The sequence below is a fragment of the Mya arenaria genome, chromosome 11 (genome assembly GCF_026914265.1).
Source record: "Mya arenaria isolate MELC-2E11 chromosome 11, ASM2691426v1".
NCBI classification, from domain to species: Eukaryota; Metazoa; Mollusca; class Bivalvia; order Myida; family Myidae; genus Mya; species Mya arenaria.
Window position 1 is genome coordinate 58798332 of NC_069132.1, and position 63702 is coordinate 58862033.

General features: G+C 37.0%; 3 protein-coding genes across 4 annotated transcripts in view; 1 reads left to right on the forward strand and 2 right to left on the reverse strand.

Annotated features, from left to right (window-relative positions):
- LOC128208650 (ferroxidase HEPHL1-like) overlaps positions 1-3178 on the reverse strand; it is a 10422-nt gene extending 7244 nt beyond the window's left edge. The window contains exons 1-4 of the mRNA XM_052912198.1: positions 3126-3178; positions 1110-1357; positions 555-767; positions 5-147 (exon numbers count right to left, since the gene is read on the reverse strand). Of these exons, the coding sequence (XP_052768158.1) occupies positions 5-147; positions 555-767; positions 1110-1357; positions 3126-3178 (657 nt within the window). The remainder of the gene's footprint in view (positions 1-4; positions 148-554; positions 768-1109; positions 1358-3125) is intronic.
- An 8859-nt stretch (positions 3179-12037) lies between these two features.
- On the reverse strand, positions 12038-20596 carry LOC128208126 (complex I intermediate-associated protein 30, mitochondrial-like). Of its 2 annotated transcripts, none has more exons than XM_052911492.1 (5): positions 20512-20596; positions 18945-19538; positions 17648-17746; positions 13852-13938; positions 12038-12282 (listed from the first exon to the last, which is right to left on the reverse strand). In XM_052911492.1, the coding sequence occupies exons 2-5, from the start codon at positions 19524-19526 to the stop codon at positions 12061-12063; spliced, it is 990 nt and encodes a 329-aa protein (XP_052767452.1). In that variant the 5' UTR covers positions 19527-19538; positions 20512-20596; the 3' UTR covers positions 12038-12060. The 2 variants fall into 2 exon arrangements, with proteins under 2 accessions (XP_052767452.1, XP_052767453.1); XM_052911493.1 differs by having other exon boundaries at positions 20532-20594.
- Positions 20597-20783: 187 nt separating this feature from the next.
- On the forward strand, positions 20784-50584 carry LOC128208127 (calcineurin B homologous protein 1-like). Its single transcript, XM_052911494.1, has 7 exons — positions 20784-20939; positions 28305-28377; positions 29384-29464; positions 39467-39579; positions 41850-41953; positions 43090-43170; positions 44407-50584. The coding sequence occupies exons 1-7, from the start codon at positions 20873-20875 to the stop codon at positions 44458-44460; spliced, it is 573 nt and encodes a 190-aa protein (XP_052767454.1). The 5' UTR covers positions 20784-20872; the 3' UTR covers positions 44461-50584.
- Positions 50585-63702: the final 13118 nt, after the last annotated feature.

Sequence of the window (63702 nt, forward strand, 5' to 3'; positions counted from 1 at the left end):
TTACCGCCCTGGCCTGACAAACATCAGGTTGTCCGCATTTTTGAATGCTATCGTTAAAGCAAAAGCTTATGCTTTCGTCAGCGATATCGGCGTATACAACGAACTCTTTGTCGACATCTTTACGTTTTCCATTGGCATCCAGAGTCCCTGTAGTATTCAAAACGTTACACTTATCTTTAATAATACTTCATATCCGTACGAACAGCAAGCGCAGCTCTGTGCCTTAAAGTAATCATCGAAATATAATTAAGGATTGATCGCATTTTTTGGTTATTTGCTCGAACTTGAACTACTGTGCTCATAAAGCATAAACGCAGGAGAGGCGATCAATACTTATATTTACATTTTAAATCATCGTTCATTACGATTAAACATCAGCAGAAATGTTACCGATAACATACGTTTGTATAAAACAATAGCTTATATTTGTAACGACGTATATCATTGCTTAAATGACGTCGCACTTATCCAATCGAAGCGAATGTAACTATTGCTATGTATATATATTGCAAGTATATTTTGACCCTTGTACTTTAATAAACTAAACCACAGACCTTTCTTGCAGATAAGCCCGAACCCGGCCAGACCAGTGGCAATGTCCCGGGCTGGGTCTCTGTGTCCATGGTACCCCCAAGCTACACAGGCATCGTCGTCGGCCGTAGGGGCGTGTCTCGCAGTGATGTTCCAGATATAGAGATGTGTTTCACCAGGGCCGACGTTATCGTCCAGTTTATCTGCGCCGGACGTTCCATCTTCGTAAAGGGCACCTGAATTTGAAAAGAAAGTCGGAAATAAATTACCTATATTAACGAAAGAAGCATATGACAAATTGAGTTTTCTTGCGGAACAGATTTGACGGAAATGTCCTACTGCCGGCTAAATTTCTCAAAGAAAATGTTTTTGCTCGCGAAACAGTTTTTAATGTCAGCTGAAATACAAAATGCGCTATAGTCGGCTTAAATGCTCGGACATATTGTGGTTGTTTAGCAAACAGATTATACAGGAATTTATATCAGTTATTTTAAATTATTTGCGTGTCACAGTAATATTTTTTGTACCTGATATGGTAGATCAGAATAATAAGGACAACGAAATGAACAATGAATTACCCTCTCCTTGTTTGTTATAGAAGAATCCGTGTGGATGCATTGCGAAGCTTTGCTTATTAGCCATGTTCTTGAACAAGATTCTGATCGAATCACCTTCCTCCCCCTTCACAATAGGCCCAACAATTCCCATCCAGGCCGGAACAGGTATTTGCTGAGTGAAGGTGTCATCCGTGTATTCGCGAAAGATCACCTTGCGGTAGACACTGCCTATTTGATCATCACGGTTCTCAATAAGTCGTCGGGATGTGCTAACAGAAAATGACGTGCAGTTTAAACATGAGACGGAAACATTCACAATGCGACGAATATAAGTTATTATAACTGCTCACCATTCGGAGCTCCGAAAACAATATCGGATGTATGCCAGTACATCCGTTGAATTAGTTCATATTTTTTAATAATATCATCAATTAAATGTAGTGTTTTAGAGTTGTATTTATTGATCAAAGTTTAAATTGATTGCCAATGAAGTGTATTATTGCAAACATAATTAAGATTCCCAAGAGAAAAGTCATAAAGTTTAACTGCTAAATTACTGCGCGATCTACTTGCAGCGGACTTAAACGTGCCGCTTTTTGAGTATGTAAACCGTCAAAATACACCCGAAATTGTTTTCGATAAAAATGGCCGAGGAGGTCCGAATAAACTGCTCACTAGACAGCCAAGTGAGAAGAAAACTACTCAGCATTAAGATACAACCTACATGTTCAGCGAATGAAATTGCAGATAGGCCATCATTAAGTACTAGGCTTAATCATTAGGAATTTCGCGTGTTTTAAGTTCCGTCTATTGCCACTCATCCGATATACAGTCCCTGCGTCAGATTTTGCGTTGATAATGTATCTACGCTCACTCCGCCCGTTTTAATAATTTAAATATTACTTTATGACATCTATTACATAAAAAAACCTTAAAAATATAATAGATAAAAAAGTAAAAAAATAGAGATACAAGAAAAATCTCTTAAATTACAGTTTAGACCATCTTTAGACACTCTTGGTAGGTGTTTAGGGATACGACGGAATGTTTCGGGTTTTCGCACGGACGTATAGCGTACTTAAACTTTTCGCTGACAAATATATAGATTGCTCCTCAATTCATATATAACTTTTTATATTATAGCAATTCAATTACACGAATAATTATAATTTCTTTTCGCTGATTAATATATAGATTGCTCCTTAATTAATATACGTTTTTTTATATTATAACAATTCAATTACACGAAGATAATTACTATTCGCTGATAAATATAAAGATTGCTCCTTAATTAATATAGAACTTTTTTATATTATAGCTATTCAATGACATCAATTTTAGATAATTGTTTGTTTCATTCAGAGTAAGATCGAAAAATGTTTCCAAAAGTGAGGACCAAAAGTTACATTTGAAGAGACGCATTGCTATTTCTGAAATGACGACTTAGAAATTGTGTCCCAACCGCGCGCTGATATTTAGTTTGGAAGTGAGAACGGACTATTACTTCAAAACAGTGAAAATTATCTTCTTTTTTTACTTTTTGAGACTGTTACATATCATTTTAATTCACAGATAAACCTCTATGAACCACCGGAACGGATATACTAAAAGATCAAAATACATTCAACATTATGCACCATTCAATTGTAACCACGCCCCCCCCCCCCAGGTCCGGAGAATAGCGGGGACTTTGACATTCGGTCCAGCCAACCCCGGCTAAAATCCCCGCCCTACGCAGACAGACGAACAGATGGTAAAATCCCCGCCAAATGCCCCCGAACCCCAGGGACCCTAGGTAAGGCCCATTCCCTGCTATATTTAAAGCGAAGACAAAACCACCGCATTCACCCGGCACTTCGGGGCCACCTGAAAGGTAAATACACGACCCATTTCCCCGGCTATCCCCGGTATACCCCCGGACCTGCGGGGGGGGGGCGTGGTTACAATTGACTGGTGCATTACATCTTTAATCGATCAAATTACCTTCAATTAAAAAAAATATATAAATCAAAATATCGGCACTTGCCGTTAACATACAAAGTGTCAGGTCCAACAAGGTTCCGTCTCATGGGAGCATAATCCCAGTCCATTTCCACTGCAGCGATATAATATTGTCTAATCATTGCCGAGGACCGCGCGACCAGCAGCGAAAACAAGCAAAACTTCAAAAGAAGAAGCATAGTTCCAATAATAATTATATGCTTAAACTATCACAGTCAGCTCATATCTACTCAAAACTCTTACTGATACTGGTATACATATTTATCTACAACATAAAATATATTGAAATTTTAAAAAAAGAGTTTCCGGCAAGGCATAGCCAAATAAAGGCGAACACTTTCCGGTAAGGCCAAGTCATAAAAGTCAAATCTGATTTTTAAAATACGAGTACAAATTAGACATACATTTTGATAAACTTATATAACATTTGTTGTAAAATCTAATCGATTACTTGAAAAATACCACAGAAGAACGCTGTTCCATCGCCTTTCACATTCCAAGTATACTTTTAACACATGATTCGCGTTCAAAGTTTTACATGTAACAAACAAAATTTCGTCGTTTGCCTAAACATATCGCTCTAATAATAAATCATGCGGCCGATAATATTTGAACGATTGATCACAATTTTCCTGGAAATTGCTCGCGTGCCCTTCGGCGTCCATACCACAGGAATATACCAGGTCAGTCAGAACACACAATTTTTTCGACTTATACACACCGACGTAATACATATAGTTATATAATGAAACATGCCACGTGTCTAAACTTAAATACATAATATTATTTAATAGAATTTAATGAAGGAAAAAGTTTGTGTAAATTGAATACAAGATAATTCATTGTAATGTTAACATAGGCTGTGAGGGAAATTTTCAAAAGTTTCACAGACGGCAGTTACGTTCACAGGACCCACCCTATTGTTCACGCCTGCTCCCCCCCCCCCCCAAAAAAAAAAATAGAATAAAATATCAATAAATAAATAAATAAATAAAATAAAAATCAAAAAATCTTAATGATTAAAAATGGGCGGAGTGAGCGTAGCGAACGGCTCATTCTTAACCATCAAGATTTAATTCAGATCATCTAACTGACTTAGAATACAACCTCATTGGCTGACACATTGTCAACGCAAAATCTGACGCAGGGAATATGAATCGGATGAGTGACAATGGGCGGATCTTTAAACACCGGCGAAAGTTGAAATTCTTAATGATTACTAGTACATAATGATGCCTATCAACAATTTCGTTGGATGTAAATGTAGGTTGTATTCTAAGAACTTTTAAAATGGAGCAATAAACTTCTATATGTACATCTTGTGTCTGTTGATAGGCTCTGATAATTGGGCTTTTAAACATTACCATGGTAATCCTAGCTTGAACTATTTATCAATAGAAGTTAATTCCACATGTGTATGTATGGTGGGTGGAAAAGGGCTTTCCGAGAAGTGTGCCCGAAGGTTGTTTTTTTTCAACCGCCTCGCATACATGTAAACGATATCCCGAAACAACCTATTTTCGACATCAACCTGTTTTCGGCCGGCCCCGGAAAATATGTAAAGTCATTGGTCTGCGATTTAAGGCAGGCTGTGGGAGTTTGGTTCATTTAAGTGGATACTAGGTACGTTCTAACATAATTTCAACAATGCATAGCAGTGTTACCTTAAAAATGAGAAAGGGGACCACTGTCACCTATACTATAGCGTAGCCTAGGCATTGCCCAAGGTAATGACATAGGTCATTCCTCTGCGAATTTAGGCAGGTTATTGGGTTTTGGTATATTGAGGCTAATACCCTAGGCATGTTCTATCATAATTTCAGCAATTTCAGCATGTAATACATGTACCTAAAGTTAACAATAAGAAAGGGGACCACTGCCACCTATACCACAGCGTAGCCTTGGCATTGCTCAAAGTCATGACATAGGTCAATTGTCTGCGATATTAGACTGGGTGTGGGGTTTGGGTACATTTAGGGGAATACTATAGGCCTGTTCTATCATGATTATCTATAGCGGCGACCCCTTAAAAATGAGAAAGGGGACCAATGCCACAGAATCACATCATAGTCTTGGCATTGCCCAAGGTCATGTCGTAGGTCATTGGTCTGCAATTTTAGGCAGGCTGTGGGATTTTAGTTCCTTCAAGTGGATACTTAGCACGTTCTAACATAATTTCAACATTATATATATATATATATATATATATATATATATATATATATATATATATATATATGTAATAGCCCAGATATTGCCCAACGTCATGACATAGGTCATTTGTCTGAGGATTTTAGGCTGGTTGTGGATTTTTGGTGCATTTAGGCAAATACCCTAGGCCTTTTCTATCATATTTTCAACTATTGAAAAAGTAATCCCTTAAAAATGAGGAAGGGGACCACTGCCACATATAAGACATCGTTGCATATTCCTTCTTCTAGGTCGTCATAGGTCATCAGACTGTGGTTTTAGGCAGGTTGTGCGATTTTGCTCCATTTAGGCAGATACACTAGGCCTGTTTTTACATAATTTCAACAATGTGTTGCGTTGAATGATGCCTTAAAAAGAAGAAAGAAGACCAGAGCTGCCTATTTCATAGCGTAGCCTAGGTTTTGCCGTTGGCCATGGCAAAATCAATGGGTCTGCGTGGGATTGTAGGCAGGCTGAGGTGTTTTGGTAGATTTAAGTCAGTACCCTGGACATTTTCTTTCCCATTTTTGAAAATGTTTGGCTATGCTACCTTATAAATGAGAAAGGAGACCAGAATCACCTATATCACATCAAAGCCATGGCCTAGCCCTTAGTTATGGCATAGGTCATCGGACTGCGATTTTATGTAGGTTGTGAGATTTCGTTCCACTAAAGCAGATTCCCTAGGCCCATTCTAACATAATTTCATCTATGTATAGTGATGCCTTTAAAGCAACTATGACGATCAGAGTCACATATTCCAAAGCAGAGCCAATGCCTTGCCCTAAGTCATGGCATAGTTCATTGGTCTGCGATTTTAGGCAGGTTTTAGGGTTTTGGTACTTTTAGGGTTAGGCAAATATCCTAGGCCTGTTCATAATTTCAACCATCTATGGCCGTGATCCCTTGAAAATGAGAAAGGGGACCAATGCCACCTATACCACTTAGAATAACCGAAGGAAAATCCCTGCTCTAGGTCATGTCATAGGTCATTGGTCTGCGGCAGGTTTTGGTTCTTTAAGGCAAATATCATAGGGCTGTTCTATCATAATTGAACTAAATGAGATTTGTGTGAGTACCTAGTATCAACTTAAATGAGATTTGCGTGCCTAGTATCAACTGAAATGAGATTTGAGTGTCTAGTATCAACTTAAATGAGATTTGAGTGCCTAGTATCAACTTAAATGAGCTTTGAGTGTCTAGTATCAACTTAAATGAGATTTGCGTGCCTAGTATCAACTTAAATGAGATTTGCGTGCCTAGTATCAACTTAAATGAGATTTGAGTGCCTAGTGTCAACTTAAATGAGATTTGCGTGCCTAGTATCAACTTAAATGAGATTTGCGTGCCTAGTATCAACTTAAATGAGATTTGCGTGCCTACTATCAACTTAAATGAGATTTGCGTGCCTAGTATCAACTTAAATTAGATTTGAGTGTCTAGTATCAACTTAAATGAGATTTGCGTGCCTAGTATCAACTTAAATGAGATTTGAGTGTCTAGTATCAACTTAAATGAGATTTGCGTGCCTAGTATCAACTGAAATGAGATTTGAGTGTCTAGTATCAACTTAAATGAGATTTGCGTGCCTAGTATCAACTTAAATGAACTAAAATCTCAGTCTGATTAGGGCATCTCTCAATTATTGCCAAAGAGGGATTGGTCTTACTATACATATGCTTATTGTTTTTGAAAATATGTATAAAAAGTTTCCATTTAATATCTTGTACGGCTTTTGAGTTGTGGCCAAGGTTAATGGCTTTTCATTATGACAACACCAAGGCTCTGACACTTATTCAATAAGTTATCTTCGAAAAACAGATGAGCTAAAAGTGCTTCCCTCAATAGTAAATGGCTGCCCCAAAACAAGGCAGTTAAAAGTTATTCTACCATTACTCAATGTAGCTCTTTTTTTACAAAATTATAAATTGTTGATGCTCGAACTATAAATTGTTGATGCCGGTTGACCAAATATCATTTTGGTGTCTTCTAACGGTAGGTTTATTTTATTGATTTAATATTGTAAAAATGTTCAGTGCTTAAGAAATTATAGAACAAGATTTAAACAGTTTTCATAAGTTGATCATGACATTTAACCTACTGATCTTAAAAACAATAGGGGTCATCTTCTTCTCAATGGCAGCCACCACTGAAGTTTCATGGTCCTATGTCAAACCATTCTCAAGTGATTGTGCAAAGCTTTCAAAAAAATGGTTGACTGTGATCTTGACCTTTGACCTTCTCACCTTAAAAACCATAGGGGTCATCTACTAGTCAAGGGCAACCTTCTTATGAAGTTTCATGGTCCCAGGTCAAATGGGTGTCAAATTAAGTACAAAGTATTTCCAAAATGTTTTAACGAATACCTTGACCTCAAAAACATCAGGGGTCATCTACCGGTCAAGGGCAACCTACTACTGAAATTTGATGGCCCTAGGTCAAACCAATGCTGAATTATTGTGCAAACAAGACCTTGTATATCAACTGACCAACTTCCAAACATTTGCAAAACTGCATGCCCCTTTTTTCAGGAGAGCATAGAACAACCACATGGGTTAATCATGTATATAAACAAGAGCTGTCACAGTATGTGACGAATGCCCCCGAATGTGACATTGACCTATGAACAAGGTCAGTACATGAAAAGTTGATCTTGCCTTTACGTGTCAAATACATATGGCAAGTTATTTTAAATTGCCTTTTAATATAAAAAATACCACCCATACTTGACAACCTACACTGTTATGTCCTTATAAGCAGCATTCCATTGTGAATAAACACTTAGTGTGACCTTGAACTTAGAGGTAGGGACATGGGTCTTGCACGCGACACGTCGTCTTGGTATGTCTGACACTAGTGGCAAGTCATTTTTAAATCTGTCCATACAAGAGAAAGTTATAGCCCGGACACGACAACCTATACTCTATGTCCTAATATATGCAGCATTCCATTGTGAATAAACACCTAAGTGTGACCTTGACCCTAGAGGTAGGGACACGGGTCTTGCATGCAACACGTCGTCTTGGTATGTGGAACACATGTGGCAAGTTATTTTAAAATCTGTCCATACAAGGAAAAGTTACAGCCCGGACACGACAACTTATACTCTATGTCCTTATATGCAGCACTCCATTGTGAATAAACACTAAGTGTGACCTTGACCTTAGAGGTAGGGACACAGGTCTTGCACGCGACACGTCGTCTTGGTATGTGGAACACATGTGGCAAGTTATTTTAAAATCTGTCCATACAAGGGAAAGTTACAGCCCGGACACGACAACCTATCCTCTATGTCTTTATATGCAGCACTCCATTGTGAATAAACACCTTAGTGTGACTTTGACCTTAGAGGTAGGGACACGGGTCTTGCACGCGACACATCGTCTTGGTATGTGAGTTACAGCCCGGACACGACAACCTATACTCTATGTCCTTATATGCAGCACTCCATTGTGAATAAACACTAAGTGTGACCTTGACCTTAGAGGTAAGGACACGGGTCTTGCAGGCGAAAAGTCGTCTTGGTATGTGGAACACATGTGGAAGTTATTTTTAAATTATGTCCTTACAAGAGAAAGTTACAGCCCGGACACGACAACCTATACTCTATGTCCTAATATGCAACACTCCATTGTGAATAAACATTAAGTGTGACCTTGACCTTAAAGTAAAGGACATGGGTCTTGCACGCAACACGTCGTCTTGGTATGTTGAACACATGTGGCAAGTTTTTTTAAAATCTGTCCATACAAGGGAAAGTTACAGCCCGGACACAACAACCTATACTCTAAGTCCTATATGCAGCACTCCATTGTGAATAAACACGAAGTGTGACCTTGACCTTAGAGGTAGGGACACGGGTCTTGCACGCGACACGTCGTCTTGGTATCTGGAACACATGTGGCAAGTTTTTTTTAAAATCTGTCCATACAAGGGAAAGTTACAGCCCGGACACGACAACCTATACTCTATGTCCTTATATGCAGCACTCCATTGTGAATAAACACTAAGTGTGACCTTGACCTTTGAGGTAGGGACACGGGTCTTGCACACAACACGTCGTCTTGGTATGTGGAACACATGTGGCAAGTTATTTTAAAATCTGTCCATACAAGGAAAAGTTACAGCCCGGACACGACAACTTATACTCTTATGTCCTTATATGCAGCACTCCATTGTGAATAAACACCTAAGTGTGACCTTGACCTTAGAGGTAGGGACACGGGTCTTGCACGCGACACGTCGTCTTGGTATGTGGAACACATGTGGCAAGTTATTTTAAAATCTGTCCATACAAGGGAAAGTTACAGCCAGGACACGACAACCTATATTCTATGTCTTTATATACAGCACTCCATTGTGAATAAACACCTTAGTGTGACTTTGACCTTAGAGGTAGGGACACGGGTCTTGCACGCGACACGTCGTCTTGGTATGTGGAACACATGTGGCAAGTTATTTTAAAATCTGTCCATACAAGGGAAAGTTACAGCCAGGACACGACAACCTATCCTCTATGTCTTTATATACAGCACTCCATTGTGAATAAACACCTTAGTGTGACTTTGACCTTAGAGGTAGGGACACGGGTCTTGCACACGACACATCGTCTTGGTATGTGGAACACATGTGGCAAGTTATTTTAAAATCTGTCTATACAATGGAAAGTTACAGCCCGGACACTACAACCTATACTCTTTGTCCTTATATGCAGCACTCCATTGTGAATAAACACTAAGTGTGACCTTGACCTTAGAGGTAAGGACACGGGTCTTGCAGGCGACAAGTCGTCTTGGTATGTGGAACACATGTGGAGGTTATTTTTAAATTATGTCCTTACAAGGGAAAGTTACAGCCCGGACACGACAACCTATACTTTATGTCCTAATATGCAACACTCCATTGTGAATAAACATTAAGTGTGACCTTGACCTTTGAGGTAAGGACATGGGTCTTGCACGCAACACGTCGTCTTGGTATGTTGAACACATGTGGCAAGTTTTTTTAAAATCTGTCCATACAAGGGAAAGTAACAGCCCGGACACGACAACCTATACTCTATGTCCTTATATGCAGCACTCCATTGTGAATAAACACTAAGTGTGACCTTGACCTTTGAGGTAGGGACACGGGTCTTGCACACAACACGTCGTCTTGGTATGTGGAACACATGTGGCAAGTTATTTTAAAATCTGTCCATACAAGGAAAAGTTACAGCCCGGACACGACAACCTATACTCTTATGTCCTTATATGCAGCACTCCATTGTGAATAAACACCTAAGTGTGACCTTGACCTTAGAGGTAGGGACACGGGTCATGCACGCGACACGTCGTCTTGGTATGTGGAACACATGTGGCAAGTTATTTTAAAATCTGTCCATACAAGGGAAAGTTACAGCCAGGACACGACAACCTATCCTCTATGTCTTTATATACAGCACTCCATTGTGAATAAACACCTTAGTGTGACTTTGACCTTAGAGGTAGGGACACGGGTCTTGCACGCGACACATCGTCTTGGTATGTGGAACACATGTGGCAAGTTATTTTAAAATCTGTCTATACAATGGAAAGTTACAGCCCGGACACTACAACCTATACTCTATGTCCTTATATGCAGCACTCCATTGTGAATAAACACTAAGTGTGACCTTGACCTTAGAGGTAAGGACACGGGTCTTGCAGGCGACAAGTCGTCTTGGTATGTGGAACACATGTGGAGGTTATTTTTAAATTATGTCCTTACAAGGGAAAGTTACAGCCCGGACACGACAACCTATACTTTATGTCCTAATATGCAACACTCCATTGTGAATAAACATTAAGTGTGACCTTGACCTTAGAGGTAAGGACATGGGTCTTGCACGCAACACGTCGTCTTGGTATGTTGAACACATGTGGCAGGTTTTTTTTTAAAATCTGTCCATACAAGGGAAAGTTACAGCCCGGACACGACAACCTATACTCTATGTCCTATATGCAGCACTCCATTGTGAATAAACACGAAGTGTGACCTTGACCTTAGAGGTAGGGACACGGGTCTTGCACGCGACACGTTGTCTTGGTATGTGGAACACATGTGGCAAGTTTTTTTTTAAAATCTGTCCATACAAGGGAAAGTTACAGCCCGGACACGACAACCTATACTCTATGTCCTTATATGCAGCACTCCATTGTGAATAAATACTAAGTGTTACCTTGACCTTTGAGGTAGGGACACGGGTCTTGCACGCAACACGTCATCTTGGTATGTGGAACACATGTGGCAAGTTATTTTAAAATCTGTCCATACAAGGGAAAGTTACAGAGCCAGACGGACGGACTCCCACATATCCCCTTTGTTAGGTACTTTTCCATTACTCCCATTATAAAAATATACCCACTAAAGCCCTACTATCCCTTACTAACCCTACCCAACAAGGGCTACCCAACAAATTTGATCTTCTATAAGTAATGAAGGAATTAGTACCCAATATATACCCATTCGTGTGTGCGGACGGACGGACGGAAGGTGCGATTTTAATATGCCCACCTTCGGGGGCATAAAAAGAGAAAATTCTAGCAGTTTTCCAAACTATCGAGATCTGTTCTATTGTGAGTTATCTTATATGACTGAATTGAAAGCATTGATGACGAAATCATCTGATTCTGAGACAGAAAATGAAAAAGTTGTCAGTTGGCAATCTGTGAGAGTGCAGCTTTAACTAGGCTTAACACTATCATGGAACAAATAATTTATTAGCAACTATATATTCATAATAAAGATTTATTTTCCTTCACTAGTAGTCTAAAGGACCTCTTTCATACATCTCTATATCAAAATCATATCTAGTAGCGTTTTTATTATTAACAAGAGCAATATAGTCTATCTCTAGTTGGAAGGGTCCAGGATTTCCGTCAGCGAGAGTGATTCCGAGGTCACTTATGGAATGAAGCTGAATCATCTCTTGAGAGTCCTGTATACGACCCGCAGCTGTGAGGAAAAACTTGGACAGCGGTATCTGGAACAAAAAATCATTATTTGTTTTAGAACATTTATATTTGTTTTAGTGTAAGAGATTTTTATCATTTGGGTTCACATGGCGAAATATATTGCAATATTACACTAAATCAAACAGTTTTTCTTTTTATTTCATGATTTTAATTCATTAAAATTAACAAATATTTGATTTATAGTTGATCGGGAAATCAAGCCAAATTTTAACCAAGTGATATTAAACTGGCAATGGGGTCATTGACTTCCCAGCACTTAGTGAAATTATGTTTGTTTTTCACAGTTAATATATATGATATGTCATCACTCACAGAAAATACATGTGTATTTAATGCCATTAACTGCAGGGCTTTTTTCAAATATTGAGTAAAGGCATAGCCTTCCAATACTGGGATTTCAGTGATTTATATCGTACCGTGTAATTGGTGGGATATTTCAGTGATTTATATCGTACCGTGTAATTGGTGGGATATTTCAGTGATTTATATCGTACCGTGTAATTGGTGGGATATTTCAGTGATTTATATCGTACCGTGTAATTGGTGGGATATCTCAGTGATTTATATCGTACCGTGTAATTGGGATTTTGCAAAGGTCAAATCAAACAACAAGACCACTTTGACAACTTTCTTGGAATGAACCAATCACTGCATAAATATCTGAAAACCAGTGATATTAGACTTACAAGTGACAAAATAGCAGATCGCAGTTTTTAATATTTATGTTCAAAATTTGAAGTTTTGTGTCTAAAAGTGTGACTAACGACTTAAGAAAAATGAGTTTTTTGGCATAAAACAATAATTTTGGAACATAAATATGAAACACTGGGATCTGCTATTTTGTCAGCAGTCTTATAAATCTCCATGCTTCTCAGACATTAACGCAAAAATTAGCTCAATCTAATACAAAAAACAAGAGCTGTCACAGAGACTATAACACCGCTTTTCGGTGTATGGATTGAAAAATTTTGACGAAACATGCATGGATCACTGTTAAGATTAGATTTCAATGCAATACATGATGTGCTGAGATATTTACATAAATTGAATTGGAAAATATTTGAGGTGGTACGCAAATTTTAACGTAAATTCTAAGTCGAAAAAGGGGCATAATTCTGTAAAAATGCTTGATACAGTGACCTCCTCCTATGTACAGGTTGGGGGCATGATGATGAACAAGTGTGCGAAGTTTCAAAGCCATATGTCAATGGACTTTGAAAATATTTGAGGTGGTAGGCAAACTTTAACATAAGTGGTTACGCCGACGCTCAGGTGACTAGGATAGCTCTTCTTATTCTTCAAATAGTCAAGCTAAAAACAATGATCATTGAGGGAATAAGGTCTTTCTTGATCTTTCCACTGGAAAATTTATCTTTAGAACTTTTCTCATTTGGCCACCTTACATAAAATATAATCCTATTTTTCTTGGAACAAAATTTGCTCAATTTCGGATAATTTATGTGAAAATTTGGAAATGCTGTAATGTTGGCCAATAAGGAAGTTTCCCTAGTCTAATTTCCTTGTCTTATTTCAGCACCTATTAAAGAAGATAAAAAAGCCCTGTTCAGAACACTTACATTGACTTCCTGCCAGTAGGGCCCGCCCCTTGTGTACAGTGGGTAGTTATACATGTCTGACTGATGAACATTCCATTTACGATCCATCTGAAATTTTACACAAATGGGATAAAAATTATATGCACACAGTCGAAGACAGACAATTCAAGATGTACTAAGTAATTTTGGCTTAAAAAACCCAAAACCATCAAATAACAAGAGCACCATGGAGCAAGAACCAACGATTTTGTTTTGTTTATTTAGTCGAAAACGGGCATAGCTCAAATTTTATTGAAGGCAGAATTATTGGCATGTACATGTCAGCATCGTCGGATACCCCCTATACACACTACACTGCTTCATTGTGTACCAAGGGCAATTTGGCTAAGAAAAAGTTGTAATCATGAATAATTTATGAGGCATTTTAATTGGTTCCGCAAAGTACTAGATGCTTTACAGTTGAAAAATATAGTGGCGAATGCCAGAAATGAGCTGGATTCGCCTTCTCAGTACAAATATATTTGGCAGTAGTCAAGACCACAAGGCCACAGAGGCTACTGACATTGTAGAGTCATTGAACAATATTTGAGTGTAACATGCAAATTCATTGGAAAAAGAGTTGTCTCTCCTGCCTCATGCATATTCATTAAAGCGTGATTTTGTCAGTCAATTGTCCCAAGGTATGTATGAAGTGTAACAGAAGAAAGTACCGTGGCTGCCGACGATGCATGTCAGAGGCGCCGGATAGTATTTTGTATTAGGGAGGCAGGGTTAGGTCCGGGAAGGGATGACCCCCTTCCGTTTGTGCAGATTTTTTTAAATCACCTTGCTCAAAACGCGTGTTCAGGACTCAAATGAATCGTTTGAAACAAGTATTTTTATGCGTAAATATATTTACACCTCATCATAGTGCAGCCAAGAATATAGTTTGAACCATTAAGCATTGAATGACCTTAACTCAGGGTTCTTTTTTCCAAAAGATAGCTTTGAAAAACTAAAAATTCGAGGTTGATTTGGTTCTGACTTGTTTATTAAGAGGAATATGAAAAAGACATGATAAATAACAATTACTGCTTCTGTGTCAACTTATTTTTGAGAAACAAACTGTTCTTTTGATCTTTTTTGACAAATGTGATAAAATCTTTATTAGTCGTCTGCAGTTTGCATGTACTGTCATTGTTATACTTTACTCCACTAATCTTCGATGACCGCTGATGGCTTCGATACCGATGAAGCCGTAGTTAATTGCCCAATACCGAGTCACAGTCGTTCCCATTAGCACAGAAGATAGCACCCTTCAGACATTGGCAATAAATGACCAGGCTGTAGCTAAATTATATTTTCTCAAAAAAATATTTTTTCTCAACTGATCAGCCGAAATATTGGGGAGGCGACCGCCTCTCATATATTGCGGCTGATCATGTGAGTAAAATGTGCACCATGTTTCATGTCAATATTTGAAGACATTTGGGTTATGGATAAGGTTGAAGTTTGTTTATGATGATGATGACAACTAAACCCAAGAATAAAATTAATATGGCTCAACATTTTTTTCTTCAATAAATAGACTAGCTGATAAAAAATACCACACCGGTATTCAATAATTGTAAGTTCTGGGCGTTACTTAGTATAGCTCAGAACATATGTCTAAACATGAATATCACAAAAGTAAAGCTTGTGCATGTTATCGAAGCGTTTTATGTCACGTGATGTAGGTCAGTCGAGGGGAAAGCCGGAAATATGCATGGGTTTTTTATTGTATTGGTCCGTTTTATGCTAGATCGAGCGGTTAACTTGATTTAATTCAAATTTGAGTCGTTTAATGTTGGTTATTGTAGCAGTCGGAAATTGACATGTTCATTGAGAATGTTTATAAATATAAACATGTAAATTGTTGGTTAGAAAATCAAAGGTCACGAAATTGAAATTGAAATATTTAAAAAAGTATTGACGAATAATGAATGAAATACTGAAACATTTTGATCTCATAGAAAATATGAATGAAAATTGAAGCATTATGGTATTCAGGTACAGTTTTCCCGAGTTATTTTACAAACAGTTGAAGTTTCGATCTCTGGTTTTTACCCTGGCTTGGAATAGGCCTAAAAAAAAAATACATTTGGTTCGGGTTACCCGACCCTACCTACGGAATAGGCGCCGACCCTAACGTTTTTATAGTCAGTTTGAAAAAAAAAATGAAAAACTAAAAAAAAAAAAAAAAAAATTTTTTTTTTGCTTTTCAATATGTAGTTTAAAACCTTAATTGCTTATATAGAAGATAACTTTAACACCATTCTCCAATGATGAAAATGACATTCTTATATAAAGCCTAATAAAAAAAAAAAAAAATAAAAAAAAAAAAAGCCTACCTACCCTACCTATGTTTGAAAAGGATGTAACCCTAACCAAACAATTTTTTTTTTTAGGCCATATCATAATTTGTACAACGCTTTAATATTCGAACATTGTATATAGATGTTGTATAGATGTTGTATGGTAACAGTTTTTGATACATATATATATATTTGTAATTTGTTTCAAGTCTTCCCCAGAAAAATAAATTGATCACAAGTATTGCTCAAAGCAACAAAAGTGTTTGTGTTTTGTGTGTATTTGTGTTAAGATCTAAGTTTTGTAATTCATCCAATGACCTTTAATCATAATACATGTACATACATTTACTATCAAATAAATTCTTCACATCAGTTCATAAATGTAGGCCACAAAGATTTATCTATACTGGTATTCATAAAACATCTTAAATCCTTTTCTCACTTATCAAATAATATAAAAACACTTACTGTTAAGTAAAAAACACTAATACTTAATAATTTGACGGAATTGATGTAAATTATTTTAGACTAAAAAAACTATTGCCCAAGATCATCTTTTGTGCAATTTTCAATTTGGTCAATAGTGATTTCATACTTGAAATCTTAATCAAGTAATGCTGTGCGGTTGCTCATAACTTGCCTTCAAATCATTAGAAGCAATTCTGGTCCTCACTTCAGCTCAAGCCTCCAAGCTCTGTTTTCCCCTAATTTCATCTTAGCTGGGCTTGTTACATTTTGCTATGCCAAATACTTATATAAGAGCTAAGCCTTGTACATGTACATCCAAAAGTCTGGTTTCGTTAACTAACAAATATTTGGGTTTTACAAAAATAACATATTTTACTATAAGAGTTATTCATTTTTTTCTTGTGGGGACATCATATTACAGCTGCAATCTCACAGATGGACTTTTATGACAACTTTTTTTAAAATGAGCCAATTTTTGCATTAAAAAAAAGTTAAAAAGTTTAATCTGATATTTTGACACCAGTATTATATTACTGGTTTCCAGATATTTAAATGCAAAAAAGGGTCCATTAAGACAAAAAAAAAGTTGTCAAAATGGTCAATCTGTGAGAGTACAGCTTTAATATGCTATTCCCACAAGAAAAAAAATTAATAGCTCTTATAGTAAAATATGTTATATTTGTAAAACCTAAATATTTTGAATAACTCTTATAATAAAATATGTTATTTCTGTAAAACCTAAATATTTGTCAGTTGATAGTTTTAACATTAAACATTATAAGTATGCATTCATCAAAACAAATGGGCTTGTATACCATTTATGATTTTATAAGCTTAGTGTTTGAGATTATATTTTGTCTACAGGCCCAGCCTCTGTTCAATTCTACTGAATCGACAAATTAAAATAAAAAATAGCTGATTGCTGATAAACCCAAAAAAATGTTCAGTCCATTTAAAAAAAATTGCCATCCCATTAAACGCAATATAATTTTAAACACTAAATGCACATAACATACCTGTATGACAATCATGTAGTTCCTGCCATCACCTCTCACTCGCAGGGTCATGTCTGTATAACCAGTCCAATCATATGGAATCACCTGCTCAAATGATTTCTGAAAAATTTAGATGATTTTTTTTAATTAAAAACATCCAAACAAAAGCTAACATTCATTCTTGGGGAAACATTGTAGGGCCATTTTTCACAGACATAAACTGTTTTTATAATATTTGAAACGTTTAATTGCTGGTTGGTCTCAGCATACGGTAAATATACAGACCTTTAGATCAATGATGGTCATAAAAAAAGTGACACAAAGGGTGTATGCTGTTTAAAGAGCCCCGCTTCCATTTTATTGGTGGAGTGTGATTAGGTAATTATTTACTTCCAACATTTCAATAAACCTGTTTACAAAAAAATGTTTTATTGGTAATGCTCCTTCAGACAGCGGTTTTGTGAAAAGGTTTGTCAAAGTGTTTTAAGAAACTAAACTCACAATCAAACTCTGGTAAAAGAAATAAGGCGGGTCTCTGTAAGTAGTGTAGACTGAGCTGTGTTTCATTTAAAATGATGAAGAAATAGTAAAGTTATCTTTGTTTAAAGTCTTAATTCAAAGCAAAATATTGCCAGACGTAGCATTAATGGCACAATTCATCAATTGGTATACACACACTGAAGGTTAAACAAAGTGGAAAGAGTGTCAGCATGGTATTACATCATCATAATTAAATTAATATGGTTGCCGGAATCCACCTCCCGAAAATTTTTGTAATTTCCGAATACATATCAAAGAGTATAAAGGTACAAGATGATATCGGCACCTTACGTGTATTTTCGGTTTTTACAGCAACATATGCAAAACAGGGTTTACAAATTTTAGTAGTGATACACGTATTAATAATCTAAATTATCATGACATAATAGTTAAAAATAACACTGAACATCTATTATTAGAAACTGTAAGTTAATTTTCCAAAAACTAAACAGTGCTGACTTATTTTTCACCGGACATTGTGATGAACCAAAACAGAAATCATGAAACAGTTATGTACGAAAAAACAAAACATTCAACGTTTTTTTAACTTTTTATTGAAGAATTTCAGTGCTCACTATACCAGTATGATGGCAAAGTAAGGTTCATGTATGGATATGTACACAGGTGGTAGCTACGTTGACAGGACTCAGCCTGGTTGATGTTTAGGTTTTGTGATAATAATTTATGATTCAATCATTTTTTTTTGGGGGGGGGGGGGGGCAAATAGGGTGGGTCCTGTCAACATATCTGCCATCTGTGGTTATGTCAGGTAACTTACTTTATTCGAGGGTGAGCTCAGGTTGCAAAATCCTGACCTTTTTGTTACTCCATCTTGTGGAACTTCCGTAATTAAATTACCACAAAATAAAGCCTTTATATTTGGGCTGACAATCAATTCTGCTCTACTCTTTCCATCCCCGGAGTCACTATCAGCCGACACAAACCATGAATTGATTATTTTCTCATCAAACTTCACGAAATATTCAAAGTCACCATGATCACGCCTACCATCAAAGTCAAAATTGATCTTATCCCTCATTTCCTTTTTAAACTTGGGTATCCCAACTCGGATAATGTCAAGTCCATCAGTTAAAACTTTAAACAATGATCTGTCGTCTTTTCCTCTGAGCTGTGATCTTTTGGGTCCCTGCATGGACATAATCAAGTTTGACTTTGGCATTTTAGCACTATAGTGCCGTGCTTGGCAGTATGTTATTCCGCTATTTTTTGAACAGGCCGCTGATTTCACACTGATGGGAAAACAGATCTGGCAAGAAATTACCAGTCTATGAAGACCTGGGATAGTTTTTAAATGGTTGTAGCACAAATGCTTGTACACTTGGCTTGCCATTGTTGACATGTTGTGATGTTACTGAAAACAGAAAATGCAGACAAATGAAACAATCTAAAAACAACAACAACGTATATTAGTTTAATGTTTAAACAGGTATGCAGTTGCTTTATTTAAAAATATTCAACTCTGAGCTTGTATCCATACCAACTTCTCAATCCAAAATCTGCAATTCTCCATAATTATATTATTAACTTGTAAATGATGAAAATTGTATGAATATTAAAAAATCTGAAATGTTAAATCGGATAGCTTGACTGGCTAAAAAAGAGGTTCCAAATACCAAAGTGCCAGGTAACTGGGTCGGATTATACACCAGTCAATTGTAACCACGCCCCCCCCCCCCCCCCCCAGGTCCGGGGGTAAACCGGGGATAGCCGGGGAAATGGGCTGTGTTTTTACCTTTCAGGTGGCCCCGCAGAGCCAGGTGGTTTTGTCTTCGCGCAAAATATAGCGGGGAATTTGCCTTTAGTTACCTTTTGGGCATTTGGTGGGGATTTGACCATCAGTTAGTCCCCGCGGGGCAGAGATTTTACCCGGGGTTGGCTGGACCGAAAGTCAAAGTCGCCGCTATTCCCCAGACCTGGGAGGCCGTAGTTGCAATTGACTGGTGCATTACCAAAATGGTTGGGGAAATAAACACTGGACGGATTGGTCTCAGGTTTGTTGCAGGCACCTGACAATCAATTTTTTTACAATAAAAAAAGGTTTGTTGCAGGCACTTGACAATCAATTTTTTACAATCAAAAAATATGTATGCAATTTGTCAAACAATAAATTTAGCATTGTTAACTTTTTATATAATAGTCCGATTATTAAAAATAACAGCTCTCAGTGAAAACCAAGGAACTCATATTTCCATATAAATAGTTGTATGTAACCTTGCGATTGTCAACTATTCTACTTGACTCGAAATATCACAAACTATCGTAAAACTGGAATAAGTAAGAAATGCTCTTTAATAAAAAAAATACGAAAGGAAACAGTACTGTACCTAGGATCAAATGACAGAACCTGTTAGAAGTCTTATGGTATAAATAGTCTGCATGATCTTGAAGAGTTACACCTCCATGATTTTTAATGCACAGAATACTCCTCGGCGAAAAAAATTATAAATGCAATAAAAATGATACTGGATGTAAAATAGGTTTTTAATATAATAATATTTTACAAATTATAAGGTAGATTTACAGATTGTGTTTATATTTTTTATTCAATTAAAATATTGTGCATCGGTTGAAGATATTATTCGACCTTCACTTTAAAGCCTACTTCCGGGTTCTGTCACAAGATTTTGTTTTGTGTCTGTTTTTACTAATAAAATTCTTAGAACTGTGATAAAACATTTAGCCAGTATGGGGAATAAATCTTCTATGCAGCTTCAACAAGAAGAAATTGATGAAATTCAAAAGGAAACAGGATGTAAGTTTGTCAAATAATACGAAAATTTGTAAAATATGGTTGATTGTTTCAATTTCTTAAGCCTGATTCACACAGGGACTCACTCATGGTTTGTTAAACTTAAATACCAAAAGCTGGAATCCTTAAGAAAATGTTGATATTTACTCAAATAGCGTTTTTGAAGACCACTATTGACAATACTGTTGCTAACGGTTTCAGCGATTTCACAGTGGTTGATTGACATTATCATATGATGTCACGGCTTTCAACAGCGGCTTTCAACAGCGTCTAAAACCCAAGAGTCAATGACTCTTGAGATCTGATTTTCAAGAGTCAAAATCATATCTTCAAGAGTTATTATCGTTTTTTTTTTAAATTCTTGGTCTTTCTTCATAAAAAAAAGTTCCCATCAGTCATAAGATGGCATTCCAAGGTACATAATACTTTTTTTAATAGTTTCCAAACTTGAATAAAAAAAAAAAAAATCCAGTGTTTTATAAAGATCAGATGTATTTATCCACTTCTCATTCTAGAAAAATCTCAAGTAAGAAGAAAATTGATTTATATAACTTCATAAAAAAACTTGTTGTCTTATTTCCTGTCAGGCCAAATTAAGTGCATTTCCGGTAACCCGACCGACTGTATTTTTTCCTCACCGACCCTAATCTTTTTTTAGGCATAAAGTTAAAAATCAAATATTAAATTAAAAATCAAATATTAAATAATTTTTTTAGTTGCTTCTTTGTCTCTGTTCCGGGAGAATAAATGTTCATTCCTGATATGTATTACCGAGATGCTTTGTCAACAGGAAAACAAAATGACCGAGATCGGCGAACCCTCTCCGATATCTTCTAATTGGCAAACGCTTCTTAAAGGGACTGTCTCACAGATGAAAAAATAGCGAAAAAAAAATTTGTCGAAAAATGACAAACTTGGCATCGATGTGTTCAATGCATTGAAACTTAATTATTGAAGTACCACATAGTTTACAATTAATTTAAGTTTAGCAGATATTTCGTATTTTTCCATTAAAAAAAGTTACTGGGTATGTCTACCGGGTAGAATTCACAAGTCATTTCTTATACGTGATTGGCTAGTCGGCGTTATCACCGAGGTAGGTTTATAGCTTAATTATGTCACCCTTATTGTGTAAGCCTTGATACAGTACACTCAACGAGTTAGACCCACTTTCCGTTTCCCTCCGCGGATTTTTGCTATCGCAGCCAACACAATGATTTTATCGACTGTCCGCGTACCTCTGAGTTTGAATTTAAGGCCCTCGGAGGGTGATAAGTCGACCGAAGAATAACGAACTCGGCGTTCCTCGGAGGGGTTAACTCCGTGAGACTCTGTGGACACTTGATAAGGATCTAGGCTGATGTTATATTTATTTTATTAAAATTTTCAACAGATTACGACGGCTCCAGTAATTTGCTATTATTCTTTTTCCTCTGCCCGTTTTGCATGAAGTTAGCTTACCACAAGAATGCAGTCGTATTTCACTAGTTGCACATGCATCTTATAAACGTGTTTTTGCTAATGACTGATAAAACACTTTTCTTCCGAGAAATTCTAGGTTACACATTTTCGGAAAATCAGGAGGTCAAACACGCGTTCAAAATTCACAGCGTGTTTTGAAGGCCTTCTTGCCTCATTTTCTGTGGAAAATTCCATGAAACGTGATAGCTATTTTTAACCACCAATAATAAATAGTATATTTTACATTGTATTGATCACGCGCTTGACGTCAGAGGTCATGGTTCAGAATCGTGTAAATAGTCGGCTGCTTTATGATGCAATAACTTAGTGGATATACTTTAATGATTCAATGTTTATAATTCAAGACAATATTCAATTGGCGTTTACGGACATAAATACTAATTAAACGTTGGTACATGTAAGAATTTTTACACTTAACAATGTGCATTTATAAGCATAAAAATAAATAACTTCTAAACAAGAATGATTCCTTGCTTATCTGATTAGACTCGGAGTTCTGCCGCGGGATCATAAAATCGGACGATTCTCAACGCTATCGTTCATATTAAACTCGGCGTTAAGCCAGCCACTCGGAGGAACTCGGGGGGATTTTAGCGAGGGCAACAGTTTTACCCTCGGAGGAAACCCGCGATCATCGACTTTATCCCTCGGAGTGAGCGAGGAAAGTGGGTCTAACTCGTTGAGTGTACTGTAGCTCAGTAGGGAAGACACCAGACTTCAATTTTGGTGACGCGGGTTCGAACCCAGGCTCCGACACAATTTTTTCTAACATTTCGGTACTTTTTTTTACAATTTTGACATCAAAGTGTAACACATTCTATTAGATAATTGTTCTGAGATTCGTTACAAATAAAAACTTTTTTTGGTGCCAATCTGTGAGACAGTCCCTTTAATGGTCCAAACACATATATTTGATCACAGGAGACACATTTTGCTGTCTTCATAATGAAAATATTTCGGATATAGTTTGTGGTGTTATTTATCTATATATATGTCCAAAATAAAACTTACTTTTTTCTTACAATTAGGCTTTGCGTACATCATACAGGCTTCTTGGCGTTGCGAATTGTCTAGGCTGGTTAGAAAATGTCATATGATCGACAATAAGGACTAGTTATAAGGACAATATGGCCATAAATGAATATTGTTACTGCCCAGATCAATTGGCAGACTATACAAGCCAAAATGAAAAACTTTATAGCCCACATTGAAAGACAAAAACCCAGGGCAAATGATCCATCAATCTGCCTATAGATGTAAAATAAACTGATCCGGGATATGTCATATAGGTTTTCGTAGGTATTTTTATCATTAAAATGTTGGTTTGGGCGAAATTTTAACAATTTCTAGTCTGAAATGGTGCATTTTGAGCACATTTTATTACTTTTTAGCTCGACTATTCGAAGAATATGGAGATCTATACTACTCGCCCAAGCGTCTGCGTAGGCGTCGGCGTCACCCCTTGGTTAAGGTTTTGCATGCAAGCACACATAGGTTAATATCTCAGCAACTACTTGAGGTATTGCATTGAGACTTGATACAATGGTACTCAACCATCCAACCTACTCAATTAACCAAGTTAGATAACTATAGTTTGCATTTAATGCAAATAATAGGCCTTTATTATTTGACTTAGAAATTCTGGTTAAGGTTTTGCGTGCAAGCACACATATAGGTTAATATCTCAGCAACTACTTGAGGTATTGCATTGAGACTTGATACAATGGTACTCAACCATCCAACCTACTTGTTTAACCAAGTAAGATAACTCTAGTTTGCATTTAATGCAAATAATAGGCCTTTATTATTTGACTTAGAAATTCTGGTTAAGGTTTTGCGTGCAAGATTAATATCTCAGCAACTGCTTGAGGTATTGCATTGAGACTTGATACAATGGTACTCAACCATCCAACCTACTTAATTTTCCAAGTTAGATAACTATAGTTTGCATTTAATGCAAATAATTGCCTTTATTATTTCACTCAGAAATTCTGGTTAAGGTTTTGCATGTAAGCACACATAGGTTAATATCTCAGCAACTACTGGATGAATTGCATTGAGACTTTATACAACCACCCGACCTATTTGAATAATCAAGTTAGACTGTGTTTTGCAAATAATGGCCCTTTATTATTACACTTGAAAATTATGGTTAAAATTTTGCATGTAACCACATTTATGTTAATATCTCCGCACATCATGCATATATTGCATTGAAATCTAATCTAACAGTGATCCATGCATGTTTCACCAAAAATTTTCAATCCTTACACTGAAAAGCGGCGGAATAGTCAAGCGCGCTGTCTCTCTGTGACAGCTCTTGTTATCTCTGATTTTAATCTAAAAAGAAAAATGGGAAGATTTTAGGGAGGGCACGACTCCGTTGCAGCCCACCTGGATCTGATAGTGTTATGGTATTTATTTAAGTACTAATGTATAATTAATGTTTTATTCCTTTTTCATCTACCAGGTACATTTTAATTACAAATAGACAAATACCGGTATGACCAGTAAATGCTTTTTAGAAACCTCTTGACTGTCTTTATTTAATAGCAAAGTAAAATGGCTGTACATCAAAAGTCATCATTTACTGTTTCATGATACACAAGTTCAATAATGTACTGGGATAGGAAATGCTTTTATCAGTGATACCAAATCAATACAGTAAGGCCAATCTGATTGGACCAGAAATATCAATACTTGCTTATCTTATTGATATTATATAAACTACCGGTACATTAGTTTATCCATAGGGCACAATTAGTTCACTCGGAGTGCACACAGGTGGCAAGTTTGGTTTTAACTAGGGATGCAAACGAATATTCGAATATTCGAATATTCGATCGAACGTTTAATATTCGAATGTCAAAATCGGTATTCGAATATTCGATGCTTTTTGTTTGGTTTAATAATAATAAACCTTTTTCCTACATCTGTGCTGTTGTATATATTAGCATGTCTTGTTTTTACAACGATTGACCCCTAAATGCCAGAGGCGTGACGTGATGACACTATACCGGTACACGCGTCATATGTTAATTAGGGACACATAGTCGGAGACTATAAACAGTACCCATAATTTTACAAAAACTGGCTATAAGACAAGTGACATCAAACAACTTTCAATTATTTTCGGTAAATTCTAATGACCATTATTGGATAAAAAACGGAATCGGCAACCAAAGTGGTGTCATGGCTGTCAATTAAGCTGTGCAGTATTGCTCAAATCGCCGTAATGATATGGATGATATGTGCTAGTTATATGCTGTTTTCCATGTTTCGATATAACATTCGTGCTTTGAAATGTAATTGTATAGAATAGCAATTTAGGTCATTGTTATACAATAGATGGGTCAAAATTCAGGGTTATTTTCGTTTTATTATGTATCTAATTTCCGAGTAGGTTTGGTGTTTTCATAGTTATATTTAGTAGATGTCAATCCGAGAACGAGGCCGCTCGTCATACAGAACGACCCGTTGGTGCATCATGACATTCAACCAGGCATTAACGATCTTCGCCTTTTTCAGTGGCTATTGCTTTTGTTAGATATTTTTGTAAATGGTGAATTTCATTGGCAATGTTTGGAAAAATCAGGGTCCTTCGCGTATACCGGCTACAACGAAGAAGGGTTAAAATGCCCCAGCTATTACTAAAGCAAACAATAAAAGTTGTTTACTACATTTCTTATACATTCATATTGGTAATCGAATATTCGAATATTCGATCGAAAGAATTAACGAATATTCGAATATCAATTTTGCCATTCGTTTGCATCCCTAGTTTTAACAGTTCTGTAGTATTTTTCAAACAAAACAAAGCCATCTTTAAAGCTGCACTCTCATTCTCACAAATTGACAATTTTGACAACTTTTTTTTTATTTTTTGTCTAGGAATGAAATTTTCGAATGTAAATATAAAGAACTGTGAACTTATCTTTTGCCAGCTGTCTTATAATATATCACTGGTTGTCAGACATTTACGCAATCATAAGCTCATTATAAAACCAAAAATTAAAAAAAAGTTGCCAAAACAGTCAATCAGTGAGAGTGAGAGTGCGGCTTTAAAATCAAGAGTTTTAAGAATTTTAAGAAAATTTGACTGCATAAATTTAAAAAAAATATGTTCTTCCAGTTAACCTGGTTAGAGTTGGATATAAAAAAAATTTGATTGTGAACTTTGAGTCCATTTCTTGTATATTATGTGTACTTTAAGCGATTGTGGCTGGAGCAGAATTTTGGCCCCGTTTTGATTGTCAATCAAAAGAAACATTGCATTATGCACCAGCCATTTGCAACAACGAACCCCACCCCCCCCCAGGTCCGGGGTATACCGGGGATAGCCGGGGAAATGGGCCGTGTTTTTACCTTCCAGGTGGCCCCACAGTGCCGGAAAAATACAGTGGTTTTGTCTTCCCGAAAAATATAGCGGGGGAATGGGTCTTACCTAGAGTGCAATGCGGGGACTTTGCCCGGGCTTGTCTGGACCAAAAGTCAAAGTCCCCGCTATTCCTCAAACCTGGAGGGTCCGTGGTTACAAATGACTAGTGCATTAGTTTCACCAGCCAGAGCCTAAATGTCCTTAGTATGGGCTGTATGAATTTAAAATCTGGGCATTTGGTTTTTCAGTCTGGGCTATGTCATCTGCCGAACTGGGCTGCTACATCTTGAATATTGGTCATATTATATGCAGCAATCAATGTACATATGAGTTTAGAGTTTATCACTTTTTGTGTGTGTATACCACATAATAGATTACGTAAAAATGAAGACTTAAATCAAAGGTAACTTTTCTTTTACTTCACCATTTTAAATGAATAAAAGGGCAATTTATGCTGCTTAAAGAGCCCCGCCTTCATTTTATTACCGAAGTTTGATTAGGTGATTAGTTTCATCAAGCACCTCGACAAACCTGTTTCCAAAATAATATTTGACAGTGCACTGTCAGACGCCGTATTGTGAAAAGGTTTGTCGAAGTGTTTTAAGAAACTAAACCCTTAATGAAACCCTAGTAAAAGACCGAAGGTGGTGCTGAGATCTATTAGTGGCATAGACTGCCCTTTGTTTCATTTAAAATGGTGAAGAATTAGTGAATTGTTATCTTTGTTTAAAGTCTTCATTCGAAGCAAAATATTGCCTTCCGACGTAGCATTTTACCATTTATGACGCAATGATATACATTTAAGTGATTTAACACTATTATGATACAAGGCTTCCATTAAGAATTTGAAACTGGAAGTATGAACTTCCTGTTCATCAATTTTGGAAGTTTTTCACTGAAATGTGGAAGTTTAGGTATCCCAAAAACGACATCTTTTTCCACTATTTTTCAACTAGCATGTTAAAAAACTTTTAATTGCAACTTTAACCAAATTCAAAGACTTATATTTTAATAATTCATTTTACTTAAACACTGATTGAAAGTGTGACTATAAAAGTAATATTGACACATTGTTTTGATATTTTGAATTTCCAATCTTTCTATTTTGGAAGTTTTCTTCAAAATTATGGAAGTTTTTGTACTTTCAAGGAATCGGTTTTGGAAGTTTTAACCCATTTCTAGGGAGTTATATACTTCCAAACTTCCTTTAATGGAACCCCTGATGATAGTGTAAAATTATATAAGGAAATGACATTAAATCTACAAATTAAACAAAATTTTACATAAACCAAAGGTATTCCGGTGCAATTTGTTCAACAATATCAAATATAAAAATACTTTGTTGATGCATGCACAAACAAATCTTCTTTACAAGTTGTTAAACAGCTTGAGCATGTCAACAAGATCAAAGCATTTGATTAAATTAGTGTGGTAATGCTGTGATATTTGTGTTTTACTTTATGAGCCGAGTAGACTAAGGTTTGAAACAATCTCCTGATACTTTACAGTTTCCCACAACCAGATTGTTCGCCTCTTCAGCAGATTCACAAGTCTAGACAAGAATAACAACGGCTTCCTCAGGTATGTCCTCTTAACTTCTTGCTGTGTTGAATTATTCATTCTTGAATGTTGTCTTTTTTTTCAACAGTCATATTTTTTGGTGATAGGTAAAAATTTACCAATTTGAATATACCGGCGATGTCAAGTTTGTTGTCCAATCAATAATTTGAGAAGCATTTTCCCAATCATCACCAAATTTGATGAGAATGGGTATGGGCTTGCTATCTCAGACAAGTTTGATGACCAGCCATATTGATCAAGAGTTATTGCCCTTTCATCATAGAAATTACCTAAAATTGATCTTGTCTAATATTAAACTTGAAGAGCCTTTGTCCAATCTTCAATATATTTTTTCAAAATGTATTTAGGCATCATGAATATCTTGTATAAGTTCATTAACAAGCCATTTTTCTCAAGTCATTCATCAATTATTGCCCTTTAATTATTGAAATTACCTAAGATTGTTTTTGTCAAATCAATACCTTTAAAAGCTCTTTGTCCGATCATCACCAAATTTTGACAATACGTTTGAAGACAAAATATATTGGTCAAGTTTGATATCAGTCCCCTTGTTTTAGTTATTCCAGAGTTTTGACCCTCGAATTGGTATAAAGCAGTGTCCGCTCACTAAATTTGGCTTATGTAAAACCAATTATCACCAAACTTGGTGTCCTAAAACAGGACGGCTTATTTTGTGACAGCTAGTGCCAATGATTTTAGATGACTTGACAATCCTTAATTTGCAAAAGAGCTCTTCTACAAATATGTTAGTTTAATATCACAATGATGAAATTTTAAACAACATGATTATTAGGACCTACCAGAATAATTGCAGGTGCCCTATACTAATCAACATGTTTGTCCAAAAATTTGTTTAAAACATTTTATTTATGATCAAAGAAGGAATAAACAACTTAGGTTAGAACAATATTATACTGAAAAAAGCAACAGCTAGAGTTATAATGGTCTCAAATTCAAATCACTCATTGTTTAACACAAAATGTATTGTTTCGAATTTCCATTTCAGTCGAGAAGACTTCCTGAGAATTCCTGAGCTCGCTATTAATCCTCTGGGTGACAGAATCGTGCACTCTTTCTTCTTAGAGAGGTAATAAGTTAAATTTGTTCTCTGTTCCATACTTAAAGCTGCACTCTCACAGATTTACTGTTTTGGCAACTTTTTTTTTTTTGTCTTGGAATGAGCCAATTTTTGCGCAAATATCTGCAAACCAGTGATGTAAGACTACTGATAAAAGATCAGAACGCATAATTTCATATTTCTATTAGAAAATAAATGTTTAATGGCTAAAAGCGTTACTAACAGTTTAAGAAAAATGCATATAACATGAATTTTTGAACTTAAATATGAAAATCTGCGATCTGATCTTTTGTCAGCAGCCTTATATCACTGGTTTCCATGCATGGTTGCATAAATTGGCTCGTTCCAAGACAAAAAAAATAAAAAACGTTCAATCTGTGAGAATGTAGCTTTAAAACAATATTTCAATAATTCAATAGATGTATAAAAAAGTCAAAGCAAAGTATTCTTCAAATGATTTGTGTTTAAATTACATCATATAAATAAAAAAAGTACAGCTGAGACAGACTCTATAATCTTGATAGAAATATTTTACCGCAGATCGCAAGTATATTCATAAAACTTCCAGTGCATTATAGATTTGACAGATTTCAACGTCGACATTAAAAACGTTGTTGACTTTAACAAAGTTCTGAACATTTTGGCCGAATGTACATGTATCTAAAGAAGTTCTAGCATTGAAGAATCAAAAGCGATTTTTGTACATGTATGATAAAATCTTAGTTAGTTCAGTCAAGCGTGTTTAATTTAACTTCATGTACACTACCAACCACGCGTTTTTTGCATATTTTGCTCATCGCCACGATTTATCCTTACTGCGGCTGTTATCTTTTGAATCTTATTTTCACTATACGCCGTGATAAAAGCAAAATGCCCACAGTGTTCATTTCTATAACTTTCCCCACGTTCCACTGCGTGGTGTCAACGCGAACGAGGCATTACGAAGTGTTAAATAACAGTAATTAAGGTAGCTGTCAATTTTTTTAAGGCTTATTCTTTGTTCCCGTCTTATAAATATAATTCTAGTCAGTTTTAGTAAACAAACTTGAACCGTTATCTACAAACCTTGGTTCATTATCAAAAAGTAGTTTGATCCCTGAAAATAATGCTTTGCAACAGTAACTGTAAATGTATTCAGATGCCATTTTCACCTTATTCGCAAAAATCTAAATTTCAAATTCCCTCGTTAAACTTGTGAGATTGTGAAAAAATAACAATGATTACTTTTTAAATGAAAAATGAATTCAATTTTGTTTAAGTAATTTTGACACTTACAAGAATGTACAATAATCTTGTACAAACTCTTCCTAAAGGCGTGAAAACCTTTTCGCAGGAATAGTTTGGGTTCAATTAACTTTTACTAACACTCAAAATATTCCAGCGATATAATTATCAAGTTTGGGCGATGAGTTCGCTTACCCTTCACTCGAGTGAAATCCTTTCTGCGAGCATTGGTTCAAATTACCTGTACCAAGTTCTATTTGTACCAACGGAACCTGTAAAGATACCTGCATATTGCGCTACGCCACATCGCAGTGATATGCCAAGTTGATATTTTTGGAAGTCATATACGGTAGCAGAAGACGCGCACCACCGTGTTAGCTAGCGGAATATATTGCTGCGCTTTTCCGCGATGACACAATCTCGCCCGCGGTGGCAACACGTTGTTGGTAGTGTGCGTGGTACCTACACAAAGTCAGAATGATGGAGTCCCATGTTACAAAATTTGATAAGTCATAACAGCGTTTGAGTCAGGTTTGGGTCATAATAGCGTTTGAGTCAGGTTTGGGTCATAATAGCGTTTGAGTCAGGTTTGGGTCATAATAGCGTTTGAGTCAGGTTCGGGTCATAATAGCGTTTGAGTCAGGTTCGGGTCATAACAGTGTTTGAGTCAGGTTTGGGTCATAACAGTGTTTGAGTCAGGTTTGGGTCATAACAGCGTTTGAGTCAGGTTCGGGTCATAATAGCGTTTGAGTCAGGTTTGGGTCATAACAGCGTTTGAGTCAGGTTTGGGTCATAACAGTGTTTGAGTCAGGTTTGGGTCATAACAGCGTTTGAGTCAGGTTCGGGTCATAATAGCGTTTGAGTCAGGTTTGGGTCATAACAGCGTTTGAGTCAGGTTTGGGTCATAATAGCGTTTGAGTCAGGTTTGGGTCATAACAGTGTTTGAGTCAGGTTTGGGTCATAACAGTGTTTGAGTCAGGTTTGGGTCATAATAGCGTTTGAGTCAGGTTTGGGTCATAATAGCATTTGAGTCAGGTTTGGGTCATAACAGCGTTTGAGTCAGGTTTGGGTCATAACAGCGTTTGAGTCAGGTTTGGGTCATAACAGCGTTTGAGTCAGGTTTGGGTCATAATAGCGTTTGAGTCAGGTTTGGGTCATAATAGCGTTTGAGTCAGGTTTGGGTCATAACAGCGTTTGAGTCAGGTTCGGGTCATAATAGCGTTTGAGTCAGGTTTGGGTCATAACAGCGTTTGAGTCAGGTTTGGGTCATAATAGCGTTTGAGTCAGGTTCGGGTCATAATAGCGTTTGAGTCAGGTTCGGGTCATAATAGCGTTTGAGTCAGGTTTGGGTCATAATAGCGTTTGAGTCAGGTTTGGGTCATAAAAGCGTTTGAGTCAGGTTTGGGTCATAATAGCGTTTGAGTCAGGTTTGGGTCATAATAGCGTTTGAGTCAGGTTTGGGTCATAACAGCGTTTGAGTCAGGTTTGGGTCATAATAGCGTTTGAGTCAGGTTTGGGTCATAATAGCGTTTGAGTCAGGTTCGGGTCATAATAGCGTTTGAGTCAGGTTTGGGTCATAACAGCGTTTGAGTCAGGTTCGGGTCATAATAGCGTTTGAGTCAGGTTTGGGTCATAACAGCGTTTGAGTCAGGTTTGGGTCATAATAGCGTTTGAGTCAGGTTTGGGTCATAATAGCGTTTGAGTCAGGTTCGGGTCATAATAGCGTTTGAGTCAGGTTTGGGTCATAATAGCGTTTGAGTCAGGTTTGGGTCATAAAAGCGTTTGAGTCAGGTTTGGGTCATAATAGCGTTTGAGTCAGGTTTGGGTCATAATAGCGTTTGAGTCAGGTTTGGGTCATAATAGCGTTTGAGTCTGGTTTGGGTCATAATAGCGTTTGAGTCAGGTTTGGGTCATAACAGCGTTTGAGTCAGGTTTGGGTCATAACAGTGTTTGAGTCAGGTTTGGGTCATAATAGCGTTTGAGTCAGGTTTGGGTCATAACAGCGTTTGAGTCAGGTTTGGGTCATAATAGCGTTTGAGTCAGGTTTGGGTCATTATAGCGTTTGAGTCAGGTTTGGGTCATTATAGCGTTTGAGTCAGGTTTGGGTCATAACAGCGTTTGAGTCAGGTTTGGGTCATTATAGCGTTTGAGTCAGGTTTGGGTCATTATAGCGTTTGAGTCAGGTTTGGGTCATAACAGCGTTTGAGTCAGGTTTGGGTCATAACAGCGTTTGAGTCAGGTTTGGGTCATAACAGCGTTTGAGTCAGGTTTGGGTCATAATAGCGTTTGAGTCAGGTTTGGGTCATTATAGCGTTTGAGTCAGGTTTGGGTCATAACAGCGTTTGAGTCAGGTTTGGGTCATAATAGCGTTTGAGTCAGGTTTGGGTCATAATAGCGTTTGAGTCAGGTTTGGGTCATAATAGCGTTTGAGTCAGGTTTGGGTCATAATAGCGTTTGAGTCAGGTTTGGGTCATAATAGCTTTTGAGTCAGGTTTGGGTCATAATAGCGTTTGAGTCAGGTTTGGGTCATAACAGCGTTTGAGTCAGGTTTGGGTCATAATAGCGTTTGAGTCAGGTTTGGGTCATAACAGCGTTTGAGTCAGGTTTGGGTCATAACAGTGTTTGAGTCAGGTTTGGGTCATAATAGCGTTTGAGTCAGGTTTGGGTCATAACAGCGTTTGAGTCAGGTTTGGGTCATAATAGCGTTTGAGTCAGGTTTGGGTCATAATAGCGTTTGAGTCAGGTTTGGGTCATAATAGCGTTTGAGACAGGTTTGGGTCATAATAGCGTTTGAGTCAGGTTTGGGTCATAATAGCGTTTGAGTCAGGTTTGGGTCATAATAGCGTTTGAGTCAGGTTTGGGTCATAATAGCGTTTGAGTCAGGTTTGGGTCATAATAGCGTTTGAGACAGGTTTGGGTCATAATAGCGTTTGAGTCAGGTTTGGGTCATAATAGCGTTTGAGTCAGGTTTTGGTCATAATAGCGTTTGAGTCAGGTTTGGGTCATAATAGCGTTTGAGTCAGGTTTGGGTCATAATAGCGTTTGAGTCAGGTTTGGGTCATAATAGCGTTTGAGTCAGGTTTGGGTCATAATAGCGTTTGAGTCAGGTTTGGGTCATAACAGCGTTTGAGTCAGGTTTGGGTCATAATAGCGTTTGAGACAGGTTTGGGTCATAATAGCGTTTGAGTCAGGTTTGGGTCATAATAGCGTTTGAGTCAGGTTTGGGTCATAATAGCGTTTGAGTCAGGTTTGGGTCATAACAGCGTTTTAGTCAGGTTTGGGTCATAATAGCGTTTGAGTCAGGTTTGGGTCATAATAGCGTTTGAGTCAGGTTTGGGTCATAATAGCGTTTGAGTCAGGTTTTGGTCATAACAGCGTTTGAGTCAGGTTCGGGTCATAATAGCGTTTGAGACAGGTTTGGGTCATAATAGCGTTTGAGTCAGGTTTGGGTCATAACAGCGTTTGAGTCAGGTTTGGGTCATAATAGCGTTTGAGTCAGGTTTTGGTCATAACAGCGTTTGAGTCAGGTTCGGGTCATAATAGCGTTTGAGACAGGTTTGGGTCATAATAGCGTTTGAGTCAGGTTTGGGTCATAACAGCGTTTGAGTCAGGTTTGGGTCATAATAGCGTGTGAGTCAGGTTTTGGTCATAATAGCGTGTGAGTCAGGTTTGGGTCATAATAGCGTTTGAGTCAGGTTTTGGTCATAATAGCGTTTGAGTCAGGTTTGGGTCATAATAGCGTTTGAGACAGGTTTGGGTCATAATAGCGTTTGAGTCAGGTTTGGGTCATAACAGCGTTTGAGTCAGGTTTGGGTCATAATAGCGTTTGAGTCAGGTTTGGGTCATAATAGCGTTTGAGTCAGGTTTGGGTCATAATAGCGTTTGAGTCAGGTTTGGGTCATAACAGCGTTTGAGTCAGGTTCGGGTCATAATAGCGTTTGAGTCAGGTTCGGGTCATAACAGCGTTTGAGTCAGGTTCGGGTCATAATAGCGTTTGAGTCAGGTTTGGGTCATAACAGCGTTTGAGTCAGGTTTGGGTCATAACAGCGTTTGAGTCAGGTTCGGGTCATAATAGCGTTTGAGTCAGGTTCGGGTCATAATAGCGTTTGAGTCAGGTTTGGGTCATAATAGCGTTTGAGTCAGGTTCGGGTCATAACAGCGTTTGAGTCAGGTTCGGGTCATAATAGCGTTTGAGTCAGGTTTGGGTCATAATAGCGTTTGAGTCAGGTTTGGGTCATAACAGCGTTTGAGTCAGGTTTGGGTCATAACAGCGTTTGAGTCAGGTTTGGGTCATAACAGCGTTTGAGTCAGGTTTGGGTCATAATAGCGTTTGAGTCAGGTTTGGGTCATAATAGCGTTTGAGTCAGGTTTGGGTCATAATAGCGTTTGAGTCAGGTTCGGGTCATAATAGCGTTTGAGTCAGGTTTGGGTCATAATAGCGTTTGAGTCAGGTTCGGGTCATAATAGCGTTTGAGTCAGGTTCGGGTCATAACAGCGTTTGAGTCAGGTTCGGGTCATAATAGCGTTTGAGTCAGGTTTGGGTCATAATAGCGTTTGAGTCAGGTTTGGGTCATAACAGCGTTTGAGTCAGGTTTGGGTCATAATAGCGTTTGAGTCAGGTTTGGGTCATAATAGCGTTTGAGTCAGGTTTGGGTCATAACAGCGTTTGAGTCAGGTTTGGGTCATAACAGCGTTTGAGTCAGGTTTGGGTCATAATAGCATTTGAGTCAGGTTTGGGTCATAACAGCGTTTGAGTCAGGTTTGGGTCATAACAGCGTTTGAGTCAGGTTTGGGTCATAATAGCGTTTGAGTCAGGTTTGGGTCATAATAGCGTTTGAGTCAGGTTTGGGTCATAACAGCGTTTGAGTCAGGTTTGGGTCATAATAGCATTTGAGTCAGGTTTGGAAAAGACAGGGCGCTGAAGAAGAGGATCAGGGTGCAATGTAGCTGTGAAATACTTACACATTATGAAATTCACCAAAAATGTTAGAAATTGTGTTTTATTGAAGCAATTCTAGGTTTAAACCACAAAATATGTAAAGTTTGTATGCATTTATAATCTTATTATAGGTTCTAATTAAATATGAATTTAATAAATTAAATTAAATATTTATTCTTAAGCATTTAATTCTATGAAGGCAGAAGGGGGCCATGCCGGTCTCCATTATGGCAGAAGGGTGCTTCCAAAAAAGGACAGCACCTTCCTTACTCTTCAGCTAAAACCTTAGTAATAAAGATGTTACATAATATGTTTTAACTCCCTAAGATTATTCTCTGCAGGTGGGTAACCAAATTTTGACGCAATGTCTGTTAACTTGTAAAATTTCAATTCCTAACAATTAAGTGTGAACATAATTTGGTAATATTGAAATAATTTTATGTAGTAAAATCGCCATAAGGTAAAATTGATTTATCTTGATTTGTCACCAGTCATTTGAGGACTAAACGGTAAACATTCTTACGTAAATTGTCATTATGCTTTAGGGTGTGTGAACAGGATATATTTTGCCTTTGATTAAGGTAATAAGGAAACAATTAGCTCGATATTAACACTGATGATGAGGAAAGTTTCAAGTTTCAAGTAATGAACAGACACTTTCAAATGATTAATAATGTTATTGGTCCTGTACCCAAAGCTAATCATATGACCTGGGTCAACCATACCAAACGTTAAGGTGAATGTTCTCATTTCAACGTCAAACAACGGCTTCCTCAGGATATCCACTAAATTCTTGCTGTGTTGACATATTTATTCTTTAAAATTAATGTTGTCTTATTTTTTCAACAGTGTATCTAAACTGCTCCTTGATTTTTGACACTTTTTTTGGTGATAGTACTAAAAAATTACCTACAGTTGAATACCCTTAATATGAAATCGTAATGACCCAATAAATTACTTCGGAATAGCGATGTTTCGGATTAACAATTTTCTGCAAATGAGAGTTTGCAAATTATAAATGACGTGAAGATTTCAATGTCGGTTACACGTTAGCAATACGATACACTCAGTTTGAGTTTTCTTTCCTATACAAAAATATTTGTTGATTTAGTGTTTAATAATTGACAATTAATTTGTTATTATGCTTCTTTATTAAAACAACATAAAACATTTAAAACAAAATGACAGCACATTTATGCAATGCGGCGATTGAATCAGATGAGGTAGACATTTTCGAATAAAATTGTGTTAACCAGCAATTATATACACACTACATCAACTAAATGAATCGCCCATTTTGTAACATACACGTGCTCAATGTCATTCTTTAACAAGCGCTCATTGTGCTCCACTGTCACCTCAAGCCGATGCCTGAGTGCATTCACAGAATGGTGTGAAATACTATGATACGATCGAGTTCGAAATAAGAATTTATAAATAGGTGTGAAAAACCAAATCGGGACCGTAATTTTTCTTTGAAATAGCGATTATTTTGGAATAGCGATTTTGGATTTAAGACCAAAAATTTAGTTAAACAAAGAAGGAGTAAAATCGAGACTGAAAAATAATTTTGAAAATAGCAATAATTTTGGATAAACGGTGTTTGAAATAGCGGTGTTCAACTGTATTTTAAAAACTGTATCCGACTCTTGGTTTTTATATGTCTGTTCATAGAACTGCAAGTATACTATTCTTATCTGTGGCATACTGGCAGCTGGGCAGTGTCAAGTATTATGTCCAATCAATAACTTTAAAAGCATTTTTCCAATCATCACCAAATTTGATGAAAATGGGTATGTGCATGATATCTCAGACAAAATCAATAACCTGCCATATCGATCAAGAGTTATTGCCCATTAACTTTGGAAATGATCTTAAATCAATGAAATGTCTGATAACTTTAAAAGCCTTTGTCCAATCTTCAACAATTTTTTTTCAGAATGTGTATGGGCAAACTTTATTGGTTCATTAACGAGCTTTTTCCTTCAAGTCACTCATGAGTTGTTGCCCTTTAATTATATAAATCACCTTGTCAAATCAATACCTTTAAAAGCCGAGGCTAGTTCAATGACCAGCCATATAGCTTGAGAGTAATTACCCTATATTTATAGGAATTACATAAAATTGATCTTGTCTGATTAAAACTTAAAGCTGCACTCTCATAGATTTACCGTTTTTCCACTTTTTTTTATTTTTTGTCTTAGAATGAGAAAAAAATTGCGTAAATATCTGCAAAGTAGTGATAAAGGATTGCTGCCAAAAATTCAGATCACAGACTTTCATATTTCTGTTTAATGAAAATTAATGTTTTATGGCTAAAACTGAACAGCTGTTTAAGAAAAATACAAAAAACATCAATTATTGAACTTTAATATAAAAATCTGCAATCTAATGTTTTGTCAGCAGTCTTAAATGACTTGTTTACATGCATTTTCGCATAAATTGGCTCGTTCCAGGACAAAAAAAGTTGTCAAAACGTTCAATCTGTGAGAGTGCAGCTTTAAGATGCCTGTGTCAAATCATCAATAAACCCAAGGCTACAGATATGACCCGGCTCATACTGGGATTGTTAAATCATCAATCTAACCACGTTAGTGTGAATGTTCGCTTATCAATGTCAGAAGAGCCATAAAATTGTATACTAAAAATGAAATGACATTTTTGGGGCCTTAATGTCTGCCCCGTCCCAAGCTAAAACATATACTTTTCCCCCACGTGTGAAATGTGGTGTATCATTAGGAAGAAACTAACTCATTTTATTACCTTTTCAGTCTTTTAAGGCGTTCTTTTTTTCATTTTTAGGTAAATTTGAAGTTCCAACTTTCAGTCCAATTGACCGATTTTTCATTAACATAAAAGTCCTGGGTCTGATTCACAAAATGTTGAAAGAAAAACAAAAAACACACTGGAATTAAACATACTCATGTACATTGTATCACAAATTCATTTAAACACAGTTTATCAAAACACTGTTTAAACAAATTATCGCTATTTTGAATTTATTTTTTGTTTCCTTATTTTTTGGTCCCGAATTATTTCATCTTTTCATCAATAATTAGAAATGGCTATTTCGGAATTATCACTATTTCAAAGTTAAAATTACGGTCCCAAATCAGTATTTTTGCACTTATTTATCAACCATTGTTTCTAACTCGGTCATCTCATAGTTTTCACGTCATACATACGGCGATAGTTCGGTTTGAGTTGAAAATGATGCACATTTAGCGCTTGTTAAAGAATGACTTTCAAGACGCGTATGTAACAAACATCATTGTCAGATAATATGAGATTTATTTTGGGTAGTGTAGATTGTGTAATGGCTGATATACATGCTGTGAACCTAATTTGAACTGTCTAACTAAACTGCTGCCGAACAATCTGTAGATTGGCCCTGTAACCAACGTTGGAGGATAACTGAATTAGAAGTGAAAGGGAAGGCTGTTTTAAGTCACAGGTGCCACAATTAAAAAACTTGAATAGGAAAAATATGAAAACAAAGTGCAGCGAGACATCACATCATTCTTTAAAAAATAACCGGAACGATACTGAGTAAACTAAGCTTATTTTCAGTGCATGTTGACTGAACAATTCAACATGTTGGTACCATGCAGCCAACATTGCAATCTTTGCCACAATTTTTTTTTTACGCCACCAATAATTTGCGAACGCTGTCATTTTCTAATAATTTTTTAATCCAAAATGTTGTTAATCCAGAGTTTTTTTCTAAGTCCCTACAAATACGGTTCAACAGTATTTGAATGTATAATCGTGCATAAGATATTTTAAGCTGCCAAAAAAACACATAATTATCAAAATTCAGAAAAATTAAGAGTGTATTTTTATTCCAGCAATGAAGAGACCGTAAACTTCAAGCAGTTTATGAGCGTACTGGCCAGATTCAGACCCACTAAGTCTAATGAAAGCAAGAATAAACTCAACACAAGGGAAGAAAAACTCAAATGTAAGTTTTCATTGTCCTCGTTTGTACAGTCAGTTTCATAACGTAGATGAGTGAATCGAGGGCTTAGCACAAGACTTGTGTGTGCAGTCAGTTATGTAGATGAGTGAATCGAGGGCATAGCACAAGTCATGTGTGTGTAGTCAGTTATGTAGATGAGTGAATCGAGGGCATAGCACAAGACTTGTGTGTGCAGTCAGTTATGTAGATGAGTGAATCGAGGGCATAGCACAAGACATGTGTGTGCAGTCAGTTATGTAGATGAGTGAATCGAGGGCTTAGCACAAGACTTGTGTGTGCAGTCAGTTATGTAGATGAGTGAATCGAGGGCTTAGCACAAGACATGTGTGTGCAGTCAGTTATGTAGATGAGTGAATCGATGGCTTAGCCCTAGACTTGTGTGTGCGGTTAGTTATGTAGATGAGTGAATCGATGGCTTAGCCCTAGACTTGTGTGTGCAGTCAGTTATGTAGATGAGTGAATCGAGGGCTTAGCCCTAGACTTGTGTGTGCGGTCAGTTATGTAGATGAGTGAATCGATGCTTAGCCCTAGACTTGTGTGTGCAGTCAGTTATGTAGATGAGTGAATCGAGGGCTTAGCCCTAGACTTGTGTGTGCGGTCAGTTATGTAGATGAGTGAATCGAGGGCTTAGCCCTCGACTTGTGTGTGCGGTCAGTAATGTAGATGAGTGAATCGAAGGCTTAGCACAAGACATGTGTGTGCAGTATGTTATGTAGATGAGTGAATCGAGGGCTTAGCACAAGACTTGTGTGTGCAGTCAGTCATGTAGATGAGTGAATCGAGGGCTGAGCACAAGACTTGTGTGTGCCATCAGTTATGTAGATGAGTGAATAGAGGGCTGACTCATTGAGTCTTGTGTGTGCAGTCAGTTATGTAGATGAGTGAATAGAGGGCTGACTCATTGAGTCTTGTGTGTGCAGTCAGTTATGTAGATGAGTGAATCGAGGGCTGAGCACAAGACTTGTGTGTGTGGTCAGTTATGTAGATGAGTGAATCGATGGCTTAGCACAAGACTTGTGTGTGCAGTCAGTTATGTAGATGAGTGAATCGATGGCTTAGCACAAGACTTGTGTGTGGAGTATGTTATGTAGATGAGTGAATCGAGGGCTTAGCACAAGACTTGTGTGTGCAGTCAGTTATGTAGATGAGTGAATCGAGGGCTTAGCACAAGACTAGTGTGTGCAGTCAGGTATGTAGATGAGTGAATCGAGGGCTTAGGACAAGACTTGTGTGTGCAGTCAGGTATGTAGATGAGTGAATCGAGGGCTGAGCACAAGACTAGTGTGTGCAGTCAGGTATGTAGATGAGTGAATCGAGGGCTGAGCACAAGACTAGTGTGTGCAGTCAGGTATGTAGATGAGTGAATCGAGGGCTTAGCACAAGACTTGTGTGTGCAGTCAGTTATGTAGATGAGTGAATCGAGGGCTTAGGACAAGACTTGTGTGTGCAGTCAATTATGTAGATGAGTGAATTGAGGGCTTACACAAGACTTGTGTGTGCGGTCAGTTATGTACAAGAGTGTATCGAGGGCTTAGCACAGTGCTTGTGTGTGCAGTCAGTTATGTAGATGAGTGAATCGAGGACTTTTCACAAGACTTGTGTGCAGTCAGTTATGTAAAGATTGTTAGTGGAACTTACTTTTTTCTTAGTTGTGTTGAAAGATAATTTACAATGTTTGTACACAATGGTATAAATATAACCAAAACAGTTCTAAATGAATAATCAAATATGAAAAACTGAGATGAAAATTTGAGGGTATTTAAAATAATAATAATCATAAATGAGGTAATTTCAACTTGAAATTATTCACACCTGTTTAATGAATATTGTCCCATAGCATATCACATTAAAATATATTGGATTGTGCATTAAAGTCCTTATTTGGCGTGTGTATCGGTGAGTCAGATGTAAGGCAATTAAATTTAGAATAGTGGAGCTGAGCAATATTAATTCTAATCATGGATTACTTCCCTTTGCAATACTAAACCTTTTCAATTTTAAGCAGAGGTGAATGCGTAAAAAAGTTTGTTGTTTTTTCCAAACTGGTTTAACTACCTCAGAAATGATAAATAAGCAAACCTTCATTTCTTGGATTCTCAAGGATAAAGTTTTATAATTCGTAAATACTCTTGGTATTTGAATATAAACTTTCTAAAATGAAATATGTCTAAGCCTCAGAAAATTGTGTTACGGATGCCTTTGCAAAATAGCTTTATAAAGCATATATTATGCTGATTTTTCTGTGTTTTCAGTTGCTTTCAAAATGTATGACTTGGACAGTGATGAGAAGATCTCCCGAGACGAATTGTTGGCCGTGTTACACATGATGGTCGGAGACAATATCTCAGAAGACCAGGTTAGTACTTTCCAGGCATTGTATAGTAATCTATATTATGAAATATCAGGTGCTTCACTCACTCGAGTTATAGTTAAAATATAAGGTCGATGGTTATATGTTTGTCTAGCTTGTCCTCATCGTCGGATATACCCCCGATACACTACTACGCTATGCTTTGTTGTGTACTGTCGGAGATTTGGCTGGGAAAAACTCCTAATCATGAATAATTAATGAATCAGTTTTATTGGTTCTGCAAGGTACTAGATGCTTTTCTATTGAAAAATATTCTGGCGAAAGCTGGAATTGAACCGGGTCTGTCTTTTCATTATAATAATATTTGTCAGCAGTGAAGACCACTCTGCAATGGAGGCTACTGACACTACGGCGTTATTGAAAAATGTTAAATTGTAAAATTCAAAATCATTGGAAGAAGAGTTGTCTCCCCTGCCTCATGCAAATTCATTAAAACAAGATTTTGTCAGTTAAAGTATGTTCCTCCATAAAGTTTATGCTAAAATAAGAGATAAGATGATGATAAACAGTTGACATTCCAGACAGAACTGTATTGAATATGCTGTATATTTTCCAGCTGAACAGCATGGTAGGCAGAACTGTATTGAATATGCTGTATATTTTCCAGCTGAACACCATTGCCAACAGAACTGTATTGAATATTCTGTATATTTTCCAGCTGAACAGCATGGTAGGCAGAACTGCATTGAATATGCTGTATATTTTCCAGCTGAACAGCATGTCAGACAGAACTGTATTGAAAATGCTGTATATTTTACAGCTGAACAGCATTGCAGACAGAACTGTATTGAAAATGCTGTATATTTTACAGCTGAACAGCATTGCAGACAGAACTGTATTGAAAATGCTGTATATTTTCCAGCTGAACACCATTGCCAACAGAACTGTATTGAATATTCTGTATATTTTACAGCTGAACAGCATTGCTAACAGAACTCTATTGAATATGCTGTATATTTTCTAGCTGAACAGCATTCATTGCAGACAGATCTGTATTGAATATTCCGTATATTTTACAGCTGAACAGCATTGCAGACAGAACTCTATTGAATATGCTGTATATTTTCCAGCTTAACAGCATTGCAGACAGATCTGTATTGAATATTCCGTATATTTTACAGCTGAACAGCATTGCTGATAGAACTATCACGGAGGCTGATGAAGATGGAGACAGCATGATCTCATTTGTGGAGTTTAAAAAGGTTTGTAAACAATTTTATTTTTTTTAATTTTTAAGATAAAGAGGTTTTGTTTTATTTCCGTGTAAGATAAAATTTTCTTTCACCAGGTGGACACAGAAAGTTATGTTGTTCATTCAGTGAGCAGTCAAGAGTGAATCAATAATTTCTATGATTGAGTGGAATCAATACATGTAGCCCGGAATTAACATAACTGGGTTTTGTTTGTACCGGAGGATTAGGTCGGGAAAACCAGAATAGCTATAATTCCGGGCTACAACTATTGGATCTTACTCTGAAATTCCACAATTAGTTGTCTGGTTAGCGCAGTGGTTTGCGCACTCGCTTCTCATAAAGGCATCCCGGGTTAAATCCCCAGCCTGGGCCCATGTGAGTGAGTGGTCAACAAGCCTGACAAGTGTCGTTATTCTGGATACTCCAGCACAAGATCTCACTCACAAGCAAAGTTGTGCAAATAAATGACTTAGACTAAGTCATTTATTTGCACAACTTTGCTCGATTCGGAAGAAAGTAATAATAACTTACTGCCTGAGGCAATACACATATGTGTAGCAAGCAAGATGTTGAAATGAAAATTGGAACATATATTGTCTGGGACAATACACATATGTGTAGTAAGCAAGATGTTGAAATGAAACTTGGTACATATGTTGTCTGGGACAATACACATATGTGTAGCAAGCAAGATGTTGAAATGAAACTTGGTACATATGTTGTCTGGGACAATACACATATGTGTAGCAAGCAAGATGTTAAAATGAAACTTGGAACATATGTTGCCTGAGGCAATACACATATGTGTAGCAAGCAAGATGTTGAAATGAAACTTGGTACATATGTTGCCTGAGGCAATACACATATGTGTAGCAAGCAAGATGTTGAAATGAAACTTGGTACATGTATACATTGCCTGAGACAATACACATATGTGTAGCAAGCAAGATGTTGAAATGAAACTTGGTACATATGTTGTCTGGGACAATACACATATGTGTAGCAAGCAAGATGTTGAAATGAAACTTTGGACATACTTTGCCTTAGACAATGCGCATATGTATAGCAAGCAAGATGTTGAAATGAAACTTTGTACATATGTTGTCCAAGCTCTGTGTTATGTTATTGTCAAGTCATTTTACTTTTTTGAATTGAAAAACAGACAATTTGGTTTTGCTTCATGTCGTTTTATTAAGCCCAATTCTCAATTAACTGATTTTAATCTGCTGTGTGTTCATGCTTCAGGTTATGGAGAGAGTGGACGTTGAGCAGAAGATGAGTATTCGATTCCTGAACTAGACACCACAAAACACTGCAGCATCAATCCAGTTCCTGAACAAGACACTTCAAAACACTGCAGCATGAATCCATTTTCTCAACAAGAGACCACAAAACACTGCAACATGCTAAACATTCTTAGAGTGACTCTTTTTAGCTCACCTGTCACGTAGTGACAAGGTGAGCTTTTGTGATCACTCTTCGTCCGTCGTCCGTCCGTCCGTCCGTCCGTCCGTCCGTCCGTCCGTCCGTCCGTCCGTCCGTTCACAATTGCTTGTGAACACAATAGAGGTCACAATTTTGACCTAATCTTTATGAAACTTGGTCAGACTGATCATCTCTATAAAATCTAGGTCAAGTTCGATATTGGGTCATCTGGGGTCAAAAACTAGGTCACTAGGTCAATTAGTAGAAAAACCTTGTGAACACAATAGAGGTCACAATTTTAGCCTAATCTCAATGCAACTTGGTCAGAATGGTCATCTCTATAAAATCTAGGTCAAGTACGATATTGGGTCATCCGCGGTCAATAATTAGGTCACTAGGTCAATTAGTAGAAAAACCTTGTGAACACAATAGAGGTCACAATTTTAGCCTAATCTCAATGCAACTTGGTCAGAATGATCATCTCTATAAAATCTAGGTCAAGTTCGATATTGGGTCATCCGCGGTCAACAACTAGGTCACTAGGTCAATTAGTACAAAAACCTTGTGAACACAATAGAGGTCACAATTTTAGCCTCATCTCAATGCAACTTGGTCAGAATAATCATCTCTATAAAATCTAGGTCAAGTTCGATATTGGGTCATCCGCAGTCAATAACTAGGTCACTAGGTCAATTATTAGAAAAACCTTGTGAACACAACAGAGGTCACAATTTTGACCTAATCTTTATGAAACTTGGTCAGACTGATCATCTCTATGAAATCTAGGTCAAGTTCGATATTGGGTCATCTGGGGTCAAAAACTAGGTCAGTAGGTCAATTAGTAGAAATACCTTGTGAACACATTAGAGGTCACAATTTTAGCCTAATCTCAATGCAACTTGGTCAGAATGATCATCTCTATAAAATCTAGGTCAAGTTCGATATTGGGTCATCCGCGGTCAATAACTAGGTCACTAGGTCAATTAGTAGAAAAACCTTGTGAACACAATAGAGGTCACAATTTTAGCCTAATCTCAATGCAAATTGGTCAGAATGATCATTGCTGTAAAATGTAGGCCAAATTTGATATTGGGTCATTCACGGTCAATAACTAGGTCACTAGGTCAATTAGTACAAAAACCTTGTGAACACAATAGAGGTCACAATTTTAGCCTAATCTCAATGCAACTTGGTCAGAATGATCATCTCTATAAAATCTAGGTCAAGTTCGATATTGGGTCATCCGCGGTCAATAACTAGGTCACTAGGTCAATTAGTAGAAAAACCTTGTGAACACAATAGAGGTCACAATTTTAGCCTAATCTCAATGCAACTTGGTCAGAATGATCATCGCTATAAAATGTAGGTCAAGTTTGATATTGGGTCATTCACGGTCAATAACTAGGTCACTAGGTCAATTAGTACAAAAACCTTGTGAACACAATAGAGGTCACAATTTTAGCCTAATCTCAATGCAACTTGGTCAGAATGATCATCTCTATAAAATCTAGGTCAAGTTCGATATTGGGTCATCTGCGGTCAATAACTAGGTCACTAGGTCAATTAGTACAAAAACCTTGTGAACACAATAGAGGTCACAATTTTAGGCTAATCTTAATGCAACTTGGTCAGAATGATTATCTCTATAAAATCTGGGTCAAGTTCGATATTGGGTCATACGCAGTCAATAACTAGGTCACTAGGTCAATTATTAGAAAAACCTTGTGAACAAAATAGAGGTCACAATTTTAGCCTTATCTTAATGAAACTTGGTCAGTTATTGACCGTGAATGACCCAATATTGAACTTGACCTATATTTTTCTAGAGATGATCATTCTGACCAAGTTGAATTGAGTTAAGCCTAAAATTGTGACCTCTATTGTGTTCACAAGGTTTTTCTACTAATTGACTGGCCTCTAGGGGCCATACTTTTCATTGGATCTTTATGATAATAGGTCAGAATGTTCACTTTATTTAGCAAAGCTACAGGTGAGCGATACAGGGCCATCATGGCCCTCTTGTTGAACGTGTGATCATCTAGTTTGTATGAACAGAATTCATGGCAAACTACATGTACATAAAAGTTTCAGTAAAGCTTATGTCGAATGCATTTAACTATCCTGTCACAAAACTTAATATGTGTTATTATTGTTAAGGTACTAATTATTCATTCACTCAGCACTAACTATTTATTATTATATTTAAACAGGAATTAGGCTATTTATATATTATGATGTATTATATTTATGAAACACACACTTCTACATGTAATGCTTTTAGCACGCCATGACTTGACCTGTGTCATAATACTAACAGCAGCTGGTTTGCTTTAATCTGATGGTTATCTTTTAACTTTTATTGGGGTGTTTTGGGTATGTGTGAATGACAAACCAAGTTTGTAAATTACAATTTTTATTGACTGAGCGGTTTTGGATTGAAAATATAAGAAAATGAACAAATTTCGGACCAAATTTTTTAACCGTTTTTCTGTTACTGAAATTAGTCTGACGTAGTCAAAATTGGTCCAGACCAGCAAATTGTCAGTTTTTAGAAGCCCTGCATATTAGTATACAATCTAATATCATAAAGGATTTTCATTTGATTGCTAGTGCTGTAAATAAAGTATGTATATTTTTCACTAAAAATTAATCTTTTTTTAAGAATTTTGAGTGGGAAAAAAGCAATAAAAGCTGTAACCTTACAGTTTAATTAAATGTTGTTGCTTTTTTGAAAATTAAAAAAGTTACCTGTTGTTTCAAAATAGTCTGTTTCAAAAGAAACAGCGTGATTTAAGAAATAAATTGGAGTTAATGTTTAATTACTCAAAGACATGGCACTTCCAAACAGATAGAACTGGTAGTTTTCTTTACTTTAAATATATGCAAAGGTTTAAGAATCCACTTTTCTCCCACCTCAGATAAGTAGATCCATTAATTTAACCATGCTAGAAATTCTTATCTTGCCCACGGGCGAAGATAAAATGCCCATATGGAACTTCTTTTTATGGTCACCACATTGTAATTACCTCCCTTGTTGAAGACTGTCGTCTGTAGCGCATCATGGAAACCTTGTCTTGTGGCAATATTTAGAACGCTAGTTAATCATTTCTCGCTTCAAATGACAACCACGAATTATCGCATATCCGTACGCAATTGTTTTCTCTAAGCACAAAAGAGTTCCAGCAAAAAAATACATTTTTACTTAATTTTGTTTAAATGAGGTGGGAGAAAAAGCATCTACCATAGCCGCTCGTGTAAGATAGGTTCATCCCGACCCTCGTGCAGGGTGTTTTGCGGAAACTCGGTAAACCTCGTTTCTGCAAAACACCCTACTCTCGGCCATGGAAGATACTTATAATCTTGATAGCAATTATATTGGATAGGAAATAACATGACCTACTTGCATATACAATATATTAGCAATATATACAGCAAATATGACATATGTTATCATTACAATACATATGAGCATTTAAATATAAGTACATGTTTGTTTATTTCTTTTGATGTACTTTTGAAAATATGTTTCCTTGATTAAACGGGTATAGTTAGTTTTGTTGTATGTTATGTGTAAAAGATCTAGTATTTTTGTCATGTTTATAAGGGGCCGATTGCTCCGAACTTTGTTAGAGTTAACAATGTGATTAACAACATCGTTGTTAACTTTTAAAGGAAAATATTTACGATGTGCTAAAATATTTAAATATGAACAATTACAGCTGAAACAGTTGTCTGAAATCTTGTTAAAAATACAGTAGATCACAAATGGATCCATTAAATTTTCAGAGCAGGAATTATTTGAAAGTTAACAAAAATGGGGTTAACAATGTTGTGAGCTTTAACATAGATCAGACTATCGGCCAAATGTGTATTATATTAGGAGGTACATGTACTCCTTAAAGTTTTACTTGTATTTGAAACTTCATTCGGAACTTCTCCACCATTTTAATCGAAAACAACCTCGGACGTATTCCGGTACATTAGTAGAAGTAGTTTGTAAAATTTTGAATTATGTCATTAACTAAATGTGGTGTTTTTACGTGCATTTGTATTATCTAAGTTTAAATTGATTGCCAGTGAAATGTATTATTGCAAACATAATTAAGATTTCCAAGAGTCAAGTCATTAAGTTTAACTGCTAAATTAAATTACTACACAATCTACTTGCAGGTGACTTAAAAAGACCTTATTTCTGACATTGTAAACCGTCCATATTCATCCAAGGTTGTTTTTTATAAAAATTGCCGAGGAGTTACAAATGTTTGAAACTTGATTCTAATACGGCCATATTGCAGGATCTCTGAAACAAAAACAAATATTTAGAAAATTATTGTTATGAATAGGTTAATTAAAATATAGAAAATGGTTTAAAACACTTGGTTATGAAAAATATTATATTATTATAAATATACAGATGAAGGTTTTTATTTCATCAAGGGAAATATATAGGTCAAATAGATTATACAAGTTCTTACACTCATAATGCATATTGATGTCAGCAAGTAATATTATATGAAATCCAACTGTCACTGATTTACTCAGAATTTATTATTTACATGTGTTTGTGATGGAAACCGTCTGCCATTTTTTGGCATACATGTAACATTGACAGGCTTTATATTTTGCGAAAAAAATCATATTCTTTTTAGATCTCAACTTTTCTTGACAAGGAGTTTACATCGTATTCCATTCCATTGAGAATGAGGTTGGCTTTGTTTAAAAAAAGGTGCTTTTTATCATTTATAATTTATATGCTAAACCAGTTAATGTTTACCCAGTTTTGATAAGCTTTTTTATTCATGACACATTTAATTCTGTCACCAGAAAAGCATGGCAGACACTTAAGTTTAAATTTGTCCATTGTTGTCATTGTAGCAGGGGTTCTAAAGTTCCGGATTAATCCTGAAATCCATCGTTGGATACCCCCGATACACACTACGCTATGCTTCGTTGTGTACCATTGGCAATTTGGCTAGGAAAATCTCATAATCATGAATAATTAATGAGGCAGTTTCATTGGTTCCACAAAGTACCAGATGCTTTACGATAGAAAAATATTCTGGCGAATGCCGGAGTTGAACCGGGTCCGCCTTCTCGGTACAATAATACTTGGCAGCAGTCATGACCAGACGGCCACGGAGACTACTGAAACTGTAAAGTTATTGAACAATATTTGAGTGTAACATGCAAATTCATTTGAAGAAGAGTTGTCTCTCCTGCCTCATGCATATTCATTAAAACGAGAGTATTAGTCAATTGTCCCACGGTATGTATGAAGTGTAATGGAAGAAAGTAACCGTGGTTGCCAACAATGCCTGAAATCAGGATTAAAAACTTCTGATAATTGTACAGTTGTAAAAATTGTTGTCCAACATTTGCATTAAAAGCAGTATGTAATACCTTGAAATGAATAAAGATGACTTTGGAAACAATTTCTAAAAGGTGTCTAAGCCCCTTTACCCTCAGTTGGGCATGACTCCCTTTATACTCAAAACAGACCCCAGGCTGTTTTTTTTTCAGGATTGACATTTAACACTGTTAGAACCCCTGTTGTAGACCACATTGTCAGTGTCACACTTTATATACGCAGTACTTTTTGAACAACTTGGTATAGAGCCTTCAATCTTGCGTTGTACTGTGGTCATTATGTCATTAGTTCACCCCTATTGGTTTTTGGGGTCAAAGGTCATTGTTGCCTAAAAAAATGAGCACATGTTTCCGATGAATATTTTTGAACAACTTGGTTTAAAATTTTCAAACTTGGTATTGGCCATTTGCTATGGTCAGTAGGTGACCCCTATTTATTTAAAGGTCAAAGGTCAAGGACATGGTCTTAATAGAAATATTATTGGTTTTCTAGGCAGGCAACATATCTGATGCACGGAAATCAAGTTTATTTTTGTGATAGCAATTGATGAACTCTTTTAAATTGTAAATGAGCACTTTATCAATTGTCTTGTTGAAAAATGTTTGCAAAATAAAATTTGGTGAAGTGAAATGGTATTTGTATTTTTATCAATGCCCAATTTATATATTCATTAATTCTGATGAAAAAGAATGAAACAAGAGCTGTCACAGTATGTGACGAATGCCCCCGAATGTGACATTGACCAACGAACAAGGTCAGTACATGAAAAGTTGATCTTGCCTTTATGTGTCAAATACATATTGCAAGTTATTTTAAATTTCCTCTAAACATAAAAAAATACCACCCATACTTGACAACCTACACTGTTATGTCCTTATATTCAGAATTCCCTTGTTAATAAACACTTAGTGTATCTTTCACCTTAGAGGTAGGGACATGGGTCTTGCACAGGACACGTTGTCTTCGTATGTGGAACACATGTAGCAAGTTATTTTAAAATCTGTCCTTACAAGGGAAAGTTACAGCCCGGACACGACAACCTATACCATATGTCCATGTATGCAGCACTCCATTGTGAATAAACACTTAGTGTGACTTTGACCTTTGAGGTAGGGACACGGGTTTTGCACGCGACACGTCGTCTTGGTATGTGGAACACATGTGGCAAGTTATTTTAAAATCTGGCCATACTAGAGAAAGAAACAGCCCGGACACGACAACCTATACTCTATGTCCTTATATGCAGCACTCCATTGTGAATAAACACTTAGTGTGACTTTGACCTTTGAGGTAGGGACACGGGTTTTGCACGCGACACGTCGTCTTGGTATGTGGAACACATTTGGCAAGTTATTTTAAAATCTGTCCATACAAGGGAAAGTTACAGCCCGGACACGACAACCTATACTCTATGTCCTTATATGCAGCACTCCATTGTGAATAAACACTAAGTGTGACCTTGACCTTTAAGGTAGGGACACGGGTCTTGCACGCGACACGTTGTCTTGGTATGTGGAACACATGTGGCAAGTTATTTTAAAATCTGTCCATACAAGGGAAAGTTACAGCCCGGACACGACAACCTATACTCAATGCTTATATGCAGCACTCTATGGTGAATAAACACTAAGTGTGACCTTGACCTTTGAGGTAGGGACACGGGTCTTGCACGCGACACATCGTCTTGGTATGTGGTACACATGTGGCAAGTTATTTTAAAATCTGTCTATACAAGGGAAAGTTACAGCCCGGACACGACAACCTATACTCTATGCTTATATGCAGCACTCTATGGTGAATAAACACTAAGTGTGACCTTGACCTTTGAGGTAGGGACACGGGTCTTGCACGCGACACGTCGTCTTGGTATGTGGTACACATGTGGCAAGTTATTTTAAAATCTGTCTATACAAGAGAAAGTTACAGCCCGGACACGACAACCTATACTCTATGTTCTTATATGCAGCACTCCATTGTGAATAAACACTAAGTGTGACCTTGACCTTTGAGGTAGGGACACGGGTCTTGCACGCCACACGTCGTCTTGGTATGTGGAACACATGTGGCAAGTTATTTTAAAATCTGTCCATACAAGGGAAAGTTACAGAGTCGGACGGACGGACGGACAGACGGATGTACGGACGGACGGGCGATTTTAATATGCCCACCTTCGGGGGCATAAAAACAACACCCTGAGCCTGATAATCCGCTGACATTTTTCACAAAAGCCTAGAAATGTGTTTCATACTCTTGAACCAATATGTGAAATATGCATTCAGTTTAAAATTTGTTAATTTAGTACGAAAACCTCTGACACAGTATTGGTAAAGCAACTAAGTTTTCAACTTTAGTTAAGTACATCAATTTTTTTTTCTGAAGCTGATTTTAAAGATCTGCATTAGTTTAGTTTAAACTTATTTAATTTTACAATGATTGTGAAACAAGCTATTGAAACTTATATCAATCACTCTCGTTGGCACGATGTTGCTCGAAAGTGTGGTCTTGTGTAAATGTGGGGGAAACCGGAGTACCCGGAGAAAATCCACTTGTCCGGCTTGGTGACCACTAACCAAACTCACATGCGTCCAGGCCGGAAATCGAATCCGGGTCGCCTTGGTGAGAAGCAAGTGCGCTAGCCACTGCGCTAACGGGACAACCTACATTGTGAATTCATATGATTTTTTTTAAGAAAAGTAGAATGGATTTGAAATAAACACTGAAAAAATGTAGGATTTTTTTATTAAGCTTCTTTATGAATAAGGTCACTGTTGCTTAACTGTTCTTCATGCTGAACAATAATAAAGTTTTATGAGTGTAGATCAAATAATTTTGGAGATACATTTCACACAACTTTTTTAACCAGGTTTTCAACAAAAAAAAACAGGTTATTAGAATGGGGATGTCGTGGCGGGCAGACAGGCGTACAACATTGGTTTCTGCCCAATAACTTACACTAGCGTTGATGGATAGTAAATATGTTGGTGTGTAGGTAGGTTATGTTAAGAGCTAGCTTGGAATTGCTTTAGAGGGCTTTGGGTCAAGGTCAAGTTCTCTGTTATAAAAAATAGAAAAATAGTTCCCGCCCAATAGATTAAGTAAGAATTGATGGATAGTGATGAAAGTTGGTGTGTAGGTAACTTATGTGAAGAGCTAGCTTGGGATGGCTTTTGGGGGAATGTCAAGGTCAAGGTCACTTATACAAAAAATATAAAATATGGTTCCCGCCCAATAACTTAGGGTAGAATTGATGGATAGTAATTATTTAGTTAATTAAATCAGATTTACACAAAAAAGTTCCAGTGAACACGTCCGGTGTTTTTTAGTCATATTGGAGTGACCATTAGATGGTGTAAGCTGTTCTGTAATGCACCAGTCCCCATGTCCGGTGGTTTACCTGGGATAGCTGGGGAATGGGCCGTTTTTTACCTTCCAGGTGACCCCGCAGTGCCGGGTGAATGCGGTGGTTTGGTCTTTGCGCCAAAAATACTTAGGGTACCTCGCGTGCGGGGGCATTTGGCGCGGAATTTACCAGCAGTTCATAGTTCATCCCCAGGCTTGGCTGGGCCGAAAGTCAAAGTCCTCACTATTCCCCGGACCGGGGGGGGGGGGGGGACAGCACTGTGTTGCTGTTGAATATAATTTTAAACATTCTTTTTCAAATATTGCTCAACAATCATTGAATTTACATTGAAATTTGCTTTTTATAAAAGTAAGATTAAATATTCTGCTTTGTAACGAAATAAATATATTGGTATGCAGTGATGTGATGTCTGCTTGTATAAAGTTTAACCATTATGTGATACGCAAAAAATAAGGTGATAGATATTCACATGAGATTTAGTATGAATGTTGCAGTAAAACTACACACATACGATACTAAACTAGAGTCATTTTCAGTTACTTCTCTGTTTGATAAAAGTAAAGATAGATGCTGCTACTTTTTCATAACTCATACAAGAAATTCATTGGCTATATTTCAGATTTTCTGACATTATTAAATAACCACGTTTTGTTGCATTGCGACACTTCTAGTTTAAAAAGGCGTTGATTTTTTTGTACCGGTTTCCTTTGGACAGGACCCTAGCCCTTTTTATTTTTCACACCTAATGAAACATTTTTGTCAATTTAAAAAATAACTCTTGTGATACTAAACATCTAGCCAAGTTGCACAACTTCCTATATATGACTAAATATCTATGATATTTAATGAACCTTTAAAGTCTCAAATACGTTTGCAGGTATGTTTGACACAATACTTTTCTGGTCTGGTCTTCATGTGTGTCTCCTAACCCTCCAAATGGGTCTTCATTTGTGTTTCCGAAACCTCCAAATGGGTTTTCATGTGTGTCTCCTAACCCTCCAAATGGGTTTTCATGTGTGTCTCCTAACTCTCCAAATGGGTCTTCATGTTTGTCTCCTAACCCTCCAAATGGGTTTTCATGTGTGTCTCCTAACCCTCCAAATGGGTTTTCATGTGTGTCTCCTAACCCTCCAAATGGGTCTTCATGTGTGTCTCCTAACTCTCCAAATGGGTCTTCATGTTTGTCTCCTAAACCTCCAAATGGGTTTTCATGTGTGTCTCCTAACCCTCCAAATGGGTTTTCATGTGTGTCTCCTAACCCTCCAAATGGGTCTTCATGTTTGTCTCCTAACCCTCCAAATGGGTCTTCATGTGTGTCTCCTAACCCTCGAAATGGGTTTTCATGTGTGTCTCCTAACCCTCCAAATGGGTTTTCATGTGTGTCTCCTAACCCTCCAAATGGGTTTTCATGTGTGTCTCCTAACCCTCCAAATGGGTCTTCATGTGTGTCTCCTTACCCTCCAAATGGGTCTTCATGTGTGACTCCTAACCCTCCAAATGGGTTTTCATGTGTGTCTCCTAACCCTCCAAATGGGTCTTCATGTGTGTCTCCTAACTCTCCAAATGGGTTTTCATGTGTGTCTCCTAACTCTCCAAATGGGTTTTCATGTGTGACTCCTAACCCTCCAAATGGGTCTTCATGTGTGTCTCCTTACCCTCCAAATGGGTCTTCATGTGTGACTCCTAACCCTCCAAATGGGTTTTCATGTGTGTCTCCTAACCCTCCAAATGGGTTTTCATTAGTATTTCCGATCCCTCATAATGGGTCTGCAAAAGTATTTCCTACCATCCAAATGGGTCTTCATTTTTGTTTTCGAACCCTCCGAATTGTTCTCCATTTGTGTTTCCGAACCCTCCAAAGGGCTTTTCATTTGTGTCTCCTAACCCTCGAAATGGGTCTTCATGTGTGTCTCCTAACCCTCCAAATGGATCTTCATTTTTGTTTTCGAATCCTCCGAATGGGTCTTCATTTGTGTCTCCTAACCTTCTAAATGGATCTTCATTTTTGTTTTCGAATCCTCCGAATGGGTCTTCATTTGTGTCTCATAACCTTCTAAATGAGTGATTTCGAACCCTTTAAATAGATATCCATTAGTGTTTCGGAATCCTCTAAATGACCCTCCAAATGGGTCTCCATTTGTTGTTCCAAAACCCTTCAAAAATTGTTTTTATAAATGTTTCCAAAACCCTTCAAATGACCCTCCATATGGGTCTTAATTTGTGTTTTTGAACCCTCCAAATGATCCTCAAGATGGGTATGCATAAGTGTTTCTGAACCCTTTAAATGGGTCTCCATTATTGTTTTCGAACCCTTTAAATGGGTATCCATTAGTGTTGCCTAATTCGCAAAATGGCCTCCAAATGGGTCTCCATTTGCTGTTCCGGAGTGTTTCAAAACCCTCCAAATGTCCCTCAAAATGAAGCTCTCCAACTGGGACTCCATTTGTGTTTCTCAACCCTCCCAATCGGTCTCCATTTGTGTTTCCAAAATCCTCCAAATGGGTGTCCATTACAATTTCCAAACTCTCCAAATAACCCTTCATAATTATGGCCCTCCAGATTGATCTCCATCAGTGTTTCCGAACACTCCTAATGGGTCTCCATTTGTGTGTCCGAACCCTCTTAACGGGTCTCCATTTGTGTGTCCGAACCCTCAATATGGGTCTCCATTTGTGTTTCCGAACCCTCCAAATGGGTCTCCGTTTGTGTGTCCAAACCCTCAATATGGGTCTCCATTTGTGTTTATGAACTTTTCAAATGGGTCTCCAATTGTTTTTTAACTCTCCAAAAGGCCCTTCATATGGGTCTCCCTTTGTGTTTTTGAACCCTCCAAATGGCCCTCCAGATGGGTCTCCCTTTTAATGAGCCTCCAGATTGTTCTCCTAATTTGTTTCCAAACCCTCCAAATGGCCTTCCATATGAGTCTCCACTTGTGTTTTTGAACCCTCCGAATGACCCGCCAGATGGATTTCCATTTATGCTTTGAACCCGCCAAATGGCCATCCAGATAGGTCTCCATTTGTGTTTTTGAACCCTCCGAATGACCCGCCAGATGGGTTTCCATTTATGTTTTGAACCCTCCAAATGGCAATCCAGATGGTCTCCATTTGTGCTTTTGAACTGTCCAAATGGCCCTCCAGGTGGGTCTTCATTTGTGTTTTTGAATCGTCCAAATGACCCTCCAGATTGGTCTCCATTTGTGCTTTTGAACCTTCCAAATGGCCCTCCAGATGGGACTCTATTTGTGTCTTTGAACCCTCCAAATGACCCTCCAGTTCGGTCTCCATTAGTTCTTTTGAACCCCCCAAATGGCCCTCCAGATGGGTCCCATTTGAGTTTTGAACCGTCCGAATGGCCCTCCAGGTGGGTCTACATTTGTGTTTTTGAACCCTCAAAATGGCCCTCCAGATGGGTTCTATTTGTGTTTTTGAACCCTCTAAACGGCCCTCCAGATTCGTCTCCTTAACTGTTTCCAAACCCTCCAGATGGCCTTTCAATTAAATCTCCTTTTGGGTTTTTGAACCCTCCAAATGGCCCTCTATACGAGTCTCCATTTCTGTTTTTGAGCCCTCCGATTGACCCGCCAGATGGGTTTCCATTTGTGTTTTGAACCATCCAAATGGCCATCCAAATAGGTCTCCATTTGTGTTTTCGAACCCTCCAAATGACTCTCCAGATGGGTATCATTTTGTTTTTGAACCCTCCAAATGGCCATCTGATTTCGGAATATTTCCAACATTGGCGCTTAAGGAACTGCCCATGTCAGGAACAAATATTTCAATATCAGTAAAGGAGACATACCATTTCGATTATTATCGTTGATCATTCTTAGTTTGGTAATTCAGATAGCATTATTTTGATATTTCTTAATAATATGGAGTGTGTTTGCTGTGTGATGTGTCTCATGCTGTGACGTTGAAACTTGTTTAATATGTATGCTTGTTACGTAGGTTTGTCCCCGTATTTTCCATTCTGTTTTTTAGAGTCTTAGATGGCGGTTCAGCCTAATCCTCCGGCTAGTAATACAAATCATGTTACTGACCCATTTGGGTCCATGTTTGAGGAAGGTCTCACGTTTGACTAAGAGACTCAGATTAAAACTGCAAATTTGAAATGTTCTAATTGCTAATAAATGATGATGAAAAGAGTTTAAACATAACAACACGTAATTATTATTGTAATATACACACATCAAAAGTATGTATTTTATAATTGATTTTTTAACATCTCAAAACCTTGCTTGTCTGAAGTTGTGGGCATGGGCCCATAGCTCAGTTGTTCCTATGTTAGTTTAAACTTATTTATTTTACAACAATTGTGAAACAAGTTATTACATCATATAACTCTCGTTGAGAAGATTTTACGTGAGAGTGTGGTCTTGTGTTGTGGGGTACACCAGAGTACCCGGAGGAAACCCATTTGTCCGGCTTGTTGACCACAAACTAAACTCACATGCGCATATATATATCATATACAGAAATTGAAATTTAAGGGTATCGAACTCTTCTTTCTCTCGTCTAAAACTATGCTTCTTCTATGTCAGGATTTATTATATACCCATCATAAATCCACACGCAATACATATCGCAAAATACGGTAGTCCGTATTCCACTCCAGTGCAATACGGCCGTATTCCACTCTTGTGACGTCACGTCATAACAGGTATCGTTGCGCGTCGTTAATTATTCATTTATTATGAAAACATGTGGCTTTTAAGTGATCTTACCAGTAATGTATATAATAAAAAGGTTATTAGTACTGCGTTTTGATCCGGAATGTCGTATTCGACTCTCGTGGATTTTTGCAGATTTTGATTTAACTCGGCTAGCGCCTCGTGAAATCCGAATGTGCAAAAATTCACTCGATTCAAATATCACCTCCCGGATCAAAACGCAGTACTAATAACCCTATTTTATTTCCCAAATATAAAAAATCGACACAAGAACAGGTAACAATTTGCCCATTTATTAAAAATCCAGATCATATCAGGAAAACAAATCTGTATTTTCTTCTGAGATTTGTGTTTCATGTCACTGTCTGAGTGTCCGCAAAGAAATCCACTGCTTATGCATTCCAAGTCACGGGGAGACAAGAAAGTGTCAGATTTTTTATCTAAGCCTTTTCCAGTGCTGTCATCGAGTTCACCCTCATCTATTGGAGCTCCATAAACAGAAGTTGACAAAAGCAAATAGTGCAATATCTGAAAATATAAATATCAATGTAGAGTAAATAGATAAACCCCGTTGGCTCGAACTCCAAGGGACCGGCGAAAATACCTCGAGCCTCAGAAAATTCGAGCAAAGCCGGAATGAATACCTTTAGTATAAAGAAATCGGTCCCTTATATCCAGTTCGAGCCAACTAGGAATTCGAGCCAACGAGGAATTCGAGCCAAGCGAGTTCACGCCTGTATTAATATTACATCACCTGTTCCGCATTACTGTTGGTTGTTCCTTTTTGTACTGATCAATAAGATCATACAAGTGTTACAGGTTCAGGCATCGAACAAAAATCGTGTTTAGTGGTCAACATTATATTTTGTCCGATAAGAAGGCAATATTTCTGAAGTTTTCCAATAAATCTATTTCAGTCAATCCAATCAATCAGTTGAAGAGGTAGATATAAACAGTGGCTGGCCCAGGTAGTGGGTTGTTTACACAATATAATGTAGACCACGAAATAACTTAAAGCATGTTAGTATGTACACGTTTACAAAAAATGAATTGTCATGTATCACATCGCATTATTGCTTTTTGCAAGTGCATGCTATCTATCTTAAAGCATTTGAAAAGTTAATAAAATAGAGCTATATTGTTTTATTAAATCAAATAAGGTGGTATAAAATGTCCTTTTCTGCTGGAAAGTGTTCGTAATGCTATTGAAAATGAACAGTTTTAGGCTAAACATTTTCGTTTATATTTTTAATGAGTATCTGCCAGTTGCTGTTAATTGTTTATCTAGCCACAATAATGCGCGTTTAGAGGAACAGAAAACGTCAAAGACTCTGAAGCGACTGTTTATATGGACTAATTGTTCAACAATATAAGTTAAGGTACAAGGTACCCGTAAAATAGATTTTTAGCATTCGGAGCTCCTCGGCCATTTTTTTCAAAAACAACCTCGGATGTATATGGACGGTTTACATACTTAAAAAGTGGTACGTTTAAGTCCGCTGCAAACAGATCGCTTAGTAATCTTATTTAGTAGTTAAAATTTCTGACTTAACTCTTGGGAATCGTAATTATGTTTGCAATAATACACTTCACTGGCAATCAATTTAAACTGAGAGCAATGAATACAACTCTTAAACACTACATTTAATTAATGCTTTTATTCAAAAAAATACGGACTACTTCAACAGATGTACCGGCATACATCCGAGGTTGTTTTTGAAAAAAATGGCCGAGGAGCTCCGAATGAGATTTTTAGCATAGTTTAAAAAATTAATGATGCCGTCATAAAATCCATGAAAGAGTACCTTTAACAGAAAATAAAACACTAGAATGCTACTAAAATATTTATATAAATATTTAAACAGCTGTGGAAAAAAATGTTTGTCATTGTACATACAACTTACCAGAAAACAAACGATAATCGCTGACATTTTGTTTCTTGGATGATTGAAGTGCTGTAAAACCAAGCAACGAGTCTCTTGTTAGCGCAAACAATAATTCCAATGTGGTGATTGCAATTAAAACATTTGCATTAAATATGCACTGGTAACATGTGTCCTGGTAATTAGCTGATTCACATTCCGGCTTTTGTAAATAAATGCCTGCAGGAATATTGTTTGATGTCACAATTACCAAAGTACCACGTTCAATTACAAACCTACGAATGGAAATTTACGTCATTCTTGCATTTTGATTTAAGCGATATTTTCAAAAATATTTCGGCGTACGTTTATATTATAACATTTTATCTTTAAGTCTGAAACGTTGGTTTACCGGTCCAATACGTTGGATGTGTCTTTGTAAATGTAACCGAGGCAAAACTATGATAGCAAAGAGTGCATCCTCAAACTTGGTAAAAAGCCACGATTGGTAAGGTCACATATTTAGTCATTCCGACCAATCAGTGCAAGAGCTTCCTTGAATGCGTATAATACAATAAAAACTACAGGGACAAGCACATGATTCAAAATATAAAAAAATAAACCCTGTTTAAAGGTACATAAAGCAAGGGCCAAAACAAAAATGAACTAGAGACCAAAAAGTATAAACATCACATACACCAATGACAGACCACACACTCATCAAAACAATTAACTGATAAATGGAGGGATTACAGCCTTGGAACGATCAGTGAAACACGACTCCACTAGAATCATGAGTCTTAAATGAAATCTGATTCTTCTGAAAACATGAGTTCACTGGAACATGAGTTCACTGGAATATGACTCTACTGGAATATGACTCTATTGGAACATGACTCTACTGGAATATGAGTCCACTGGAATATGACTCTACTGGAACATGAGTCCACTGGAATATGACTCTACTGGAACATAAGTCTACTGAAACATAAGTCTACTGGAACATGAGTCTACTGGAATATGAGTCTATTGGAACATGACTATATTGGAACATGAGTCTACTGGAACGTGAGTCTACTGGAACATGAGTCTATTGGAACATTAGTCTACTGGAACGTGAGTCTACTGGAACATTAGTCTACTGAAACATGAGTCTACGGAAACATAAGTCTACTGGAACATGAGTCTACTGAAACATAAGTCTACTGGAACATGAGTCTATCAAAACGTGAGTCTTCTCGTACATGATTCTACTTGAACAAGCGTCTACTGGAACTTTAGTCAATCGGAACATTAGTCGATCAGAACATAAGTGTACTGTACATGAGTCTACTGGAACTTGATTCTATGGGAACATAAGTCTACTGAAACATAAGTCAACTGGAAGATGAGTCTTTCGAAACATAAGTCTACTGGAACATGAGTCTACTTTAACATGACTCTACTGGAAGATGAGTCTTTCGAAACATAAGTCTACTGGAAATTGAGTCTACTTGAACAGGAGTCTTCTGGAGCATAATTCTACTTGAACATGTGTCTTTCGAAACATGAGTCTACTGGAACGCAACTCTTTTGAAACATACGTCTACTGAAACATGAGTCTACTGGATCATGCGTCTACTGGAACATGAGTCTTTCGAAACATAAGTCTACTGGAACATGAGTCTACTTTAACATGACTCTACTGGAAGATGAGTCTTTCGAAACATAAGTCTACTGGAAATTGAGTCTATTCGAACAGGAGTCTTCTGGAGCATGATTCTACTGGAACATGTGTCATTCGAAACCTGAGTCTACTGGAACACAACTCTTTCGAAACATAAGTCTACTGAAACATGAGTCTACTTGAACATGAGTCTACTGGAACATGAGTCCACTGGTACATGAGTCTACTGGAACATGAGTCCACTGGTACATAAGTACTTCGAAACATGAGTCTACTGGTACATGAGTCTACTGGTACATGAGTACTTCGAAACATGAGTCTACTGGAACATGAATCTACTGGTACATGAGTCTACTGGAACATGAGTATACTGGAACATGAGTCTACTGGAACATGAGTCTACTGGTACATGAGTACTTCGAAACATGAGTCTACTGGAACATGAGTCTACTGGTACATGAGTACTTCGAAACATGAGTCTACTGGAACATGTGTCTTTTAAGACATGAGTCTTTCGAGACATGAGTACACTGGAACATGAGTTTACTGGAAAATGAGTCAACTGGAACACGTATCTACTGGAGCATGAACTTACTGGAACATGAGTTCACAGGAACATAAGTTTATCAGTACATGAGTCTACTGGAATATGAGTCTATCGGAGCACGGGTCTATTTGGAACTTTAATTAGCTTATATGGCCTCACCTCTCACTTGCCCCAGCCTTTATTGAGGAAAGATTTGATCAGACTGCATATCAAGTGCTAGAATACAATGGACAAAATGAGGCCGGAGTTGTTTCTTGATACAAGACCATTTTGTTGTAAACAACTACTTTCTGAAAAGTGCATAGCACAAGTTTTTTTTTATAAAAAAAACAACATTATGTTGTGGTTAATTACAAAACATGTGCGAATCACATTCCCTCCACTATAAATCACACGGTCCTACCTCATATTCCTATAACCACTCAGGGGCTTATTTCCCATTCATTAATGCTCTCTTATTTGGCTTAAAGGTACACAGTCAATGTAGACAGATGCACAAATGAATCAACTTTGTTTTGATATTAGCCATTATAGTAATTGCTACTTGGCCACAAATCCCCATTAAAAAAAGCCAATAATCCTTTATTTATTTTTTTATCTGAAAACACAAATTATATGGGTTTATTATGTTATGATTATTAAAGTCTCATAAAAATTCATTAAAATTTATGTTTCTTTGGTGCTTGTATCTACAATTTTTACCTTTAAATAAATTAAAACCAGGGATCTGGTTTCCATTCTACTATTTTTTCATTAAGGTTTAAGTGGAAAATCCTTCAAATTAGTAATGTACATATTTGAATCAATATAATAAAGAGTTACGGCTAGGATTCATTTTTTGCAGGCAGTTGATGACTCCATGTTGCCAACAACACCAAGCCCCAATTTCTCGAAACTTCTTAAGTCTCTTATAACAGGATTTAGCTAATCTCACTATTTTTGTTGTTCTATAAAATGTGTTAAATTAACTTCTTCAAGAATTTTTAGAAATTATGAAGGAATAATCTGTAAGATTATCATAATAAACCATTTTTCATTTATCAAAATCCATTTTTAGTATGTATTTTGGCTAATTGAAGTAAGCGACTTAAGCCTGTTAAGCTTAAGAAGTTTCGAGAAATTGGGGCCAAGGCTTTAACAATATCTTGACTTTTTTCTTAAAAAAAATCAATAAAGTTAAAGGGACTAGACACCAGATGGTAACAAAATCGGCAAACACAGTATTTCCTCAAAACAAGCCAAACAAGAATTGTCAATTTGAGCTAGTAAACTGAGGTCGATCATATATCATTGAACATGATTTAAAGAATAGTCGGCGCTCAGGCAGTCTCAGTTGAGTATCCCCATTAAAAATAGCACAGAATGGTTTCCCTTTTTAAAAAAAAGCTTGAAATGTTTTTTTTCGGTACACCTTGCAAGGCAGGTTATCGTTTAACACACAACCCTGTCAAAAGCGTTTAAGCCAACTTGGTGTTATATTCAGCAGTGTTAACCTCTTTTAATAGTTTCCATCGATCAATTACATCACTGATGTTTATCTGTCATGCTCTGTGTCTACATTTTTTGCAGCAGTTTGCTGCTTCCTTGCACTGTCTGTCCATTTTAGGATGCCATGAAGTGTGTATATTTAGCATTAGAAA

Excerpts from the sequence above, each read along its gene's own strand:
- LOC128208126 (XM_052911492.1), bottom strand. The coding sequence starts at position 19,526 with ATGTCAACAATGGCAAGCCAAGTGTACAAGCATTTGTGCTACAACCAT. Across the intron at positions 17,747-18,944 it reads TGAGCTCACCCTCGAATAAA|AAATCATTTGAGCAGGTGAT; the intron begins GTAAGTTACCTG and ends TAAATTTTTCAG. Across the intron at positions 12,283-13,851 it reads CCTACTGGCAGGAAGTCAAT|ATACCGCTGTCCAAGTTTTT; the intron begins GTAAGTGTTCTG and ends TTTTTGTTCCAG.
- LOC128208127 (XM_052911494.1), top strand. The coding sequence starts at position 20,873 with ATGGGGAATAAATCTTCTATGCAGCTTCAACAAGAAGAAATTGATGAA. Across the intron at positions 20,940-28,304 it reads AATTCAAAAGGAAACAGGAT|TTTCCCACAACCAGATTGTT; the intron begins GTAAGTTTGTCA and ends GATACTTTACAG. Across the intron at positions 41,954-43,089 it reads ACAATATCTCAGAAGACCAG|CTGAACAGCATTGCTGATAG; the intron begins GTTAGTACTTTC and ends TATATTTTACAG.